This window comes from Eurosta solidaginis, chromosome 2, assembly GCF_040869045.1.
Source record: "Eurosta solidaginis isolate ZX-2024a chromosome 2, ASM4086904v1, whole genome shotgun sequence".
NCBI lineage: Eukaryota > Metazoa > Arthropoda > Insecta > Diptera > Tephritidae > Eurosta > Eurosta solidaginis.
In genome coordinates, this window is record NC_090320.1 from 177,819,381 (window position 1) to 177,891,469 (window position 72,089).

Genomic DNA, 72,089 nt, shown 5'->3' on the forward strand with positions numbered 1-72,089 from the left:
ACCAGAACGATAACAAAGAATTTAGCCGTACGGCCAGCGGGGTCGACGGCAGCCCCGAAGACGGAAATAGCGACACATTGAGCGTGATGGCCAGCGAGGCTAACGACAACCACGACGACGCAGGCAGTATCGCAAGGGAGATAGGGCGCTGGCTGAACGAAGCCCAGACCAACCCACCGACATGCTGGGACAACCAATCCGGCATTGACCCACTACCCCAGGAACTCGTGCAAGAAATACAAAGGCACCTGGACCAACCAGAGCGACGTACCCGACAATCCTTCCGCCGCAGTGTGGGCAAGTACTGCTTCCGAGTACGGATCACACGCACCGGCACGGTGACCGTAAGCTTCGCTGCGGTAGGTGAGGGGGAGTGTGAGGACCCCAAAACCGAGGGTTTTGTACCCTCACAACATACATATACCTATTTTTTCCATTTTTCTTACATGTTATACAAGAATTGAATTTAACTCTGAATTTAACATTTATACATTTTTATGACACGAATTATATCTTTATGAATTACACGTCAAAATACATATATGCGGTTGTATATTGAATTATTATTTACTAAATTGAAGGACAAACCAGACTTGCGCACTTTTGCACGCAGGCAAAATATTTACATTTTTCGCCCACATAAATTTCAAATATAGGTCACCCTAACATACACTCAAACATTTAGAAGGAAAGTGGAAATGCACAAAACATAAAATTGTGCCGGTCAACCAACCCTTTGCGCGTACAAAATCATATATAAGGGCGGCAAATTAGCTTGTAAGATCATAAGCTAAGAGATAGGCATACGAGTCAGTGGGCTTCTACCACTGATCAGCACGACCTGAAGGTTTCTACTTCATTTCGTGATTATTTTATATTCAGTCGGAGGTTTCTACTCCAACTGACGGAGAGCTTAGCAGAGGGGTTCTACCTCCGCTACTCTTATTTAGACAGAGACAGAGAGTAGGAGTAGCCATTAAGGACATCGATCTTTTTGAATAAATATTATAACGTTTTCCGAAACCCCTTTGCTTATTTATTTCAAGCGGAATAGGTTCTCCCACCGAACATAGGAACCCTGGACGGACTGGGCATACCTCAGCAGAAATAAGTCCGTCACACACTTAAAAGGCCGATGGTGTAGTATTGCGTGGAATTCACCTCACTTTAAACACGCTTAACGTTACAAATATACTTACAAACAAACGTTCATATCTAATTGACCCAGATAACCACCATGAGTTCATTCACATTTGCCAAATTGCCCAATATATTGATGCGTCATACCAAACTGCTCAATCGCGGATCATATTGACAATATGTAGGTCAATATAATAATTTGCTGACAAACCATTTCTCATTATTAAGTCATGCGCCTCTAGTATGTAAATATTAATGTAAGTATGTATGTATAGGTTACGAATTTTTGTATAAATATAAATGAATTTCGTCAATAAAGGAGAATTGCTTTTTAACGCTTATCATTAGCGTACACATAATACTTTCTTTCACTTAAAATATATTAAATTACAAAGCGATAGATATAAATTTTTTAATTTATGAAAGCCAAAGTTTATTAAGTTTTTATTTGGTACATTATTTATTTAAGCTTTGTTTATAATTAATAAGGTATATCAAACTATTAAAGTATCTTAAACTTTTTCGTTAATTTTCAATTAAAATATAGTGCGGTATTTATATGAAAAACACCTTACATTGTTTCTTGCAGATAATCGCTCTTCGAATGCTGAATCATCAATTGACTTATCAGAAATTCACAATGACCACTCTTCACCGTCTGATGTGCCTATATCCATAGCATCACCTGTGTCCTCGATGACGCCAAAATCCTGCAAAGACCATGGTACTACGGAGGCATTCTCCCCAGTTTCCAAAGCAACCACATCTCGCACGGCTGCAAAACAAAATAACATACAGAGAGGAATGTTAAATATATGACAAATGTTGAAAATCAAGTAAAAGGTATTACTGTCCAAATTCAAAGTACTGACACTAAGATTGGCGGAAATGGTAGAAATAGAAAAAAACAAGTAAGGAAGGTTAAGTTCGGGTGTAACCGAACATTACATACTCAGTTGAGAGCTATGGTGACAACATAAGGGAAAATAACCATGTAGGAAAATGAACCGAGGGAAACCCTGGAATGTGTTTGTATGACATGTGTATCAAATGAAAGGCATTAAAGAGTATTTTATGAAGGAGTGGGCCATATTTCTATAGGTGGACGCTATTTAGGGATATCGCCATAAAGGTGGATCAGGGTTGACTCTAGAGTTTGTTTGTACAATATGGGTATCAAATGAAAGGTGTTAAAGAGTATTTTATGAGGAAGTGGGCCATAGTTCTAAAGGTGGACGCCATTTAGGGATATAGCCATAAAGGTGGATCAGGGTTGACTCTAGAATGCGTTTGTACGATATGGGTATCAAAAGAAAGGTGTTAATGAGTATTTTAAAAGGGAGTAATCCTTAGTTCCATAGGTGGACGCCGTTTCGAGATATCGCCATAAAGGTGGACCAGGGGTGACCCTAGAATTTGTTTGTACGATATGGGTATCAAATTAAAGGTATTAAGGAGGGTTTTAAAAGGGAGTGGTGGTAGTTGTATAGGTGGTCGCCTTTTCGAGATATCGCCATAAAGGTGGACCAGGGGTGACTCTAGAATGCGTTTGTACGATATGGGTATCAAATGAAAGGTGCTAATGAGTATTTTAAAACGGAGTAATCCTTAGTTCTATAGGTGGACGCCGTTTCGAGATATCGCCATAAAGGTGGACCAGGGGTGACTCTAGAATTTGTTTGTACAATATGGGTATCAAAAGAAAGGTGTTAATGAGTATTTTAAAAGGGAGTAATCCTTAGTTCCATAGGTGGACGCCGTTTCGAGATATCGCCACAAAGGTGGACCAGGTGTGACCCTAGAATGCGTTTGTACAATATGGGTATCAAACGAAAGATGTTAATGAGTATTTTAAAAGGGAGTAATCCTTAGTTCCATAGGTGGACGCCATTTCGAGATATCGCTATAAAGGTGGATCAGGGGTGACCCTAGAATTTGTTTGTACAATATGGGTACCAAAAGAAAGGCGTTAATGAGTATTTTAAAAGGGAGTGATGCTTAGTTCCACAGGTGGACGCCGTTTCGAGTAATCGCCATAAAGGTGGACCAGGTGTGACCCTAGAATGCGTTTGTACAATATGGGTATCAAACGAAAGATGTTAATGAGTATTTTAAAAGGGAGTAATCCTTAGTTCCATAGGTGGACGCCGTTTCGAGATATCGCCATAAAGGTGGATCAGGGGTGACCCTAGAATTTGTTTGTACAATATGGGTACCAAAAGAAAGGTGTTAATGAGTATTTTAAAAGGGAGTGATGCTTAGTTCAACAGGTGGACGCCGTTTCGAGATATCGCCATAAAGGTGGACCAGGGGTGACCCTAGAATTTGCTTGTAAGATATGGGTATCAAATTAAAGGTATTAATGAGTATTTTAAAAGGGAGTGATGCTTAGTTCCTCAGGTGGACGCCGTTTCGAGATATCGCCATAAAGGTGGACCAGGTGTGACCCTAGAATGCGTTTGTACAATATGGGTACCAAAAGAAAGGTGTTAATGAGTATTTTAAAAGGGAGTGATGCTTAGTTCCACTGGTGGACGCCGTCTCGAGATATCGCCATAAAGGTGGACCAGGTGTGACCCTAGAATTTGTTTGTACAATATGGGTATCAAAAGAAAGGTGTTAATGAGTATTTTAAAAGGGAGTGATGCTTAGTTCCACAGGTGGACGCCGTTTCGAGATATCGCCATAAAGGTGGACCAGGTGTGACCCTAGAATTTGTTTGTACGATATGGGTATCAAATTAAAGGTATTAATGAGTGTTTTAAAAGGGAGTGGTGGTAGTTGTATAGGTGGTCGCCCTCTCGAGATATCGCCATAAAGATGGACCAGGGGTGACTCTAGAATGCGTTTGTACGATATGGGTATCAAATGAAAGGTGTTAATGAGTATTTTAAAAGGGAGTAATCCTTAGTTCCATAGGTGGACGCAGTTTCGAGATATCGCCATAAATGTGGAACAGGGGTGACCCTAGAATTTGTTTGTACAATATGGGTATCAAAATAAAGGTGTTAATGATTATTTTAAAAGGGAGTAATCCTTAGTTCCATAGATGGACGCCGTTTCGAGATATCGCCATAAAGGTGGACCAGGGGTGACCCTAGAATTTGTTTGTACAATATGGGCATCAAACGAAAGGTGTTAATGAGTATTTTAAAAGGGAGCGGGCCTTAGTTCTATAGGTGGACGCCGTTTCGAAATATCGCCATAAAGGTGGACCAGGGGTGACTCTAGAATGTGTTTGTACGATATGGGTATCAAATTAAAGGTATTAATGAGAGTTTTAAAAGGGAGTGGTGGTAGTTGTATATGTGAAGGCGTTTTCCAGATATCGACCAAAATGTGGACCAGGGTGACCCAGAACATTATCTGTTGGATACCGCTAATTTATTTATATATGTAATACCTGCGAAGATTTTAAGGGTTTTTTATTTCGCCCTGCAGAACTTTTTCATTTTCTTCTACTTAATATGGTAGGTGTCACAACCATTTTACAAAGTTTTTTCTGAAGTTATATTTCGCGTAAATAAACCAATCCAATTACCTCACCATGTTTCATCCCTTCTTTTGTATTTGGTATAGAATTATGGCATTTTTTTCATTTTTCGTAATTTTCGATATCGAAAAAGTGGGCGTGGTCATTGTCGGATTTCGTTCATTTTTCATACCAAGATAAAGTGAGTTCAAGTAAGTACGTGAACTAAGTTCATTAAAGATATGTCGATTTTTGCTCAAGTTATGGTGTTAATGGCCATGCGGAAGGACAGACGAACGACTGTGTATAAAAACTGGGCGTGGCATCAACCGATTTTGCCCATTTTCACAGAAAACAGTTATCATCATAAAATCTATGCCCCTACCAAATTTCAAAAGGATTGGTTAATTTTTGTTCGACTTATGGCGTTAAAAGTATCCTAGATAAATTAAATGAAAAAGGGCGGAGCCACGCCTATTTTGAAATTTTCTTTTATTTTTGTATTTTGTTGCACGATATCATTACTGGAGTTGAATGTTGACATAATTTACTTATATACTGTAAAGATATTACATTTTTTGTTAAAATTTTACTTTAAAAATTTTTTTTTGTTAAAGTGGGCGTGGTCCTTCTCCGATTTTGCTAATTTTTATTAGGCGTACATATAGTTATAGGAGTAACGTCCCTGCCAAATTTCATCATGATATCTTCAACGACTGACAAATTACAGCTTGGAAACATTTTAAATTACCTTCTTTTAAAAGTGGGCGGTGCCACGCCCATTGTCCCAAATTTTACTAATTTTCTATTCTGCGTCATAAATTCAACTCATCTACCAAGTTTTGTCGCTTTATCTGTCTTTGGTAATGAATTATTGCACTTTTTCGGTTTTTCGAATTCGATATCGAAAAAGTGGGCGTGGTTATAGTCCGATATCGTTCATTTTAAATAGCGATCTGAGATGAGTGCTCAGGAACCTACATACCAAATTTCATCAAGATACCTCAAAATTTACTCAAGTTATCGTGTTAACGGACGGACGGACGGACGGACATGGCTCAATCAAATTGTTTTTCGATCGTGATTATTTTGATATATGGAAGTCTATATCTATCTCGATTCCTTTATATATGTACAACCAACCGTTATCCAATCAAACTTAATATACTCTGTGAGCTCTGCTCAACTGAGTATAAAAACAAGAAAGAAATATTGAACAAATACGTTAACGATATGTCTGAAATTAAATAGCATTGGTTGACTTTTTGAACAGACAGAAATAACACCATGTGATCAATATTAGTCCTGGGGACGTAAGCTATTTTGTTCAATTTCGACTTATAATAATAGAAATTTCGTAACTTAAAAATCTTGTAAAAAGGACTTAACTGAGCAGATGTGTTAAAAAGGTCGTATTTCGGAATTCTCGTTGGCAAGGTCGTAACTCAGCAGGTTGTAACTGCATTTTTGACAGGAGAGATATTAACTTTTAAACCCTGTTTACAATTCGTGTCGAACATATGTTGGTAATCTATATCATGAAAATGAATCTTTAATTCCCTTTCTATGAATTAAACTTTTATCTCTCCTGTCGAAAATGTTTTTTGCAGTTACAACCTTTTGTAAGTAGATGGCAAAAATTCCGATACATGACTCTTTTAACACATCCGCTCAGTTACGTCCTTTTTAAAACATTTTTTTAAGTTACGACTTTTCTATTAGGATAGGTCGATTTTCTCAGTGTGCATATATTATAACTTGAACGATCTCAGTGAATTTTTTTCTGTTTTCTCATACTTAGTGTACAACTTTGCTTTTGTTTAACTACAAAAAAGTAAAAATAAACGTGTTTCTTACATAAATATGAAGACAAGGCTTTGCGAATTTTTTCTGTTTCTGTATTATTTTTGTATATAACAGAAATTTCTTCAGGATACTGACGATGTCTTTCAACTTCCTGTAAAGCGAAAATCCATTTTTCATTTATATGATCGTTTTGTTCATACAAAAAATTATGAAACGCAGCACAACATTTTATTATTATGGCAGCATTATGCATCTGGTTATCAATGCCTTTTCCAATTCTCCGAAAACGTGCCTTGAATTGGCCAAACGCATTTTCCGCCACTCTTCTTGACTTTTATAACGAATAATTAAATTGTTTTTGTTGCGAGCTTTGAAAAACAATAAATGGATAGGACTTCATAAGCGTATTAGAGTCTGAAAGCCGAGTCACCGATTATTAAAACGGGGACATTTACATTACAGATTATATTTGACATATCTTTAAGTAGATGATAGTCAGCTATTTGTTGTTTGAGTCGAGATTTTTCGTAGATCAATGAGTCATTACACCGACCTGGGGCTCCGACATTAATGTAAATAAAGCGAAATCTGAAAAGTAGTTATTAAATATATATTTAGCTGTGAACACGAAAATAACAGTTGATTATTAACGTTCCTTTTTTCTTTTATTTATTTTCTTTAATTTTATAAATTCTAAATAAAAAGTTTGAAATTTTCATGGGGATTCTTAGTCACCTTTGAATTTTTTCGAAAACTTAGTTTAGTTGTTTTTGGTTATACAGTTCACTAAAGTTGTTGTTTTTAAAATTACCGAAAATAAATTAAAGACGAAAATAACTGATAAAATACGTTAATAATTTTCCCTGCTATTTACGTGTTCGCTACTGTATAAGTATTCAAATTGATATATATGTACGTATTTTGGGAGATCTTTCTACTTGCAAAGCTGTTGCAAAAATGTTGCAGAAACGCACAGCATCCACTAAAGTCAGTAGCACAGTTGAATACCATCCTTTATAGTTATAGTAGTCAGACGCATCCTTACTAGATGGATGTATTTCGATATGGCATCCATCTATAATAATAGAACTTTGAATAAAATAAAAGTTCCATTAAAAGAAGGTTAGGATTATCTTACCAATGGCTCCCATACATTGCGTAAGAGGAAAATTGTTCAAATGAATTGGCCCCAAGCACTTCCAAATTTCATGGCAAAATCGATCAAAAATTTTCCCACAGTCCCACAGGACTCCGAACATGTTTGCGATGCTTCTGTACTCTGCTGATGACCCTAGATCATATAGAGCAATCGCTACTCGCTTTTCCAGTGGGATGGCTTTCCGCATGTTTGTGTCACTATTTTGCAGACTTTGGACTATGTTACATAACTATTCCACTGTTTTCCCAACGTTTCGCTAATATTTTTATACTCAGTTGAGCAGAGCTCACAGAGTATATTAACTTTGATTGGATAACGGTTGGTTGTACAGGTATAAAGGAATCGATATAAATATAGATCAAAATCATCAGGATCGAAAAAAAATTTGACTGAGCCATGTCCGTCCGTCCGTCCGTTAACACGATAACTTGAGTAAATTTTGAGGTATCTTGATGAAATTTGGTATGTAGGTTCCTGAGCACTCGTCTCAGATCGCTATTTAAAATGAACGATATCGGACCATAACCACGCCCACTTTTTCGATATCGAAAATTTCGAAAAACCGAAAAAGTTCGATAATTCATTACCAAAGACGGATAAAGTGATGAAACTTGGTAGATGAGTTGAACTTATGACGCGGAATAGAAAACGAGTAAAATTTTGGACAATGGGCGTGGCACCGCCCACTTTTAAAAGAAGGTAATTTATAAGTTTTGCAAGCTGTAATTTCGCAGTCGTTGAAGATATCATGATGAAATTTGGCAGGAACATTACGCTTATTACTATATGTATGTTTAATAAAAATTAGAAAAATTGGAGAACGACCACGCCCACTTTTAAAAAAAATTTTTTTAAAGTCAAATTTTACAGTATATAAGTAAATTATGTCAACATTCAACTCCAGTAATGATATGGTGTAACAAAATACAAAAATAAAAGAAAATTTCAAAATGGGCGTGGCTCCGCCCTTTTTCATTTAATTTGTCTAGGATACTTTTAATGCCATAAGTCGAACAAAAATTGACCAATCCCTGTGAAATTTGGTAGGGGCATAGATTCTGGACGATAACTGTTTTCTGTGAAAATGGGCGAAATCGGTTGAAGCCACGCCCAGTTTTTATACACAGTCGACCGCCTGTCCTTCCGCTTGGCCGTTAAAATGATAACCTGAGCAAAAATCGATATATCTTTACTAAACTTAGTTCACATACTTATCTCAACTCAATTTATCTTGGTATAAAAAATGGCCGAAATCGGACTATGACCACGCCCACTTTTTCGATATCGAAAATTACGAAAAATGAAAAAATGCCATAATTCTATACCAAATATGAAAAAATGGATGAAACATGGTAATTGGATTGGTTTATTGACGCAAAATATAACTTTAGAAAAATCTTTGTAAATGGGTGTGACACCTATCATATTAAGTAGAAGAAAATTAAAAAGTTCTGCAGGGCGAAATAAAAAACCCTTGAAATCTTGGCAGGAATACTGTTCGTGGTATTACATATATAAATAAATTAGCGGTACCCGACAGATGATGTTCTGGGTCACACTGGTCCACATTTTGGTCGATATCTCGAAAACGCCTTCATATATATAACTATTATACCTTTAATTTGATACCCATTCGTACAAACATAGTTTAGAGTCACCCCTTTATGGCGATATCTCGAAAAGGCGACCACCTATAGAACTAAGGCCCACTCCCTTTTAAAAAGACTCACTAGGACCTTTCATTTGATACCCATATCGTACAAAAGGCGACCTCCTATAAAACTACCACCACTCCCTTTTAGAACCCTCATTAATACCTTTCATTTGATACCCATATCGTACAAACACATTCTAGAGTCACCCCTGGTCCACCTTTATGGTGATATCTCAAAAAGGCGTCCACCTATAGAGCTGAGGCCCACTCCCTTTTAAAATACTCATTAACACCTTTTGTTTGATACCCATATTGTACAAACGCATTCTAGAGTCACCCCTGGTCCACCTTTATGGCGATATCTCGAAAGGACGACCTCCTATACAACTACCACCACTCCCTTTTAGAACCCTCATTAATACCTTTAATTTGATACCCATATCGTACAAACACATTCTAGAGTCACCCCTGGTCCACCTTTATGGTGATATCTCAAAAAGGCGTCCACCTATAGAACTAAGGCCCACTCCCTTTTAAAATACTCATTAACACCTTTCATTTGATACCCATATCGTACAAACAAATTCTAGAGTCAACCCTGATTCACCTTTATGGCGATATCTCAAAAAGGTGTCCACCTATAGATCTGTAAAGTTGAATTATTACACAAATGTATTTTTATATAAAAACACGTTCTTTATTATTTAATTAATGTTCCAGTCTCTAAAATAATTTTCTTCAACTCACTGAAAAAATTTTTCCACTGACAACAAATGAATTGAAATTATATTTTTTTTTTTTAAATCGAATATTTGTTAAAGTAGAAAATTAACAGGTAGGTATGCCACAGTACCCCCTTCCTAGTGATAACGACATATACATAATTAATTTATTTTAAAAGTAACTCTACGAGGAATATAACGTATACAATCTTCCTCAACATTTTCTTGATTAACCAAAAGAAAAGCTGGCTTCAAACGATCTATTGAAATTTCTTTACTTTCTCCATATACTTGAATCTTGAAAATTTTATTGGTTCTATAAATTACTCTGAATGGACCGTCGTATGGTTGCTGTAAAGGTTTTTTAACTGCGTCACACCTTATGAACACATGAGAGCAGGTACCTAATTCTGGATGTACAAATACGTTTTTCTTCCCATGTCGCAGTGAACTGCTGGCTTTTAAAAAATGCATGTTTTCAGAAAATTCTTTCAACCATTGTGTAGAGTATTTGTTTTCCTTTTTGTTATTAAATATTTCTCCAGGAAGTCGTAAATTTGTTCCAAATGCCATTTCAGCTGGGGAGAAACCAATATCCTATATAATATTTGCATGCAAACCCATCATGACAATAGGGAGTGAATTAACCCAGTTATTAGATTTTTGGGATTTTAATGCAGCTTTAAAAGTACGATGCCATCTCTCAATTTGGCCATTACTCTGTGGATGATATGGAGTTGTATGCGTTATTCTTATTCCAAGCATTTTAGATAATTCTCGAAAAAGTGAAGATTCAAATTGTCGTCCTTGATCAGTAATAATATGAGCTGGCACACCATAACGAGAAACCCATCCAGAAAAAAATGCATAAGCAACGGAGTCAGCAGTAATGTCTTCCAGCGGTATTGCTTCAGTCCAACGTGTAAATCAGTCTATGCATGTAAGGATGTATCTATACTGTTTACATTATGGCAATGGACCAACAATATCTATACTGACTATTTGAAACGGTCTAATGGTGGTGTGAAATTGTCAAGAGGACTTCTTATGTGTCGATTACCTTTAGATTTTTGACAAGATTTAGATTACTGACGCTCGCACTCCGGGATGAGAATGTCCGTAGGTACTTTCGAAGAGAGGTTTTCGAAATGTTGGTGTAATATACGGACGTATGTTTTTTGTAGAAACATCACAAAAGATTTCAACATTAACTTCTGGAATTTTCATTTTTCTTAACTCAAGGCAAGAGTCCGCTGTACTTAATAAATTGTTCAATTCTGAATCAGATTCTTGAGCCAGAGCTAACGCTTTATAATCTAACGGCGATGGCATTGCTATTGCATCCACTCTAGATAAGGCGTCGGCTACAACATTTTCTTTTCCGGAAACGTGGCGAATATCGACAGTATGCTGACCAATGTAATCTAAATGCCTTAACTGCCTCGGTGATGCCTTTTCTGGCTTTTGTAAAAATGCGTATATAAGGGGCTTATGGACTGTGTATATAGCAAATTGTCTACCCTCTAAAAAATATTGAAAGTGTTTTAAAGCCGAGTATGCTGCTAAAAGCTCACGATCATAAGCGCTGTATCTCATTTGCGTGCTAGTTAATTTTTTAGAGTAAAAAGCGATGAGCTTCCAATTACCATGTATTTGTTGTTGTAAAACACCGTCCATTCCAGTATCCGATGCATCAACCCACAAAGATGTTGGCGCATTAAGCGAGGGATACGCTAAAAGTGTTGCACCAGATAACTGCTCTTTACAGCTTTGAAAAGCTGCAGTAAGTTCCGGGGAATTTTCTTATTATCACCCTTTTTATTTCCACTATATAGTGAATGTAATTTTGATTGATACTGTGCGGCTTTGGGAATGAAACGGCGATAAAAGTTTAACATCCCCAAAAATCGTCGCAAGTCTTTAGTTGTTTCAGGTGTTTCGTAAGTTTTTAAAGCCTCAACTCGAGAAGGTGAGGGTTGCAAGCCATTGATTGTAACCAAGTATCCAAGAAATTGAACTTCGGGTACCTCAAAAAAGGATTTCGACGTATTTATAATAACTCCAAACTCTCGAAACCGTTCAAATAGAGATTTAATATGCTTGTCATGGTCGTCTATATTCTTCGATGCAATCAGAATATCGTCTATATACGCATAACAGAAATCTAGTCCGCGAATAACTTGATTGATGAAGCTTTGGAAAGTTTGCGCAGCGTTACACAAACCGAACGTCATACGAGGAAACTCAAACAATCCTATTGGAGTAATTATAGCTGTTTTTTCAACATCAGAACTCTCAACCGGAATTTGGTAATAAGCCTTAACTAAATCAACCTTGCTGAAAACTTTTGCGTCATGAAGAAGAAAACCAAAGTCATGTATGTGGGGAACGGGATAACGATCTGGAATTGTCACAGAATTTAACCGTCGATAATCTCCACAAAGTCGCCGTTCTCCATTAGGTTTAGGTACCATGAGTAATGGACTAGCCCAACAACTTTTTGATGGCCTACATATGCCTTGCCTTAACATAGTATCGAACTCACGCTTAACAATTTATAGTTTCTCAGGAGATAGTCTACGAGCTTTAGAAGAAATAGGTGGGCCAGATGTTTGAATGTGATGCGTTACAGAATGTTTAATTGGTGTATTTTTATCATGCGATGCGGTAAGATCCTTAAATTCTTCAAGTAATGGATATATAACGGAGTCTTCAAATATTGACTTAATTGAAGGTGGTAATAACCCAATATGTGAAATCGCATTACTAATAGAGTTTGAGACGTTATCTATTATTCTATTATTCTTAAGATCAATTATTAATCCGTAATGGCTGAGAAAGTCGGCGCCGATTATAGGCTTCATAACATTTGCTAATATAAAAGTCCACCGAAAACTTCTTTTTAGGACCAAACTTAATTTTAATGTTTTGTTTCCAAAGGTTTTTATTGGAGATTGATTTGCTGCAAATAGCTGAAGAGATGCTGGTCCATTCAACATTTCACTGGAAAGAGCAGGGAACACCGAGACGTCTGCGCCAGTATCAATGAGAAATTCTGTGTTTAATGAATTTTCTCTAACAAATAGGCGACATACTTCTTGGCCAACCCCATCCGTCACCTTAGACGAGGGGCCTAATGGTTTTCCGAAATATTATTTGAACGTGAAGTATAATTACATGGTTGCACGCACTTTTTAGCACGTTCACCGAATTTATAATGGTACCAACAAAAAGGCTTACTTTCTCTTGCTCTTGAGGAATTCGTTTGTTTAACGCGTTTGTTGTTATTACGGCTATGACTTCGAGAGCGATGTGAAAGTAGCTCAACTTGCTTCGTCAAAGCTTCAATGCGTAATTCCAAATCATGATTTATGGAAGGAGTCTTGGAAACACTATTTATCTCCCAAGCATCTGATGTATCAGATATTTTATCTGCCATAAGGGCGAGTCTACTTAAACTTTCAGTACTTACAGATAAAATTGCTTGTGACTGTTTCGGAAGACGCTGCATCCATAAAAATTTCAGCAACTCATCAGATACTTTACCAGCAGCCAGGTCCATTTCACGTAACATTGCAGAAGGCTTCCTGTCACCCAGTTCCATGTCACGCAGCAGTTTCTTTAATCGTTTTTCCTCCGAATCCATGAATCGCTCCTGCAACCGAGATTTCAATGCTTCGTACATGTTATTTACAGGTGGGTTTAGAATAAGATCGCTGACTTCACTAAGCACACTCGCTTCGATGGATCCTACAATGGTGTTTAATTTTGTTGCATCTGATGATATTCCAGCCGTAATAAACTGGCTCTCCACTTGCTTGAACTATAGAGCTGGATTAGTTCTCCAAAATGGCGGAACTTTAACGGACACACGTGCAACCTCTAATGTTGAAGTCGGCTCATCTAAAATATTCCTTTGATATACGGGTGTTTGCGGCGATGCTGTTGGCGGCTGTTGCAGATCAGAAATTAACGAATCTCCCGCCCCATTATTGGCTTCACTTCCTCTATTCGGTGTATGAAACATGTTTCCTGTCGGGGTCACCAATTGTAAAGTTGAATTATTACACAAATGTATTTTTATATAAAAACACGTTCTTTATTATTTAATTAATGTTCCAGTCTCTAAAATAATTTTCTTCAACTCACTGAAAAAATTTTTCCACTAACAAATGAATTGAAATTTTTTTTTTTTTAAATCGAATATTTGTTAAAGTAGAAAATTAGCAGGTAGGTATGCCACAGAACTAAGCCCCACTCCCTTTTAAAATACTCATTAACCCCTTTCGTTTGATACCCATATTGTACAAACGCATTCTGGAGTCACCCCTGGTCCACCTTTATGGCGATATCTCGAAAAGGCGTCCACCTATAGAACTATGGCCCACTCCCTTTTAAAATACTCTTTAATACCTTCCATTTGATACCCATGTCATACAAACACATTCCAATGTTACCTTCGGTTCATTTTCCTACATGGTTATTTTCCCTTATGTTTTCACCATAGCTCTCAACTGAGTATGTTATTTACTTGTTATTTTTAGCATCATCAGGGGAATATTTATTAATTTATCTGTTACAAACAATATATAAAAATTATCAATTAGTTTCACAAAGCAGACATGAAAATAACAAAGAAAAACAATTTGGTAAATAGTTCATCATTTAACAAGATAAACTTACGTTATTTTGTCATTAAAGCAATACAAACTGTTGTAAAAAACATTAAAAACATAAATCATACCAATATACTCAGTACCATCTGACTATCATGGTAGCTTTGTCCATAGTGCACCTATACAAGTGTGTCAACTAAGCGATAAACGTCAAAACTACAAACAGCATCGCTCACCTGATGCAAATCTCAGGTCTAGAGTTGCATTTTTGGTACGTAAGATTACTTCAAGCTGAGTTACATTTGATAGTTTAATAAAACTTTGTAGTATTTACAGATGAAATAGTTGCATATATTTCCGCGGAAAAAAGAATACTAGAAGATTTGTAGTCTGCAACAATGCGGAAACATACGGAAAGCAAAATTTATTTAAATTAGGGTCAAAATATAAAGCGCCGCACGTGTAACATGGAAACTTTTCACTTCTAAGGCTGTTTGCACAAATGCATAGGGCCTAAATTATATAAACGCTTTAGCCGCTTCAATGCAAAGATAACGTACGGTGTTTCATTGTTTTTCGTATGGCGTTGTCAAAGCGTAGGCACGCAACCAAAGCATTTCCCTTCAAAAATCGTGTGACCAAAAACGCACACAGCCACACGAATTTTTGACAGGGGTGACGATTTGGAATGAAAAATTGTGCAAATTAAATAGCATGCTGACAAATTTTGCTTTCCCACAATGTATCGTGCTCTCTCGCACCTATTATTTTCATAGGGATAGCAAAATACGTCATTTTTGCGTGCAAAAAAATCCGCCATTTCTAATTCAGCAGAAAAGTGGAAAATTTTTCCAATTTGTGTGAAAAGCAAATCGATTTTTTGGTTAATTTTTTCAACCTGTATTTACATTTTGCAGAAATTAATATACGCATTCTTTAATATTTTTTGGTCTACTAAAGTGTGTTTTAGCAAAAAAACTCATATCAATGTGTGCATAAACATGCAGAAGAAAGAAAGTTAAATATGTAATTGCATAGTATAAATAATCGTGAGCAATTCTAATGCAGAATAGTAAATTTTGATTTCCACATACATACAAGTAAAAAAATTCTTGTTACAGTGCTTATATGGATTTACTTACAAAATACATACCATTAAGATTTATTATCCAAAATTGAAAAAAAATGATTAGAAAATTCGGTGTAAAAAAACGGCTATGTGTGCAATAAAATAGCCTCTCTTGTTGAGATACCCATCCATGGAATCCATTAATTATTGTGACGGAGGTGTGTTTGCAGCAGCAAAGTGAACCCAAACAGTGTAGGTCGTGGTGGTTGTTGTTCGTGGTGTTTTTATTGGCGACTGACATTAGCGCTGTACGATTAGAACGGCGAAATGTTCTCATCGCAGAATCATACCTCCTGTATAAGCAGCTGCGAGGATGATGGCTATGATTTTACAAAAAGCAATAACGCAGGGCGCTGGAAAGGATTATTTATACCGTCCTTTATACTTATTTAATGCAAAAACTTTCATACATATGTATATTAGAAATAATACAATTAAACTATATTTGTTTAATGTTGCAAAGGTGCTGGAGCAAGTACACCCACGTTTATCGGCCAAAGAAGATGCGCTTTTGTTTGTGGAAACACTTTGCTTACGCATTTTAGCGATGCTTTGCGCTAAACCCCTACCGCACACTGCCACGTAAAATTAGTAAAAAAGAAAAAAATTGACAAGTTTTCTATTTATTACATTGCGTTATTGCTTATGTTATTGGGATACGGGGCAGTACTGAACGAGATAACTGATCATGCTGTGAATACCCGCCACGCCTAGATCATATAGAAGGCTTTTGGAGTTGCTGTGATAAGATATGAGCAAATGAGCACTTTGACACTAAATTCATATTAAATCGAGTAGGTTTAAGTGTTCTTATAGAGAACAATAATAGCTGGACAAAAAAACGTAAGAAAGGGGGGACTTTCGACATACTCATATCGCGATTTTCCCCTATTAACATTAAACAGCTATATATACAGATAACACTCAAACTAACGTGAAATGTTTTAACTAAGGATAACAGTACCTGAACATTATGGGTTTATACAGCAAAGGGCAGAACGCCCGGAATCAAGGGGTTTATAAGCCCAATACAAAGTTTTATAGCTTCACAATCCCCGTACCCAATTGTCAACCGCGCCCACAACCTTTGGAGAATGTCTTTATAGCTACAACAAGAAGTCGTAGGCTGTCAACGCTCCCAACAAATTTATTTGTTGTTGTTGAGGTAGTACTTCAAGTTGCTTAAACCCTCAGTTGTCCTGGAGATGTGAAAAAGTTGAATATAAATGATAATGTGTAAGCGGATAGTCAAGCAAGCCAATCAGAAGGATACAGTTCGACGTTCTGCTACAGTTGTTCGAATTTCTATAAGCAGGATCCGTACCTTCTTTGTGCTAGGTTGAGAGTGAAACGCGGCATTCAGCGCAAGGTGGAAAAGTGATTTAGACGCTAACTGAAATGCGGCAGGTATCTGTAACACCTTCAAAACGGTCATCGTACTGATCTAGCAGATTAACAAGTCGCACCAGTTATAAATGCTAGACAATACCTGAACGCATTGAAAAATCCGAATCTCAACCCGAGCGGGTTAAGGGTTTTAGAATATCCCTGGGTAGGCATGCCTGTCCTAAAGTATCATTCCAGATTCAGGCGGGCTGGTGAAATGTTTGGAGAAAATGAAAAGAAGTTACGACTTCGATGTGCAAACATTAAATCTCCGTTTATTTAATAAATTCTTTGTCTTATATAGTAATTTACTTAACCTATACATTCATAAATATCTTAATACTAATAACTAAAAATATGTACATTGAAAATGGGGTACATGTAAGTTTGTATACAGTCTTTGTATACATGTAGTTTTGTATGCATGACTCTATACATGTAGTTTTGTATATGTTATTTAGCTACGTCAGCAGATCAATGTGAGTACTTTGGTTAATGCTATGCATACACGTAAGTTTGTAAGTTTATATGCCTGTTCGCAACGTTGGCATATCGATGCGAGTATTTTAGTTAGTTCCCATAATGGGTTGTATGTAATAAGTAATTTATTAGCTGTGAACGGATAAGCGTTTCATATTCGGCATTCCATTGATGTTAGTTAACCGTCTGGGTTAGTTCAATTATTTATGTTGGAAAATATTGTAATATGATTATTACTAAAATGTATTTGGAGTTCATGATGCGTATTATTGCAAGTGTGTTACAGTGGGTATGAAGCATAATGCTACATTACAGTGGGTATGACGTATAATGCTACACCATCCGCCTTAGAAAAAATAGTGTTATATAATTGTTTTGTGGATAATTGTATAAGACTCTTTGTCGTATTTTCAATGATTTTGATATTTTATTGTTACTTGCTATTGTACTGAAAGAGGTTGTTTGCTTTGCTTTTGAGCTGCTGACCTTGATGTTTTTATTGTTTATATTTTAATGCATATCCCTTTTTTTCAAAAATGTTTACATTTTACATATATATATTTTTTTTTTGTTTTTGTACAAGTCCTTTTTTTCAAAATTTTAAATTTTTAGATATAGAAATTTTTAAATTGTACTTATTTTATTTATCTTGTTTATTTTATTTATTTTATTGCCGGATTTTGAATGTGTCGACCCATCTAAAATCCGCTTGTTTTTAGAAATTATTTTTATTAATTAATCGGGTAAATTGGAATGATTATTTGTTAAATTACCAAAAGATATTTTAAATGGGTTTAAGTCTATTTTTATGGATTATTAATTCCTTATCCCTATTGTTCTTATTACTAGACTCCTCTCTATGTGGTATTAAAGTAAAATTGTTATTTTCGTCAATTTTCTTTACTTTATACCGTCCTTTATATCTATGGTCTAGCTTATGGCTATCTTCTTCTCTTACTAATACTAAATCTCCTAATTTTATTTCCTTACTGGTGCTACTTTTATCATAATTAACTTTTTGTTTTTCGTTAGCTTCTTTTACCAATTTTCTAGCTCTTTGTTGTGCTATTTGAAGTCTATATTTACTAGGCATACGTGATTATATACTGGGCTTATTTTATTTTCATTTAAGAATTCGTACATCGGGGGATTTTTCGCAAATATAAGCTCATAAGGGCAATAGTTGTGTACGGTTGATGGGGTCGTGTTGTAGCAGTACGCGAAATATTTTAGGTATTCATCCCAATCATCTTTGTCTCTGGATATATATGAACGTACATATTCATTAAACGTTCTATAACTACGCTCTACAGTGCCCAAAGTTTAATGATGGTATGGTGTTGAGTTTTTGTGCTCAACTTTTAGCAATTTCCACAGCTCTTCGAATAATTTATTTTTGTATTCGGATCCCATATCTGTTAGGATTGTTTTCATGGGACCATAAATCAAAATGAAATGCTCGAATATAGCTTTAGCAACTATTAGCGCATGTTTGCTCGGGACTGGGATTGCTACCAAGTATTTTGTGAGATCGAATATAATGGTAACTGCGTATTCGTTTCCGTTTATTGACCTTGGCAATGGTCCGACCGTATCGATCTGTACTATATCGAAAACTCTTGGAGGTGTCTCCGTTATTGTCATTGGTTCTTTTATATGCTTATTTGTTTTATTCTTCTTGCAGTGGATGCAGTTATTTACGTATTTCTTTATGTCACCTCGCATATTTTTCCAGCTATAGCTTTTTTTGATTTTCTTTATCATACGATTTATTCCTGGGTGGCCACCACTAATAGAATCGTCATGATATTTCTGCAGAATTTCTCTAATTTTCCCGGGACTAGTCACGTACACAACCTCTGGGATTAGTGCAATTGTTAATTTTTTGAGAACCCTATTTCCTAATTCAATAAATTTGCCTACTCGAGTATAATTATTTTTAAACAATTTGTCCCCTAAGGACAACTGTATCTTTTCAAGTCCTAAATTGGTGGCTTCTTTTTCGAGACTGATAAAGAATTGTCCCAAGTCAATTTTATCATCTACAATTAGGTTGCTTGTATTTATAGTGCTACAAATTTTCTTTCCCTTTTTGAAATATAATTTCGGGGGATTGAAAACGAGCCTGACATGTCTTTTTACTTAAAATTTATTTAGCGCTTCGTATATTTTGGGGTTCTCTGTGTGACTTTCTTCAATTTTAATGTTATTTTTTATATTTTTGGCTGCTGATCTAGCTGAAACTTTCATTATTTTGCATGCCTCCACTGACATTTCTTTTAAATTTGTTATGTTAATGCGAGACAATGCGTCCGCGACGTGATTTTGTTTTCCAGCAATATACTCCACTTCGAAATCGTACTCTTCTAAATCGAGTCTTACTCGTGTTAACTTAGATGAAGGACTCTTCATCGAAAAAAGTATGTTAAAGGGCGATGGTCGGTTTTGATTTTGAATTTTCTACCATAAACGTATGGTCTGATGAATGTTATGGCCCAATGGATTGCTGCTAGTTCTTTTTCTATTGTAGCTTTGTTTGTTTCACATTTGTAAAGGATCTCGAGGCGTAAGCGATTGGTAACTGTTTGCCATCATGTTCCTGGCTAAGGACTGCTCCGCAAGCATACCCACTAGCGTTTGTTGTTATGCAGAATTCTTTATTGAAGTCGGGGTATTGCAGAAGTTTTGGGCTGATTAATGCTTCCTTTAAATAGACAAAAGCTTTTTGACATTCTTCTGTCCAGTGGAAGGAAACGTTCTTTTTGCAAAGCCTAGTTAATTTTATTGAGTATTCTGCGAAGTTTGGTACAAATCTTCTGTAATAATTGCAAAACGCTACGAATCTTTTAACTTCATCTGCTGTGTAATTTTGAACTGTCTCAAATTTGCTTGGCTCGGGTAGTATTCCCTCGCTTGTGCATTTATGTCCTAAATAAGTTACCTCTTCGATGAAAAATAGGCATTTTTCTGGATGTAATTTTAAGTTGTATTTCCTACAAGTAGCAAAAACATCTCTTAAGTTTTTCAGCATGTGTTTTTCTGAACACCCTAGTACAGCTAAATCATCCATATTGTCACGGATATTACCACCCCTAAGTTATCCCATCACTAAGGCGATGCTAAGGCCATGCCAAGCAGTATTTACGTTAATAATCAAATCAAGTATACACATATATAAATATATTTAAATTCTCTGTTCATATTCATTGTAAAAGCGAGTAGTAGAAAATCATCATTTGTTGTGAGTTTTTTGAGTATTTTATCATCTGCATAGCAATTATCGAATCCAGCTGACTCCACAGCGGTATCCACAACATCCACATTTTCCCCACCACCATTCGTTTCAATTGTCTTATTATCATTTTTTGATTCTTCACCATTTCGCTTGTACAATTTGTTTTTGTAAAATGCGCACATATTTAAGCACATCTTCGATGAAAACATCATACAATTTATCCTCAATTGCACAACAACAACATTGCTCAAGGGTCATGGTATTGGCGTGCTACAGTGCGATAGGCTCTGGGTTAATTAAAACCGCTTGGCCTAATTTTTAGGATTACTACAAAAGCGTACTGATAAATTTATACGTGGGTTGAGCAGATCCAAACCCTGCTACAACAACGAAATGTAATAGGACTTACCGTTCGTGTGCTGGTGAGCGTGACATTTTTTCTAACAGCAATATTTTCGTTTTTTACGTGGAAAAATTTGCAAGTTTAAGGCACTTGGAACATCCAAAAAATTTCACGTAGCAAACTATACTCTGTAGCTGTTTCGGGTTCCTCACGCAGTCGATGACCTTTTGTTGAGTTATTATGATGATAATATTCTAAAGCGAAATTCGCTTCCTTATTTGTACTTTCGATATGAGGTTGTATTTTTTTAATGCCCTTCGCCCACCAAGAGTGTTCAGCAAACGCTCTTCTGCTTTAGAGCTATCATATTTTTTAAACGTAAACGATTTCATAGGTGGCTTAATGTTTTCCATGCCACGTGGTGGGAATGGGGTGATATCTATTGTTTGAGAATGGCGCGTTTCCATGTCTTCATCTGTACAGGAACTTGCATCCTCTTGAGAATCATTAGACCACGACTTGAATAATAATTAAACATATTTATCAGCTCATACATTTACAATAAAATAAGTATACACAATACTTACACTCAATTCTGAAGAGCTATTACTAAAACGTTCTATTGGTATAAAATCTTCTTGTAACATTTTATGCCAATAATCTGTTTCGCTTTCTACGCATTCACCCTGCTTAATCTCTTCATGCTCCTCGAGCAGTCTTTCAATTTTGTCTTTATTACGGCGCAATGCTCCAGTCGGATTGTATGTCAGTGTTAATAGAAAATCAAGTAATGACCAATGCACATTCACTTCATAATGTTCCACACAGAGTGGATGTTGTATGATCTCTTCACATAATTTGCCCAATTGCTCCGCATATTCGGTTTGGTTATCAACTTCGAATTTCTCTTGAATGCCTTCTATTTTTCGCCGTACTTCATGGCTGTTCGTACTCAAATTCCGATGGTTTCTTATTATGGACCAAGCCAGTTGGTCACAGCTGCGTAGATTTTCATCGTCATCTGGAAGTCCGGTGAACTATTTGATTTGTAATGGTATATTTTCGCGTATGATTTCGTTGCCCTTCTCTTGTGTAGACATGTTTCATTGATTATGTGTTTTTATCTTTTGGCTTTTGATGGCCGATCTATTCACCGATGTGTACAGATTAATTCGCGTTTCTTCTGTTTCTGTTTAGGTTAGGTTAGGTTGCAAGGGCTGAGCTGGACACTATGGTAACAGCTCACTACTTAGGCCACCAATGGGCCCATTGTAATACCCTATACAGTATCAAATTGGTATTGGCAACCACCATGGTGTGATGGTAGCGTGCTCCGCCTACCACACCGAATACCCTGGGTTCACACCCCAATAAGCAACATCAAAATTTTAGAAATAAGGTTTTTCAATTAGAAGAAAATTTTTCTAAACGGGGTCGCCCTCGGCAGTGTTTGGCTAGCGCTCCGGGTGTATTTCTGCCATGAAAAGCTCTCAGTGAAAACTAATCTGCCTTGCAGATGCCGTTCGGAGTCGGCATAAAACATGTAGGTCCCGTCCGGCCAATTTGTAGGGAAAATCAAGAGGAGCACGACGCAAATTGGAAGAGAAGCTCGGCCTTAGATCTCTTCGGAGGTTATCGCGCCTTACATTTATTTTATTTATACAGTATCAAAGATGATCCCTACTCTGCTAGAGCCTTTACTTCATAGCTAGAGACCTCAGCGAGGTCATGTAGAAAAGGTTTACCAAGGATGGCCAACCTACGTCTACTAAGCGCTGGACAATGGCAAAGAAAGTGCTGGACACTCTCTTCCTCTTCTGCACATCTGCAGCTGCGACAATAGTCGAAGGTCGTTACCCCCATTCTAGCACCAAGCGTGCCTATTAAGCAATGCCCTGTTAGAACCCTTACCAGGGGCGATAGAACTGATTTGTTTAAAATCAGAAGCGCTTCTGTGCGCCCCTTGTCTTATGAGGGCCAGGTTTGCCTGGATATCTCAGACGATGATATGGCTGACCATAGTCCATTTGCAATTCTTATAGTGCTTGTGTTCACACGAAGCCTGAAAGTGGTCATGGGTATACCTACCGAATCATTTCCCGGAAGGATATGGTCGGTGGTGCTTCTTCTGACCAGCTCGTCTGCTCTGCAATTGCCTTCAATATCCCTGTGCCCAGGGACATAAACACATGTTTATATATTTTTTATAATAGTGAGTAAATTTATAATATAGTTTTAAATAACTACTTTTATACATAACCTGTAGATAATCCCTAAAACAGATGTGATGGCGCACCAAAAAGTGGTACGGGAAACCAAGGTACTTATAAAGAGAGTACATAAAATGGTCTCTCGGATCACCGGCGAAAGTGGAGACAATCTCCACACCGACATCGCAGAGATGCTTCCAATGAAGACCCTCGATGCAGTCTTTGACTTCGAGGAAAAGATGGAAGACAAAAATTTCGAGGATGCAGTTGTAAGTGATTTTCCTCTGTTAATGTTTATACTCGTTGTGCTTAGTTTTATATATTACTTCATAGCAACATTATTTGCAGATTACATATTTTTCGCTCTCAAGGGCACGTCCGGCGATCTTTGTGGTGTGGTAAAACAGATACTCAGCGATGATGTGCTCGATATGTTTAACTGGAGTGGTGGAAATAATAAAAGAGCACTCTCAAAGCTAAAAATAGTGCACATTGCTTTATTTGGTAATTCTTTGTCTTAAAACATACTTATAACATGACTTGACTATTCTGATTTTTTTTAATATTTTCTAGAAATTTTCAAACTGCTAGGTCGATTAACGTTTAAGGACGACCTCAGCAAATGCATAACCCTAAGCCACAACAGATGCAAACAGAGGCGGTATTTAAAAAATAAGAAATAATTATTAGCTGCAGACGTGCGGTTATTTTGTAGCATGAAGTAATGTCGAATATATATAATTTTTGCAGGTAAATATAAAACGTTCATGCAAATCTGAATAGGTGTGATAATTGAACATATTTTTCGCAAATCTATTGTTTCCGCAAAGCACCAATTGTTTCCTCATTAAACTTCAATAATGTACTTAAGCTTGCCCAATAAATGAAACGATGAAAATTATATATAATTATTTTTCCTCTTTTGTTCATCTAACAGTTAACAAATTCCATGAGCGGCCTATCCATTGAAGCAACCGTCTCCGACTGCTCCGCAACCCAATACACCATTTATAAATGCTAACCTACCAGGTGCTCCTCCAAATAATGCTACTCAGCAAGATGCTCAACCAATATCCAATAGACCACCAACTTACATGCAAGCGCAACAACGGTACCAACAATAACAATAACCGAATAATAACAATAACTTTATAGCTGGTCAATATGCCAATGGTCCAACAGCTAAGCCGCCGCCTCAAGCCAATGCGCCAACTTCCATGTATGCACAAAATATGTGGTACAAGATCAGGGTAAAGCTGGAGACATTGGTGCTTTATCGGTAACCGTATCGGTAACCTTATAACAGCTGATTCTACCAATCTTATGAGAATCAATGCAATCGATTATTGGTGCCGCTAAGGTCGTAACCGTATCGTAGCCAACCAATTGGGTTTTGGTTTACCGTCGTAACGATAAACAGCTGATTACGTTAGGGATACGACTACAGCGATACGACAAACGGCACCAATGACTCCAGCTTAACTCCTCGCTACGTTATTTTAGGTATAGATATTCGAAATTAATGTTTTGTTTGGCAATTATATTGATCTTTCTCGTTTGCAGGCCGTCTTTGTATTGCATACCTGCAACAGCTGATTTATTAAAAACAACTGCTTTGCCCTTTGCACTTACCATCTCACCCATTGTAAATTTTGGTGAATTGGGTCCAATTAGATGTAATCGTAGCAAGCCTTATAAGTCATCAAATATGCAATTTGTAGATGCTGGTCGTTGTTTCCAATATCTTATGTGTAAAGTAACAACAAAAGGTAAAAGAAATCTTTCACTTTTACTCGTGTTCATTGATCCATATTTTATCTCAACAGTGCCAACTGAACATTTCCAACATATGGATAATTTTTATACTCAGTTGAGCAGAGCTCACAGAGTATATTAACTTTGATTGGATAACGGTTGGTTGTACAGATATAGATATAGACTTCCATATATCAAAATCATCAGTATCGAAAAAAAATTCGATTGAGCCATGTCCGTCCGTCCGTCTGTCCGTTAACACGATAACTTAAGTAAATTTTGAGGTATCCTGATGGAATTTGGTATGTAGGTTCCTGGGCACTCATCTCAGATCGCTATTTAAAATGAACGATATCGGACAATAACCACGCCCACTTTTTCGATATCGATAATTTCGAAAAATCGAAAAAGTGCGATAATTCATTACCAAATACGGATTAAGCGATGAAACTTGTTAGGTGAGTTGAACTTATGACGCAGAATAGAAAAATAATAAAATTTTGGACAATGGGCGTGGCACCGCCCACTTTTAAAAGAATGTAATTTAGAAGTTTTGCAAGCTGTAATTTGGCAGTCGTTGAAGATATTATAAGGAAATTTCGCAGGAACGTTACTCTTATTACTATATGTCTGCTTAATAAAAATTAGCAAAATCGGAGAACGACCACGCCCACTTTTAAAAAAATTTTTTTTTTAAATTCAAATTTTAAAAGAAAAGTTAATATCTTTACAGTATATAAGTAAATTATGTCAACATTCAACTCCAGTAATGATATGTTGCAACAAAATACAAAAATAAAAGAAAATTTCAAAATGGGCGTGGCTCCGCCCTTTTTCATTTAATTTGTCTAGGATACTTTTAATGCCATAAGTCGAACAAAAATTTACCAATCCTTGTGAAATTTGGTTGAGGCTTAGATTCTAGGACGATAACTGTTTTCTGTGAAAAAGGGCGAAATCGGTTGAAGCCACGCCCAGTTTTTATACACAGTCGACCGTCTGTCCTTCCGCTCGGCCGTTAACACGATAACTTGAGCAAAAATCGATATATCTTTACTAAACTCAGTTCACGTACTTATCTGAACTCACCTTGTATTGGTGTAAAAAAGGCCGAAATTCGACTATGACCACGCCCACTTTTTCGATATCGAAAATTACGAAAAATGAAAAAAATTCCATAATTATATACCAAATACGAAAAAAGGAATGAAACATGGTAATTGTATTGGTCTATTGACGCAAAATATAACTTTAGAAAAAAACTTGATAAAATGGGTGTGACACCTACCATATTAAGTAGAAGAAAATGAAAAAGTTTTGCAGGGCGGAATCTAAAGCCCTTGGAATCTTGGAAGGAATACTGTTCGTGGTATGACATATATAAATAAATTAGCGGTACCCGACAGATGATGTTCTGGATCACCCTGGTCCACATTTTGGTCGATATCTCGAAAACGCCTTCACATATACAACTAAGGGCCACTCCCTTTTAAAACCCTCATTAATACCTTTAATTTGATACCCATATCGTACAAACATATTCTAGAGTCACCCCTGGTCCACGTTTATGGCGATATCTCGAAAAGGCGTACACATATAGAACTAAGGCCCACTCCTTTTTAAAATACTCATTAACAGCTTTCATTTGATACCCATATCGTACAAAAAATTCTAGAATCACCCCTGGCCCACCTTTATGGCGATATCTCGAAAAGGCATCCACCTATAGAACTAAGGCCCACTCCCTTTTAAAATACTCATTAACACCTTTCATTTGATACCCATATCGCACAAACAAATTCTAGAGTCACCCCTGGTCCACTTTTATGGTGATATCTTGAAAAGGCGTCCACCTATAGAACTAAGGCCCACGCCCTTTTAAGATACTCATTAACACCTTTCATTTGATACCCATATCGTACAAACAAATTCTAGAGTCACCCCTGGTCCACCTTTATGGCGATATCTCGAAAAGGCGTCCACATATAGAACTTAGGGCCACGTCCTTTTAAAATACTCATTAACACCTTTCATTTGATACCCATATTGTACAAACGCATTCTAGAGTCACCCCTGGTCCACGTTTATGGCGATATCCCGAAAAGGCGCCCACCCATAGAACTAAGGCCCACTCCCTTTTAAAACACTTATTAACACCTTTCGTTTGATACCCATATTGTACAAACAAATTCTAGAGTCACCCCTGGTCCACCTTTATGGCGATATCTCGAAAAGGCGTCCACATATAGAACTAAGGCCCACGCCCTCTTAAAATACTCATTAACACCTTTCATTTCATACTCATTTCGTACAAACAAATTATAGTCACCCCTGGTCTATCTTTATGGCGATATCTCGAAAAGGCGTCCATCTATAGAACTTAGGCCCACGCCCTTTTAAAATACTCATTAATACCTTTCATTTGATACCCATATCGTACAAAAAAAATTCTAGAGTCACCCCTGGCCCACCATTATGCCGATATCTCGAAAAGGCGTCCACCTATAGAACTATGGCCCGCTTCCTCTTAAAATACTCTTTAATACCTTCCATTTGATACACATGTCATACAAACACATTCCAGGGTTACCCTAGGTTCTTTTTACAACATGGTAATTTTCCCTTACTTTGTCTCCACAGCTCTCAACTGAGTATGTAATGTTCGGTTACACCCGAACTTAGCCTTCCTTAAATGTTTGGGTACCGATAACTCTCAAGGTAAACCTCAACTCATATCCAACATCAATGCCTCTCAATCAATAGTGGACGCTGTACGCACTACACGGATAGTATACATATTCATGATATACGAGACATGAAAGTGTTACATCAAATCCAAAATATTGCACCAAACGAACTGGGTCTGTGTTCGCTATCGTTGAACTCCCATTTAGCTTATCCTATTAGTAGCACAAGTGGTGAGCTACGCATATTAAATACAACCAAACTGAAGCCAAACATTACAATAAAAGCTCATGAAAGTCGCTTATCAACACTAAATTTCTCACCAAGTATTCTGTGTAAAGAATGGACAGCGTGTGCAAGAGTTTCAACGTGGTACAATGCGTTGTGTGCGTATAGCATCATTGGTATTTTCGGTACATGGATATTTCTTATGAGCCACTTCAAATACGGAAACAGTACACGTATTTAAAATCGATGAGAAGGCTGTGATGATTGCATTAAACGGTGAGTTATTGAATAACATACGAAAACCACTTTAACCCATCTATTTATTTGCATTACAGATGTAGCTTTACAAGCAGCAAAAATTGCTGCCGCTAAGAAATTGGAAAAGACAGAAGCATTCATCACACTGTACGGAAACTGCTGCCACCGATACAACGATCATCTCTACTTCGCCGAGTAGCGGCTGATCCGGCTATCTATCGAAGACAGTATCATCATATCTTCACAGATTAGCGATGTGCTTGCGCAGGACCGTGCCTTCGCTACTTTATGACGAAATTCAGTTCCAACTAATGGCTATTGCATGAACATCAACAATTAATGGCTATTTAATGACACGACACGTTTGACTGCCGCAGCGAAAGCTTATACAATTTTTGTTTGATCATGAAAAATTATTACGCATTTTTTTACTGGTTTAGTGTAGGCTCTTGTGGCGGCGTTGGAAGTTTGAAATTTATTAAAATTTTATTTTGACAGTAAATTTAAAACGCTTAAGCTTTGTAAGCCTTTAATTATTATCAATATAATATATTGTAATATAACAATATTTTGCTATGTACTGTGCTGGCCACTTAGATGACGCTGCAGTAATATAGCTCAAAGCAATTAATATATTTTTAATGCCATTGTTAAAATACTTACTTTTCTTTATATCAATTGTATTAATTTAAGTTACAATTTCATGTACATATATGTATAATAAAGTATGTCGTAGTACGATTGCTGTTGGAAGTAGATTTGAAACCAATCAATACTTCTGCTAAGGGCTGCAGAATTATTGCTGGAATGATTAGATTTAGAACAATAATAAGTCTGACTCAATTACTAGTCCTTCATTTTTAAATTCATATTTTACTTTACTTTATTAAAGCTTAAAATTATTATCTGTTCGCTTGGAAAATATTTCAATTGGAAAACGAAAACCAATTAAGCGAGTTTATGTTATTATTAAAGTACTTACTTCTTTTTTATATGAATTGTATTACTTTAAGTTACAATTTCATGTACATATATAATAAAGTATGTCGTGGTACGATTGCTGTTGGAATTAGATTTGAAACCAATCAATACTTCTGCTAAGGGTTGCAGAATAATTGCTGGAAGGATTAGATTTAGAACAATAATAAGTCTGACTCAATTACTACCCTGCAAAAACGCTCCACGTCATTTGACCGTCATTGTGCGGTCACGGCCCTTGTTAAATTTTAGTCACGTTTGCACTAGCAAGAGTAGATTTTTTACATTTTTTCCCCATTTCGTACCTATTTATGTGATTGTGCATTCCGCTCCCACTTATAGGATGTGGGCATAGTGCTGTGCTGCTCACACACGTCACAATGCTCGTCAAATGGCGGTCATATTCTCCGTCATTTCACTCTACATTTTCGAGTCATTTGACAGTCAATTTTACTGCGGTTTTACCATTTATATAACCGCCATATAACACGAATTTTACCTGCAGATTTACTTTACCTGGAGCAGCCATATGAATAAAATATGAACCAAAAAAATTTAATTTTCAATATTTATTATTTCCAATATTATTATATATGTACATGAAATTCGAACTTATATTAATACAGTTTATATAAAAAAGAAGTAAGTACTTTAATAATAAATAAACTCGCTTAATTGGTTTTTGTTTTCCAATTGAAATCTTTTCTAAGCGAGCAGAAAATAATTTTAAGCTTTAGAAAAAACTCCAATTATTTGAATCAATTTACTCAACAACAGATTCGATTTACTCTTTTTTTCAGATCAAGAATATTCAAAGGTGTCGTGGAATCCGATTGCTGTCGTAATTGAATTTTAGAGTAATAAAGTAAAATATTAATTGAAAAATGTAGGACTAGTAATTGAGTCATACTTATTATTGTTCTAAATCGAATCATTCAAGCAATAATTCCGCAACTCTTAGCAGGAGTATTGATTGGTTTCAAATCTAATTCCGACAGCAACCGTATCACGACATACCTTATTATATATGTATATGAAATTGTAACTTAAATTAATACAGTTGATATAAAGAAAAGTAAGTATTTTAATAATAAATAAACTCGCCTTATTGGTTTTTATTTTCCAATTGAAATCTTTTCCAAGCGAACAGAAGATAATTTTAAGCTTTAGAAAAAACTCCAACTATTTGAATCAATTTAAATCAACAACAGATAGGATTTACTCTTTTTTTCAGATCAAGAATATTCAAAGCTGTCGTGGAATCGGATTGCTGTCGTAATTGAATTTGAAAGTAATAAAGTAAAATATGAATTAAAAAAATGTAGGACTAGTAATTGAGTCAGACTTATTATTGTTCTAAATCTAATCATTCAAGCAATAATTCTGAAACCCTAGCAGGAGTATTGATTGGTTTCAGAAAAAACTCCAATTATTTAAATAATCTACAACTTAAAGCTTAGTAGAAATTCAGATTAGGTTTACTCTTTTTTCAGATCAAGAATATTCAAAGGTGTCGTGGAATCCGATTGCTGTCGTAATTGATGAACTTAAAAATGTACGAATTATAATTGAGTCAGACTTATTATTGTTCTAAATCTTATCATTCAAGCAATAATTCTGCAACCCTTAGCAGGAGTATTGATTGGTTTCAAATCTATTTCCGATAGCAATCGTATCACATCCCTTATTATATATGTACGTGATATTGCAACTTAAATTAATACTGTTGATATAAAGAAAAGTAAATACTTTAATAATAAATAAACTCTCTTAATTGGTTTTTGTTTTCCAATTGAAATCTTTTCCTGTGCAAGCACATCGCTAACTTGTGTTGGCAAAAGATATGATTATACTGTCTTCGATAGATAGTCGGACGAGCCGCTACTCGGCGAAGTAGAGATGACCGTTGTGTCGGTGGCAGCTGTTACAACAGCAGTTTCTAACTTTACACCATCCGTACAGTGTGATGAATGCTTCACTGCCTTTTCCAATTGCTTGACGCCAGCAATTTTTGCTGTTTGTAAAGCTTTAGCTGTAATGCAAATATATAGATGGGTTAAAGTGGTTTTCGTATGTTATTCAACAACTCACCCTATACCATCATCACTGCCTCCTCATCGATTTTGAATATGTGTACTGTTTCAGTATTCAGACCCAGTTCGTTTTGTGCAATATTTTCGATTTGATGAATATGTATACTATCCGGTAGGCAGACAATTAGGTGCAATCGATTCATTCATATACTGTGGGTATTTGAGCCGTAGACGCAATGGCAGATATTTTGATTCTTTTTGAAGTGTAACATTTATAAACAGTTGGGTTTCTCTGCTGTCATCATCACCACTAGAGAGCTATTGAAGAAACGCTCGACCAAGATAATATGTGAGATTTACACGCATAGATTTCATCCACCTTTTCACAGTTATTGATGGAGAAAATGCGAAAGCCATATTTACCATCCAATACCGAAATAGAACTGTAGAGGAAGAAACATTTTATAAAATTTAATAAAATCAAAAAAAAAACGCTTTTTTTGCTATAACTTAAAAAAACTCATATTCAAACTTCTGCTTAACTTCTACATATCAATAGCTACCTTAACCACCAGGAGTCACTTTTGCTTCTACGCCTATGCTATTGTTTCCTACATCGATGAGCTTTGTAATAAAATAACCAGCTATCTCCCCAATCTCTCCAGTTTTGTCGCCTCGCGAAACCTGATATTGTCACCAACCAAATCATCGGTGACCTTATTTAAACCATGACCGCGCCAAATGTCGACCATATGGCATTACCCTACCGACTGTCTTACACCCTAAAATTTTGGGTGTGACTTTCGATCAGGATCTACATCTTGGAGAGCATGCACTAGCAATTGTAACGAAAATCGTCGTTGGTGTGAGGGCTTAGCCGATCTCCATAGCGCCCGACTATGAGGAGGAGCTATTTAGGACTGGCATCTAATCAAGGGTGTTATGCGGACCGTGCCTATTGGACGATTTGTAGCCAGGGGATAAATTCGGCTGTATTCGAACGGAGCCTTCCCGATACCGGACCACCTCGGGAAGTATTGATGGCCTTACCACAGTAAGGGGCGCTGCTGTGGCTGACGGTTCTTTCCCCGTATATAATACTGGACCGCTGAGCCCGCCTTGTCGGGCTGGTGGTCGTACGACCAAGATGAACGACTCATTACCTAATTTTCATAAGGACGATGATAAGAAGAGGACTGAGCCGCAAGCCAAGGACGACAAATACGCATTAAGCGATGCGTCGGACTCGGGAAGCGAGAGTAGTGCTGATTCAATGAACTCCGTGTTGGAGAAGCACACAAATGAAAAAGGACTAGAAGAGTGGAGAAGGGTACGGAGCAAAGAGCACTCTCGAAGTACCGTGCAGTACTAAGAATTGTACAACCCTTGGGAGCAGTGGTGGACCCAACAGAAGAGGAGATCGAGCGCTTGGCATGGGCTCATGAGGCGGTAGAAGTACGTCGAAGGCAGTTCAAAAGGTTTGCTGCGAGAAACCCTCGGTTCTGAAGAGGAAGAAGCGTCGAATGGCAGAATGAAAAGGCAACGTTCGGCGGAAGGCGACAAGCCTGCTTCAAGAGGCAGAAAGGGCCCAGTCCCAGAGCTGCGACGCAGGGCAGTCCCATAGACAAGACAAGTAGGCCCAAAGCTGTAAGACAGATGGGCCCCAAAAGCGAGGTAGCAACTACCTCGAAGGCTGCGAGTCAGAGGGAAGTTCCAACTATGGAAGTAGGAGATAAGCCAAAGGGAGATAACGCTAAGACTCCGACTTTCTCGGAGGTGCTAAAGGGAGCTAAGACTCCTGCTTTCTCGGAGGTGCCAAAGGGAAATAACACTAAGACGCCGGCTTTTCCCGAGAAGATGAGTGATGTGGCAAAGCAGTCACTGACTGTGGCGCTGGTTGATCGTAGCAGTCCTTTCGAACAGATGACTAGTGAAAGGTGAAGATCTGTAGAAAAGGAGCTTATTAGCTTAATGCTTAAGATGATGCGGGAATAACCAAGTAAGCTCCTTCAAACCTTTGATTCGGGGGATGGTATAATGGTATGAAGATGATAGCGTGCGACAACATCGCGAGCTGGCGGTGGCTGGAGGAAGAGGTTCCAAACCTCCAAAGGCAGGGCACGAACGCGCGTTTTGAGATGGTGGATAAAGCGCAAATCCCCAAGGTACCAAAAGTTAAGGTATGGATACCATGCGTGATGAAGTCGGAGGATACACTGCGACTTTTTCAGAATCAGAATCCGAACATACCGACACAGGATTGGAAGGTACTTACTGTATCTCGGCCTACGGAGGAAGGTCAGTTATACATCTTCCAAATAAACAAGCAGGCGGAGGATATATTGTACGCGCAGCTTGGAAAAATGTCCTTAGGTACAGGCAAAATTTATATGCGACTCAGGAAAAGAAGTCGCGGGTATTAAAGTCCTAACACGCTGGACGTGGGCGAAGTCGAAAAGGACCTCAAAAGCCTAAGGGAAAAAGACAGGTGGAGGTAGCCCACGTCACTCCGAATGTGTTAGAAGGGGACCAACAGCCAGATGGTGCTGTGAGTCGCACAGAGGAACACCCGGCACAACAGGTACAAGAGGCTGAAGCGGGCTTCGAACACTCTAAACCAAAAGGGCTAGGGGAGGACGACGACGTCACGATGAAGGTGCTGGAGGGGGCAAGCAGCCCATAAACTGAATCATGTACCGCACTCTTGGAGAACTACTCGTGTAGCTTTCCTACCAAAGGCGGGGAAGATCGGTCACGTGCATCCCAAAGATTATAGACCCAATAGCTTACCATCATTTCTGCTCAAAACCTTTGAGAGGCTGATAGATGTGTACATAAAGTCCAACGTGGATGAAAAGCTGCTCTCCACAATACAACAGGCGTACATCAAAGGCAAGTCAGTAGACACCGCATTGCATAGGGTGGTAATAAGCATAGAAAAAACCCTGGAATACAAGGAATATGCTCTAGAAGTCTTCTTAAGCATTGCCAGGGCTTTCTAAATGAGCGATTATTGATGGTCTTAATTACGTTAAAGTACATCCAGCCTTACCCAGATGGATCGACTGCATGTTAAACTGCAGTAAGATTACATCGCAATGGGGATTTACGCGGCCACGAAATTAGTGGACAGGGGCACTCCGCAGGGAGGAGTGCTATCAGCTCTGCTGTGGACGCTGGTTATTAACCAACTGCTTAGGGGATTCTACGAGGGACCAGAAAAACTTACGGTTTACGCAGATGACGTTGCATATGGTCTTGTTTACAAAGAGGTACAAGGTCCCTAATTGGACCAGGCCTAAGTTAGGAGGGGCGACCCTACGGGAGAAACCTTGCACAAAATATCTAGGAATGATCCTAGACAGTAAGCTGTCATGGAAGCTCAACGTGGAGGAGAGGGTGAGGAAGGCTTCAACGGCACTTTATGCATGTAAAATAATGCAAAAGAACCGGCATATACGATTAGAAGGAACTCGAAGACGATACCTCAAAACTAACAACCAAAAGCAATATCATTTCACTGACACAAATTTTATAGTTTTTTTTTGGGATTTGGACACAATGTTGTTGTTGTTTTTGTAGCGATAAGGTTGCTCCCCGAAGGCTTTGGGGAGTGTTATCGATGTGATGGTCCTTTAGCCGGATACAGATCCGGTACGCTCCAGTAACACATCACCATTAAAGTGCTAGCCCGACCATCTCGGGAACGATTTATGTGGCCACATTAAACCTTCAGGCCATCCCTCCCTATCCACCCCCCCCCCGGATCCGCGTCTGTTAGTGAAACAGGATTCGCCGCGGATAGGTGAGGTTGACAATTGGGTTTGGAGAAGCTATATATTGCGCTGGCAACCTGAAGGGTTGCGCTACACAGCCCCTTTAATCTGGTATTTTAGTCGCCTCTTACGACAGGCATACCTACCGCAGGTAAATTCTGACCCCCTAACCCGCTGGGGGGTATTTGGAAACAATCTTTTCATTATATTACTTAACAATTTAAAGGCTTCATTCTGTATTGCGAACGATAGCTCAGACGAACGATTCGCCTCCAAACGATTTCGTCTAGCAATGGTATTCTCTATCATTTCCGTTCGGTCTTTACCTTTCTAACTAACAGGAAGGCAAAAGTAATTGTCAAGTGATAAGTTGCCATTGTTTAACATAGTGCAAATACACTAGCGATTCGTCTCTGATCCGCATCGAAAGTTCGTTTCGTAATAGAGAATGAGGCCCTAAGATTAGACATTTTTTTCAATTTGTATTTTGACTTACCAGCAACAACAGAATCATGTTTAATTGTACGCCGCACAAGCATTATAGCATCATGTAACGAAGCTCAGTTTCTTCCAAAAATTGTTCAACACTGCCACGTAAAATCAATGTACTTATTCTAGCATTAACGCAACCTTTAAAGAATTATAAACTATAAAAATGAAATTAATGTCAAACCTTGGTAAATGTTGAAACGTTCACCACCAACCTGACGTTCTTCAAAGTAATCACATTGACCCAAAACACTGGAATTAATATCATTAGCTGTAGTCATAAGAGCACCACCACAAGCTTTCATTCTACGTTTCCAATCTTCTTCTGGTACATGAACAGCACAGAACATATCACGATCTGCAAAATACTGTGTAGCAACATCACCAATTGGTAATTTAGAAAACACAACATTGGCGCTTTACTTAGCTAGTTTATTCTACAGATCACGCCATTCAGCATCAACAATTTTCTGATACTCTTGGATATTGGAGGACATTGCTGTGGCAGATCATTTTTCCAATAAAGCACTTTGTTGCTCCTTTGATTGGCGCTTCGACATGTACAGCCATGTCATATTTTAGCATGCATAATTGTAATGCTTTACGTATAGCTTTAATGATGATACGTGCATGCACGCCTTCCTCAACATCTGGCTTAACTTGTTTTAAGATTTCACCTGCTTAAAGTACTACTGAAGTGGTGCCATCGCCGACCTGATAAGAGAAACATTTTTATTCTACACATTCTAATATAACAAAAAACTTACCTCAGCATTTTGAAATTTGGCGATGTCTACTAGAGTTTTACGGCTGGATTCACAATATCCAATAGTTTCATAATGGTTGCCCCATCATTTGAAATTGTGGCCTTACCACTGGAATCAACAATATGCTTGTCCATACTACGTGAACCCAATTGAATGCGAGGCATTGATGTGGTTATGAGTTGAGGTTTACCATGAGAGCTATCGGTACCCAAGCATTTTTTACACAAATACTCATGTACCCAATACAAGTTCAGGACGTTCATATTTATCGACACGCTGTCCGGTATGGCCCAAATGTTGGAAATATGCAGTTGACACTGTTGAGAAAAAATATGGATCAATGAACACAAGTAAAAGTGAAAGATTTTTTTTACCATCTCTTGTTACTTTACACATTAGACATTGGAAACGACGACCAGCATCTACAAGTTGCTATTGAGCCTTGCAACGATTACATCTAATTGCACCCAATTCACCAAAATTTACAATGGGTGGCTCATATTCACCCTCAACCGTGCGTGCCATTGGTGAGACGGTAAGTGTAATGGACAAAGCTGTTGTTTTTAATAAATCAGCTGTTGCAGGTATGCAATACAAAGACGACCTGCAAAGAAGAAAGATCAATGTAATTGCCAAACAAAACATTAATTTCAATTATCGATACCTAACGTAACCCTGATCTTCTACCACATATTTTGTGGTCACCAAACAATTGGTGTGAACAATTGGTGCCAGTTAACCCTCTGAAATAATCGGCGCAACTGTACGCCATTGTATTGGTATTAATTTGGCAAAATGCAAAAACTTTTCATCCTCCTCCCGTGACCATTCTGTCTTCTTTATGCTAGGATCATGCCATTCGTACCAGCGTGCCTTACATTGCTTGGCAGATTTGCGGTGCAGCAGTGATGCAATACGTGACCACTGGTTTTTACCATATTTCATTATAGCTGCTTTGAGGATTTCATCCTGAAAGTTATCAATTTAGTTAATAAACGGCCAAGAGTAACCAGTCGCATCAAATGCTTACCTCAGTGTTTCTCCACACACCACCTTTTATCATAATTCGCGGCATGGTGCTACATAATTGTGAATTCTTTCGATGAGCACAAAAATCAAATCAAAAATTTTTGTCGAAATAAACAGCAAAAATCATTGTATATTAAAGACTTTGGGAAAATTTTAGAATAGCACCCCCGAGTTCGGGGTAAAGCTTGGTATCAAATGAAAGAGGGAGTTCTCCCGATCACAAATATATATATTTTAAAGTGCGCAAACTTATAATTTAAAAGTTATTTGTTGTTAAAGTTTGCAAATTTAGCAAATTTCTATAGCACTTTAAATTACAATTTACACATCTTTCAAAACCTTAATCCACATACATATCTTTATAAATTGGTAACGATAAACTTAAATTGCATTTTTGTATATTTCACATTTCATTTTTGCATTGTTTTTACTTATTATAAATGTTTTTATTAAATCAATCGCGCTTTTGTAGCAACATGCACATATATATATATATATATTTTTTATTGATGACATTACAAAGCTGTGCTGCCACATGTATATACGTATTCACATATAAAATTTGTATAGAAATTTGCAAACTTTAACACCAAATAACTTTTAAATTATAAGTTTCAACACTTTAAAATATATATATTTGTGATCTGAAGAACTCCCTCTTAATTTTAAATCTTTCCGGAGATATTCCACGTAAGACTCTCAAAATTGAAAAAATTTTCCACCACCAAATGTTTTGCTGTCTTTGCTGAATTAGAAATGGCGAATTTTTTTGCACGCAAAAATGACGTATTTTGCTATCCCTATAAAAATAAAAGGTGCGAGAGAGCACGATACATTGTGGGAGAGCTAAATTTGTCAACATTCTATTTCATTTGGAGAATTTTCATTCCAAATCGTCACCCCTGTAAAAAATCGTGTGGCTGTGTGCGTTTTTGGTCACATGATTTTTGCAGGGTAGTCCTTCATTTTTAAATTCATATTTTACTTTACTTTATTACTTTCAAATTCAATTACGACAGCAATCGGATTCAACGACACTTTTGAATATTCTTGATCTGAAAAAAAGGAGTAAATCTAATCTGAATTTCTAATTAGCTTAAAGTTGTAGATTTAAATTAATTGAAATAATTGGAGTTTTTTCTAAAGCTTAAAATTATTATCTGTTCGCTTGGAAAAGATTTCAAATTGGAAAACGAAAACCAATTAAGCGAGTTTATTTATTATTAAAGTACTTACTTCTTTTTTATATGAACTGTATTAATATAAGTTCGAATTTCATGTACATATATAATAATATTGGAAATAATAAATATTGAAAATTCAATTTTTTTGGTTCATATTTTATTCATATGGCTGCTCCAGGTAAAGTAAATCGGCAGGTAAAATTCAAGTTATATGGCGGTTATATAAATGGTAAAACCGCAGTAAAATTTTTTGTCAAAAGACTGGAAAATGTAGAGTGAAATGACCGAAGAAATGACCGCCATTTGACGAGCATTGTGACGTGTGTGAGCAGAACAGTGCTATGCTCATATTCTATAAGTGGGAGCGGAATGCACGATCACATTAATAGGAACGAAACGGAAAATTTGGTCACAAGGACAAGTGTGTTGACTTCTTTCTGACAGGCACTCGCTTAAGTGAGCATAACGAGAAAATCTGGCTTGCCATTGTTGTTTTGGTTGAAAACGGTCCATTAGGGTTCTGTGCAGAGACGTAAAGATTGAAACAGGCTTAACGTAATCACAACAGTGTTGCTCCTGTTGCACAACATTTTAATTTTATATCATAGCGAAAATTGTTCAGTTCAGAGTTATTGATTTTCTTTAAAAATTTTATTTAATACATGAGGTTACTCCTAAGAGTAAAAAGCATAGAAAACTTAGAGTTTTTCAAATTATTGTGAAACACCTTTTAAACTCAACAACAAAGTATATCGGTAAAATCTAGGATTTCTGTACGCAAGTTCATTATATTTTTGTAATACAAGAACCTATAAAAAGCAGAGAAAACGTAGAGTTTTTCAAATTATTGTGAAAAACTTTTTAATTTGAATTTCTGTGCCCAAGTTCACTATATTTGTGTAACACAAGAATCTGGAGGTCAATTCCTTAACTATGAAAAACTGAAAAATGTACACTTATTGAAAACTCATTTGCACACACAATTTACACTTTGAATTTAGTTGTGTTTTTATGCACAAAATTTTGAAACTAAAAACAAAATGTTCATTTGTCAGAAAAAATAAAGAAAAAACGGCCTAATGTCAAAAAACCCTATCGAAATACAAGCTGGTTTGTTTTTAATGAATTACGTTGTATTTTTCTTGTATTTCGTTAGTTTTTTTAAATATAGTTCACACACTTACACCTGTGCTGAAACCTTATTGGCTCCCTCGACTAAAAATATAAGAGAAAATACAAGAAAAATACATAGAGAATAAAGTAGTGTAATATAGGTGTTTGATTTGTTTGACTTACAGCACCATTTTATTTGCAGGAGACTTTCACAGCTACAAAAATTAAAGCGGATTTACACAAACGCTTTGGTTGTGTTGTATTCATTAATTCATCTGTCGGGCGAAGTATCGAAAAATTTACATAAATGCTTTGGTTGCGTGCCTACGCTTTGACAACGCCATACGAAAAACAATGAAACGCCGTACGTTATTTTTGTATTGAAGCGGCCAAAGCGTTTATATAATTTAGGCCCTATGCATTTGTGCAAACAGCCTTAGAAGTGAAAAGTTTCCATGTTACACGTGTGGCGCTTTATATTTTGACCCTAATTTAAATAAATTTTGCTTTCCGTATGTTTCCGCATTGTTGCAGGCTACAAATCTTCTAGTATTCTTATTTCCGCGGAAATATATGCAACTATTTCATCTGTAAATACTACAAAGTTTTATTAAACTATCAACTATAAAATGCAACTCAGCTTGAAGTACTCTTACGTACCAAAAATGCAACTCTAGACCTGAGATTTACATCAGGTCAGCGAGGCTGTTTGTAAAGCGATAAACGTCAACGCTTAGTTGACACACTAGTATAGGTACACTATGGCTATGTTTTCCGTATCTTCGCGTTTATTGATCGTCTTTTCTCGTCCTTTCATGATTCTGAGGCTCTCAAGTGTATATCTTGTTGCTTCTCCTTTTGTTTATCTATAATTTTCGTGTTGGTAAAGTCAGCTGAGTGCACTTGTTAATATATGTTGCGCTAGTGCTGTACTTGTTTTTTGTTTTCTGATATCCGCTTTATGCTCGCCTAGTCTAACCGGAAGAGGTCGTTTTGTAGTACCAATATATATTCTTCTACATTCGTCGTTTTCATCGCCTTTGCATGTTATCTCGTATATAAAATTGTTTTGTTGTTGGTGTTCTAAGGGATGCTTTGTTCTTGTATATATTGTGGACCATAGATGTTAAGTAATGATTAGCTAATACTAATGATTGCTAATTAACCTTCATTTGCGAAATTCTCTAACTCATTAAACAATTAGAAATAGTCAACTAATTCCCATTAGATAATTGAAATTTTTATTCTAATGGTAAATCTAATTGCAATTAGTTGCCATTAGCAAAAAAAATTGGGTTACCTTTACAATTTGAAATGTAGTTGCTTCTGCTAATGCAATTAGATATTCAATTAGCTCGAATTAGAATCAATTATTTTCATATTTTCAAAAACAAAAAAAAAAACTAAAATATTCATAATATGAATTTAACACACATATTTATTACTTATGTACATATTTTACATACATGCAGACATATTTAACGTACGTACTAACTGTTTAATAACTACAACGACCGGGTATGTTCGCTTTCAACAATACGAGCTTTTCAAAAGAAAAGTCCGTTAAGCGACACCGCCTTGGACTATTAATAATGCCCGCAAAGGAAAATAGTCGCTCCACAGGGCCTGAATACGTAAGCGGTGTGTTGCAAAACAGTGATATTTCCTTTAATGTAGGATATTTGCACCATATATTTGAAGTTTTATCAGTATCATTCAAATATTGATGCATCATATTCGAAATCAAATGCAGGCTTTCAGCCTCCTCTGTCAATTTTGACAATGAAGCCGTACTTTCTTCTGCAAAAATGTAATCTGATTTACTAAAAATACCATATATGTATGTGTCACTTATGCAGAACTTACCACCATCACTGAAATCATAAAAGGTCGATTCTGTATACGAACCCTCACATTTATGATTTTCGTTTGTTGCAGGAAGGTTCTGCTTGATTGCGTAATCAGTGATGATACGAATAACCCTTTCCGTTATTCTCTCATATGTAAATTGCGGCGATGTTTTTTGTAAGATTTTCAGCCAGCTCAACTTTACGTTTGGAGTCAGTGCAACTGCAGCTAGCGCCAAATCTGCTTCCTCATTTAATTCAAAGAAAGCTCGGAATCGTTGTCTTAATTGCTTTTCCAGCTCTAATGCAATTCTAGAGAATGGATGATCCATTTTCTGCTGGATTTTTATCAATTTATTGCTCAGAGTCATAATTGTAGGCAAAAGGCAACCATATCCAACACTCTGTTCGCCTTGCATGAAGTCCAGACTCTGAGCAATAGTCGCCACAATCAGCTAGTATGTATCCAAATATGATAGTTCACAGGATTTAAAACGCGGCAGGCTCAATTTATCGCACAACTCATCCAGTTTCGGCCTGTGCTGGAGAAGTCGAACAACGGCATCGTATAGCGAGTTCCACCACGTCACAACCGGCACAACGAGGCATCCACCTAAAGTTTCCTGTATCACTTCTGAACTTTTTGACCATTTGCCTCAAATTATCGCATTTTTTGAACACCTAAATAAATTATTTTCTATTATAAAATATATTAACTAAAACATTTCTTACCATATTGTTCCGGTTAAATAGGGATTCATCGGCTTTCAAAATCTTTATTAAATCAGACGTAACCAGAAGACTTAATGTATGGCTAGAGCACCTGTGGTGTTTAGGGAGCCAAATCTTGTTTTGGAATTCTGACATATCATGGCCGTCGTCGTCTTCCGTCTCAGGGGTATTATCAATTCCATACTCTTTAAAAGCTTTGACAAAGTTTGACCCTTTGTCAGTTACGGATAGAACAATGGTTTTTCTATCTAAACCGTAATAAGTAGTTATGTCGGTCATGCTTTTTTCCGCAGAGTGAACTCCAAACATCCTTTTGCACGCCAAAGCAGCTGATTTCCTCTTAAAATCTTTATCAAGCCAATGACAGGTGTATCCGAAAAAGCTTCTGTGATTTCCTGACCAAATATCCGCCGTTGTGGAGACATGTTTCGCTGTGGCTAGTTCGACTTTCACACTTTCTTCCAAGCGTTTGTGATGCTCTTCTAATTTTTTTATTGCCGTTTGTCTACTCATTAACTTAAGGCCAATACCCTCAATTAAGTTGATGAATGACTGCCTTTCAACCAGGGAAAGCGGCAATCCTGAATCCACTAGAAATTCAATAAGTTTCTTATCGAAATTTGATTGAATACTCAAGTTTTGCTTGTTAGATTTCTTCGTAAGATATTCCTTATAAATTTCAGGATGCCGCACTCTGAGATAGCTGATAAAATTTGAAGAGACTCCCATAAAACCGCAAATCACCTTGTTGCAAGCAACACACTTTCCGACTATTTTATCTTTTTTATTTTCTGAAATCTGATACATGGTTTTTATACTTTAACAACACAACAAGGAGTTTCGATGTATAGTTTTGTAATGAAACTTTCATACCTTCTTAACTTCAATATAAAAATTCGATGTGAAAATTATATTGTCAACATTTTTTTCCATACGCCTCTTCACAAATTGTTCATCATCTCTATTGAACACCTTCCTTTTCTTCGATTCTTTCGAAGGCGTGTATGTAACATCATCATCACCAGAAAATTCAATTGCAAATGATATTTCTTCCGACATTGCGACAAATAGATATGTTTTAACTTAACAAAAATACCAGTTTCATTTACAATATTAAACAATGCAAACACTTGAAACAAATTGCAAAGCACGTTTATTTATTTACATTTCACACAATAACACAGTGTTGTAGTTATTAAACAGTTAGTACGTACGTTAAATTTGTCTGCATGTATGTAATATATGTACATAAGTAATAAATATGTGTGTGAAATTCATATTATGAATATTTTAGGTTTTTTTTTGTTTTTGAAATTATGAAAATAATTGATTATAATTCTAGTTAATTGAATATCTAATTGCATTAGCAGAAGTCAACTACATTTCTAATTGTAAAGGTAACCCAATTTTTTTTGCTAATGGCAACTAATTGCAATTAGATTTACCATTAGAATAAAAATTTCAATTATCTAATGGGAATTAGTTGACTATTTCTAATTGTTTAATGAATTAGAGACTATAAACCAATTGCATCAATTACTATTTCTAATTGCAATTTAACATGTATGTTGTGGACATGGTGTGGTTTGACCTGTAAGCTAGTACTGTGTTAGGTGTTTTTGCTATGCTGTGGTAAATATTTTCGGTAAGTCGTGGTATGTATGTTGCGCTGAAGAATTTCTTTTGTGTTTGTGGTTCCGAATTTGTTATTATTTGGTTGTGGCAGTTTCTTTTCGTGAGCTCCTGGTCTATCAATTCGCGTATTAAACTTTTTGGATAACTATTTTTGCTTAGAATGTTGCTTAGTTTTTCTAAGTTTGTTTCGTGAAATTTATTGTGGCTTATGGCCAATACTTTACTTATAAGGTTCTTAGCCGTGTTGATTTTGTACTTTTTTGGTTGCGATGAAAGGTAGTTTATCAGACGCCCGGATGAAGTGGGCTTCGAATACCAGTCAAGTAAAAGATTATGATTTTCCCTGTGTATGCAAACGTCCAGGAACGGAATTTTGGAATTCACTTCCATTTCCATCTTAAATTGTAATTTACTGTGGTACTTATTTAAAATTTCTAAAATTGTGTTCGCATCATTTCGCTTGATTACCGCGAAAATGCTATCCACGTATTTGCATATAAATTTGATGTTTACGTTGAATTGTTGTTTAAGATCCAAAATTGTATTGTCCAGTAGGTCCCATGACGATGTCCGCAATCGTGAGAGAAATGGAATTGCCCATGGACATTCCGAAGGTTTGTGTGTATAAATCACCGTCAAACATAAAATAATTGTTTTCTTTCAAACAAAAATCTAAAATTTCGTGAAACTTCTTTTTTGGAATATTTGTATTATCTTTTATTTTGTCCCATTCACTTGTAATTATTTTTGAAGCTAGCATTGTTGGTATATTTGTAAACAAAGAGATTACATCGAAAGACACTAGCACTTCTTCTTCACACACTTGTATATTTGATAGCCTGTCTTTTAGAATAAATGAGTTTTTAATATTATATTTGTATGAAATCAACGTTTTTACAATTTCGCCAATGTGTTTGGATAGTTTATAGCAGGGGACCATAACTGAAGAAGTGATCGGACGTAAAGGAATTTGTGGTTTGTGAATTTTCGGTAATCCGTAAATTCTTGGTGCAGCGGCTGCCGAGCATACAAGCTGTTGTTTTTCCCTAAAGGTGATGTGTTTACTTTTGTACAGATCGTCGACTATTTTGTTGTTTTTCTTTTGGAGAAAGTTTGTTGGGTCAATCCTTGTTTTTTATACTCAGTTGAGCAGAACTCACAGAGTATAGATATATACTTCCATATATCAAAATCATCAGTATCGAAAAAAAATTTGATTCAGCCATGTCCGTCCGTCCGTTAACACGATAACTTGAGTAAATTTTTAGGTATCTTGATCAAATTTGGTACGCAGGTTCCTTGGAACTCATCTCAGATCGCTATTTAAAATGAACAATATCGGACTATAACCCCGCCTACTTTTTCGATATCGAAAATTTCGAAAAATCAAAAAAGTGCGATAATTCATTAGCAAAGACGGATAAAGCGATGAAACTTGGTAGGTGAGTTGAACGTACGACAAAGAATAGAAAATTTGTAAAATTTTGGACAATGAGCGTGACACCGCCCACCTTTAAAAGAAAGTAATTTAGAAGTTTTGAAAGCTGTAATTTGGCAGTCGTTGAAGATATCATGATGAAATTTGGCAGGAACGTTGATGCTATTTCTAAATGTATGCTTAATAAAAATTAGTAAAATCGGAGAACGACGAGTGGGCGTGCCACTTAAAAAAAATTTTTTTAAGTCAAATTAAAAAAAAAAAAGTTAATATCTTTACAGTATATAAGTAAATTATGTCAACATTCAACTCCAGTAATTATATGGAGCAACAAAATACAACAATAAAAGAAATTTTCAAAATGGGCGTGGCTCCGCCCTTTTTCATTTAATTTTTCTAGGATACTTTTAATGCCATAAGTCGAACTAAAATTTACCAATCCTTGTGAAATTTGGTAGGGGCTAAGATTCTAGGACGATAACGGTTTTCTGTGAAAAAGGGCGAAATCGGTTGAAGCCACGCCCAGTTTTTATACACAGTCGACCGTCTGTCCTTCCGCTCGGCCGCTTACACGATAATTTGAGCAAAAATCGATATATCTTTACTAAACTCAGTTCACGTAATTATCTGAACTCACTTTGTATGACCACGTCCACTTTTTCGATATCGAAAATTACGAAAAATGAAAAAAAAAATGCCATTATTCTATACCAAATACGAAAAAAGGGATAAAACAAAATTTTATTGGTTTATTGACGCAAAATATAACTTAAGAAAAAAACTTTGTAAAATGGGTGTGGCACCTTCCATATTAAGTAAAATAAAATGAAAAAGTTCTGCAGGGCGAGATCAAAAGCCCTTGGAATCTTGGCAGGAATATACTGTTCGTGGTATTACATATATAAATAAATTAGCGGTACCCGACAGATGATGGTCTGGGTCACCCTGGTCCATATTTTGGTCGATATCTCGAAAACGCCTTCACATATAGAACTACCACCATTCCCTTTTAAACCCCTCATTAATACCTTTAATTTGATACCCATATCGTACAAACACATTCTATAGTCACCCCTGGTCCACCTTTATGGCGACATCTCGAAAAGGCGTCCACCTATAGAACTAAGGCCCACTCCCTTTTAAAATACTCATTAATACCTTTCATTTGATACCCATATTGTACAAACGCATTCTAGAGTCACCCCTGGTCCACCTTTATGGCGATATCTCGAAAAGGCGTCCACCTATAGAACCCGAAACCGAAATTAGCCTTCCTTACTTGTTTGTAAGTATTTTTGTCTGAAAGGAGTTGGTTCATTTTTTCTGTGTACTCAATTTTATACATTGCCACCGCTTTGTTGCCTTTGTCTGCATCGGTTATAATGAGCTCGTTTTTGTGTATTTGGATAAACACCTTTTTTCCTGGTGGAATGCTGCTAATATAAATTTTTCGATGTATTATGCCTTATGCTACGCTTGAATGGCATGATTCTATTGCTTACTCTGCTTCTCGCTACTTCTTTTTCATTGGTTAGCGATTGGATCAGTTGTTCGAGATTAGAAAGTCTACTTACATATATATTTATTATCAAAGAAGAACCAATCGGAATATATATAAAATATGTTACATAACATTTCAAAGGACTTTCTATTCATTCGAAAATTCTCTTTGAAGAAAGCTGCACCATTTCGTTGGCAATCAAACTACTTCCAAAAGTACGGTTCTGTGTGGATAATTTATTTAGATAGCTTAGAAAATTTAAAATTTGCACTTACCTTGGTCCAACAAGATCTAAACTTAAAATCAGTGCAACTAACACTTAGCAACATGGTCGCTTACAACTTCCTCCATAGCCATAGCTTGAGCCACAATTCTTTGTTCTTCCTTTGAAGAAGCTCCAATTGGATATTTGGGCCGTTCAAACATTCTTGAACCAATGGAGTAGCATACAGCAATCTCATTAAACAAAAAATTATGTCAATTATATGCATTTTGAATATTACGAAATTTATTGAAAACTCAAATGTTACAAAGCGAAAACAAATGTCATTTGAAATTAAGAAAAAGAAGAAGCATAATCGTGTGGACAGGAATGGGGTATCTGAAGAAGCGTACTTATGCCAACATTAAGAATAAAAACACGGGTGCTAAATTTTTCTACCTGTTCAACAGTTTCGTCCCCGGTAATAAAGTATCACAACTTGTTAACTAAAACTGTTCCAAACATATGTATGGATTTTACACAGAGATGTAATTAAGTGCTTGAAGGAGTATTATGGGAGAGCTATTTCCGATCTTCCAACTAATTTCCCGGACCTGCTCAGGAGAGCTTCTACGTCATAAAACTAGGATTTTTAAGTAGTGGTTATTTAGGTTTAGATCAGACTGTTTCAGTATTTTCCTCAAATGATGTCGATGTATCGTGTTCTAGGGAAGTTTTTGATGGTCTCTCGGTTTTGTCATACAATATAGCTAACTTGAATAGCAAATTTAAATTTAAAGATGTTTTTAATTACATTCGAAGTTTCTTTTTATTTGAAACGCATGTTTTGGCTGAGGATAGATCAAAGTTCTTTCACCTTTTTAAAGAGTATCAGTTACAATGGATAGATGCAACCAAAGCACATAATGCTGGCCGTGCTAGTGGTGGTTGCTTGTTTGGTTTTAAAAGTGGTATTGAATCGCGCTACAGGCTGAAATTCATCACAGCTTATGGTTGCACATATTTGTCTGTCCATCTAAGTGATGCCGTCTTCTGTTTCATTCCGCAATATTTGAACTGCACGCGGTGGAATGCTGATTTTACATGACTCCTAAATTTTCTAGAAAATGTCAAACCCAGCTCATTTTGCATTGTTGGTGACCTCAATGCCGTGTAGGGTAATCCCAAGTAGTAGGAAAGGAAGCATTATCTGGAGCGTTTCATTTTCGTGTCTCACGTGTTTCCAAGGATACGGTAGTATATAATAAAGGCAAACAAGTTCTTAGTTTGGCTGAAGACTTTGGTGGGGTTATTTTAAATGGTAGGGTGGATGGAGATCTGAGTGGTGAATTTACTTTTTGCGGCGGGGTTGGCCGTACAGTGATCGATTATGCTATCTGTTCTTTTGACATTTTGGGCCTAATCGATAGTTTTTCTGTAGGATCAAAATACTTCTCGGATCATATGCCGATCGTTATGAAATTTCACGGTCGCGTGTATACTACCGACTATGTCGGGCCTTCATCTTCTGCCAGACCCTCATGGAAACCGCGCAGTGCGGAAAATACAAAGAGGCTATCGCTAGTTCCTGCAATAACGATTATATACTCCGTGGTACCTATTGATAAGAAAGTGTCTATAATTACCGAAAAAGTCAAGTCGGCAACACAAATCGCCAAAGGAAACTATCGTCTCTCGCCGAAAAATGAGTGCTTTGACAGCCAGTGCCCAAACTTACGCAGAAGGGTAATGAACGCTTTAAATATATTGAGAAAAAGGAATTTTGAATGCGATAGGGTTAAGTATCTCCCTCTCCGTAAAAAGTGTGTTACGCTTTGCAACGGGAAGAAACTAGAGTGGAGATGCAACGAGATTGAACAGCTGAACACTGTTAGAAATTCAAGCGATTGATGGCGTTTAGCAAACTCTCTCAAAAAGGTCCGCTGTAAAGTAAGCTGCAACCTCCAAATCCATGATTTCTTTTCCCACTTCAAGGATCTTCTTTTTCGCCATAACATTGACTTGTGTGTACACTGGGCTATGCCTCAGCGTACTGACCCCTTTCTTGATGCTCCTTTCGACTACTGGGAAATACAAGTGGTTATAGATAGTACCAAATGCAATAAAGCCCCAGGGCAGGATGGCGCATGTTATGAGTTTTACAAATTTGCTCCGCAATGTTTCCTCAATGAACTGCTGGCGCTTCTAAATTTGATATACGTGAGAAAGCAGATCCCTTCCTCTTTCAGTTCCGCAATCTTGATCGCTTTTTCAAAAAAGGTGACCCTAACATTACCACAAATTACAGAGGTTTGTCTCTTTTAGATACTATCTACAAAATCTTCTCTGGGCTCCTACTGAACCGCATAAATGCTTGGATCGATTGTAACAACATCTTGGATAAGTCCCAAGCAGGGTTTCGCAGGGGATATTCGACAATAGACAATATCTTTGCGCTTTCAAGTATTGTCAATATAAATTTTTCAAGCAACAGAAGAACTTTTGCCTTCTTTGTAGACTTCTCGTGTGCTTTTGATACGATTTCCCGCAGTATGCTCTTTTACAAACTAGCCTCCTACGGTATTTCTACTCATATGATTGAAATTTTGAGTCTTATCTACGCTAATACATCTTGTAAGGTTTTGTTCGACGGCAAACTGTCCGAAGCTTTCCCTGTAAATCACGGGGTCCGTCAAGGCTGTCTTTTAAGTCCGATTTTATTTTCTTTGTACTTAAATGACTTGAATGATTATCTGTGCGGGGGCGTCATGGTTGATAACAGTAAAGTAAAGGTACTTATGTATGCGGATGATTTGGTCCTACTTGCTGAATCTCCTGAACAGCTTCATGAAATGATAAACTCCCTTTGCGAGTACTGTAGCCAATGGGCACTTACTGCCAACCTGAGCAAGTCGAAAATCATGATATTTAGGAAAGGTGTTAGGATGCCTGGATCCTGGAAATGGTCTTATGGCAGCAAAGACATTGAAATAGTTAACGAATACAAATACATAGGTGATCTTCTCACTTGTCAGTTATCTTTTACTAAGCACTTAGATTCAAAGTTGGTGGACGCTAAAACGCTATTAACGCAACGTGGTTGGGCTACATTAACAACCCCCGTATCTGTTTGGGCCAGAAAATAAAAATCTTTGAGGCTGCTTCCAGGTCCATCATGTTTTATGGCGCAAAAGTATGGGGAGTCGCCCATTTCGACTAAGTCGAGAAACTCTTTAGATTTTTTATAAAAAAGCTGATTTTCCTTCCCTCCAACAGGCCAAATTACATGCTGCATCTGGAAACAGGTTTGCATCCCCTATATTTACATACGCTCCGTCTACACATGCTTTATATTGCTCGTTGTCTCAGACTTACTCATGACAGACTACCTCGCATCCTGGCAGTGGAGACAGCCAAGTTGGGGATCTCTTGGGCAAACATTTGGAAAGAACTCGCTAACAGAGTTAATTTACCTTTCATTACGGAATTTTCAATTGCTAATATTCAGGTTTTCATGTCTTCGCTTTTAGATCGCCTTGCTGAGAGTAATACGAGTATGTTCCTAGAAATGGCTCAAAAGTCTACTACCCACGATCTGTACCCTATGTTAGTGCCATTAGAGAGTTCTTATTTCACGGATGATTTCACCGCTTATGCCGTTAGCTTAATTCTACGTGCAAGGGGAGGTTTGCTGAACCTAAACGCAAGAGCTTACAAAAACATATCGTCTCCATTTTGCAGAGTGTGTAACTTGCAGGTGGCAGAATACGCTTATCACTTTATTGGTTCATGTCCTATATATAACAATATCCGTTTTCTCTATTTTGGGGAAAGAACTTTAGATATGGCAAATGGATATAATTTCAACTCTCTTGCCAAGTTTCTTGCTAACAGCATTAAATTCAGGAACTTAATATTAAACGAATTCTCATAGCTTGTAAGCAATTTATTTAACATGCAATGCGACACGCAACAAATTTTGTTATTGTCGCGATTTTGTACTTTTATTTATTTATTTTATTTATATGTTTGTTCGATTTTCATAGTAGATTTAGTCATAAGCTGTATTCTGATTTGTTAAAATAAATATATACTACTACTACTACTACTAATTAAGTGATCGTTTAAAAATAAATAAGGGTATTTCTTTGTAAGTTTACAATTAAATTTTTAAGCAGTTTTCGTTAGCAACTACTACACTTTTTTGGACCTAAGAAGTACAACAGTGCCAAATAGCATCCACAAAAAAACGAACAAGAACAATCATTTTTATCAGGTGGGCGTAGCTGTGAACGCACAGCTGATATATTACATTGGTCTTGCGATTTTTTGGTAGGAACATATTTTAAGGTAGAAGCGATTTTTTGCGATGGATGACAGATATTTTTTGATGATTTTCAAGGTAGGATTTTATTACCAAACGTAATTAAAATAAAACAAGTAAGGACGGGACTGTTTTCGGCTGTGCCGAAGACTTCATACCTTTCATGAATAGGGCTGAACAATAATCTTATCCCGTTCGTAATCTCCAAATAATCGGATGTATAAGATAAGAAATATATAGTGAATAGATGTACATACCTAAACGATTTTTAAGATAACTATAAAATAAAAAATGGGAAAAAAACCCACTTATCTGAACGATCGGTTGTATGGGATATATATTAAAAAATCCGAACAAATTTTACTAAGCTTTCAAAAGAGCGCCTAAATATCATATCCACACTATTAGGAATAAACTACATACAGAGTGTATGTGCCTACATGGTGATCAAAAGGAATAGAAACAAAAAAGGCAACTCTTAGAGACCAATTGTACAGCGAACAACGGGACATTCATATGGCTTAGCAGCTAAAGGCATTTGCCTTTGCAATGATATGAATGTTGGAGATTCGAGTTCAACGCTCAGCTCCCGAAAAGCTAGCTGATGAAGAAGTGAAATTCAGAAACATGTCCTAGTAACCATCGCCGTTTGTAAACTTACAATTTTTCTCTAATATCAATAACAAAAACCATTGTATAAAGCAATATGAGCAAAACTCGCTAATTAAATACATATTGAGGAGCAAGAGAGAGTAAGATGTAGAGATCGAGAGCTAGCTCCAGCTATTGAATGTCCTGTGATAACTGTGTCGCAAATTGGTAGAAAATCGAGCAGTCTTACTGTCAGAGGGAATGTGGATGGCAAAGAACGTGTACTGACTGTAGATACGGGCGCATCTCATTCCTTAATTCGATCTGACTTGGTCAACAGGAGAGTAAAAACGTTACCTGGAGCAAGGTTGCGTACGGTCACTGACAAGTATAACCAAGTCCAGGGAGAAGTGGTATGTGAATTCTTGATTGGAAAGGTCACAGTTCTACACAAATTCGTTGTGGCGGAGATCGTTGATGAAGTCATATTGGGAGTGGACTTCTTGGTTGACCATGACATCAAGATCGAAATGCAGAGAAAGGCGATGCGTTATAAGAACCAAGATATACCACTTAACTTCAGTTTGCAGAAAAGGTTCAGTAGTAATCGAGTACTGGTCGGAAAGACTCGACAAAGATCACGAAAGTCAAATACAAAGGTTGATAGATCGAATGGACCAAATAAAGCAAAATCAAAAGTACCTGCGAGAGAAACACTGGCATTGACAAAACCTAATGGACGCAACGAAGCAACGAATTTCCCAGTAAGAATGCGAGGGTAGTTTCAAGCCGGAGCGCACTACTGTCGTGAAACGTGGGAGCGATACTGATAATGCGAAGCCAATCCGGCAAGCACAAGCTCTATGAAGTTGTTCATTGGCCCAACAACAGAGTGTGAGGGAACGGCCCAGGGTAATGAGTAGTAAAATCAAACACTGGCATGACAAGAACTTTATTTCGGAAGGTTTCCGGGAGGGAGATTTGGTACTGCTATACAACCTTCACCGGCGGAAAGGTGTTCCATCCAAGATTCGGTGCAGTTGGGAAGGCCCATACAAAGTTGTGAAGAAGATCAGTGATACCATCTACCGCAAACAAACCACTGGGAAACCACGGAGTAGAAGAGTGGTACATTTGGAGATGCTAGCGGCGTTTAGATCGGGAGATTTGTCTGATCGGGATGATCAGACTTAGGTGGAGGGCAGTGTGACGAATATGAGTGCCAATAAGTGATACTCACATTCCTAGTGTGATGCTGAGTAAATAAAGTCACAACAACAATAAAGCAGACAGTCACTTGTATTTACATAAACGAATCAATCATTATGTCTACACATATGTACGTATGCGCAGCTGAGAAGCAACGCACAACCACATACATATATCTGAGATATTCCCGAAAGTATGCAATGAGAGAAGCTATAAAATCGTGCAATTGTAGTTACAGCTGAGAAACTTGATAGCGGATGGCCAACTAGTAGATTCTGGAAATGGAAAAGTTAAAGTTAAAGTTAAAGTTGAAAATAAAGTTAAAGTTAAAGTTAAAGTGAATGTTAAAGTTAAAGTGAAAGTTAAAGTTAAAAATAATCTTAAAGTTAAAGTTAAAGTGAAAGTTAAATATTAACTTCTCATTTATTCAATAAAAGTAAAAAATTTGTTTCCTTATCGGTCACCACGCTTAAAAAGGTTAACTTGAATTAATATCAAAGACAAAACTTGAATTAATATCAAAGAAAACAAAATGTTGCATAAATATTATAATTGCATAAGTTGATAATATGCAATAGCTTTACCGCGGCAGTCCCCGAGTGCCACACGTCCTTTTTAGAGGTGAAACATGGAATTAGTGTTGAGGTGAAACATAGACACATATTTCAGTTACATCTGAGTATAATGCGTATTGAAATGTTAGTAGTACAAATTTTATGCGCAGCAATTTCAGAGGTGTATTTAAAGCAGGCACCGGCATTTAGCGGCACAATTGTGCACACTCAATTCACACGTGTTCTTATTCTCTTTAGTTTAGCAACAAGCAAAGATCGTTTGTTAGTTTTTTTCAATGCGCACATGCGAAAGAAATTTTATTTTGACCAACCCTTTTGCTAGGTTGAACTGGCCGGTCCATGAGGACCTCACATAGACTGAATAAGTCCATAGTGTTACCAGAAGTTTGTTTTAAAGACCAAGCTGAAAAACCCAATCAAAAACCAGGGATTACATTATAAAATAACTCCGTCCTCTAGGCAAATACTAGAAGCTTTCTAGGATTTAAGCCACTTGCTGCTTCTAGATCTGACAGCTGTATCACTCCTAACAGCTGGAGCCTTAGCCTGGCAAGCGCAGGGCAAGAGCACAGAACGTGCTCGATCGTTTCCTCCTCCAGCCCGCACTTCCTACATCTGCTATCACTGACCAAGCCTAATTTAAAGGCATGTAACGCCAGAAGACAGTGTCCGGTCAGAATACGCGCCATGAGTATACAGTCCTCTCCTTTTAATGATAGAAGAAACTTTGTTAGGCTAAGGTTGTAAGACCTGCACATAATCTTCGACACTTTACAGCTCCGCGCTTGAACCCACGCCTTTCCTGCTTGGTCGATCATGTGCACCTCTCGCCTTCGCTTAATTTCGCCCAGTCTAATTGTGACGTCTACGGAGCAAGCTTCAAGGGATGCGCCCTTTTTAGCTAGTTCATCCGCTTTTTCATTCCCATCTATTCCCATATGCCCTGGGACCCAATATAGATGCATGCTTCTCCCTGTCCCGATTCTCTCCAGGGACTGCTTACACTCTAACACGCATTTAGATGCTGTGGTATGCGAGATTATAGCCTTAATTGCTGCTTGACTGTCAATATAAAAGTTAACACGATTGCAGCTTGGGCTATTTTCTTCCAGGGTTTCTACTGCTTTGGTTACGGCTACTATTTCCGCTTGAAAAACGCTACAGTAATCCGGCAGCGTGTAGGATCTGTTTATTTCCGGATCAGCACAGTATACTGCAGACCCTACTCCTTCCACTACTTTAGAACCATCTGTGTACACATGTATCGCCTCGTCCGCCATTTGAGCACCCTTGCTATACTACGCTATACTACTATGGCCGTATGGTCGGCGCTCGAGCTGCCCCGAGGCACCGAGCCTTGTTGCAGTTGTTAACGCTATGTTCTTTGCTACCAGGTCTACAGGTGGAATATGCACAATGGCATATAGTGCAGCTGTCGGGGTTGTTTTCAGGGCTCCCGTAATGCCAAGCATTGATAGTCTGCATAACCCCTCTAATTTTTGAGGTAGGTTGCTTTTTGTGTGGCTTTCCACCAAACAAGAACTCCATAGTATAGGATAGGGCTTACAATCGTTGTAAAAACCCAATGAGAAAGAGAGGGCGATAAGCCCCACGTATACCCCAGCATTCTTTTACATGCATAAAGTGCCGTTGAAGCCTTCTTCACCCTCTCCACCAAGTGGAGCTTCCATGACAGCTTACTGTCTAGGATGATTCCTAGATACTTTGTGCAAGGTTTCTCCTGTAGGGTCACCCCTCCTAACTTAGGCCTGATCCAATTTGGGACCTTGTACCTCTTTGTAAACAAAACCATATCCGTCTTATCCGCTTTGACTTTCAACCCGACATTTGATGTCCATCTTATCCGATTTGACTTTCAACCCGACATTTGATGCCCAGGTATGAATATCCCGAAGCGTCCGATCCATCAAAGAGCTAATCGTTGGAGGACAATTGCAACGTCATCCGCGTAAGCCGTAATTTTTGCGGGTCCCTCATCAAATCTCCTGAGCAGTTGGTTGATGACCAGCGTTCACAGCAGAGGTGATATCACCCCTCCCTGCGGCGTTCCCCTGTCCATTATTACGTATCATCTCTGAATCAATATTTTTATATATTTGGCTTATATGGCATGATTAAAGTGAGGTGTAAAGCAAATACAGAGCTCAAAAAGCAAATTCAGAGCTCAAAACTAAAAAATTGTTGGCAACTGTGTGGTATGGTGGTGGAAGTGTGATGGGTTTGGGCCTACTTGGCTGCCTCTGGAGTTGGTAAAATAACTTTCTTTGATGGTATAATGGACAAAAATTTTTATTTAACCTTACGAGAAGGCAATTTGTTGCAAATTATCCCTAATTTAGGTGTACGTGATCGATTTCACAATAACCAAGACAAATACCCTTAAAATATATCCAGGATTGTGCAGGTATTGTGCAGGCATGGGTAATATTGAACAGTCCACACCTCATGAATCCACTTCCAAAATCTCTCGCCATAAATGCCATTGAAAATTTGTGGTCAATTTTGGAATCGGCTACACGGCACAGGCAGATTAGTAAGATAAGCGATTTAAAAACTACTCTTGTCGAAGAAAGGCATAAGGCACCACTCGAAGCCCCTCAAAAACTAATTGCATCTATTGAAAATCATCTTGAAGATGTTATTTAACAAAAAGGTGGTCATACGAGGTACTAAACTAAATAAAAGTTAGTTTTTTTCTAAGGCAGGGCGCAGTGCACGAAATAAGCTGTGACCTTAGTTTTTGAGATAATTTTAGTTTTTATTAAATAATTAGCAGAAACGTGTAAACACATGATAAATAAGTATTTGTTCAAATAGGAGCATATTTTTATTAAAACTGTGCATTTGAATTTTTTTGACACCGTCACTAGTTTCCTTTCATATAGCTCTACAGTTTTTTTCTGTAGCTGCACGAAATAAGCTGTTATGAACAAATAAGTTAATATATATGTATAATTAACTTCAAAAAAGTTAAAAATTTTGGCAGATACAGGAAGTTGAAAGAGTACAGACACAAATTGTAAATATGAACTTTTCAAGTTTAATAAATGTAATAATTAGTTTCTTACAAAAGATGTTTTTCATAAATAGTCCGGTCAAATTAGATAAAACAAGTAAGGAAGGCTAAGTTCGGGTGTAACCGAACATAACATACTCAGTTGAGAGCTATGGAGACAAAATAAGGAAAATCATTCTGGGGTAACCCTGGAATGTGGTTGTATAACATGTGTATCAAATGAAAGGTATTAAAGAGTATTTTAAGAGAGAATAGGCCATAGTTCTATGGATGAACGCCATTTAGGGATATCGCCATAAAGGTAGACCAGGGCTGACTCTAGAATTTGTTTGTACGATATGGGTATCAAATGAAAGGTGTTACTGAGCATTTTAAGAGGGAGTGGGCCTTAGGTCTATCGGTGGACGCCTTTTCGAGATGTCCCCATTAAGGTGGACCAGGGGTGATTCTATAATGTGTTTGTACGATATGGGTATCAAATGAAAGCTGTTAATGAGTATTTTGAAAAGGAGTGATCCTTAGTTCCATAGGTGGACGCCGTTTCGAGATATCGCCATAAAGGTGGACCAGGGGTGTCTCTAGAATGTGTTTGTACGATATGGGAATCAAATGAAAGGTGTTACTGAGCATTTTAAGAGGGAGTGGGAATTAGGTCTATAGGTGGACGCCTTTTCGAGATATCGCCATTAGGGTGGGCCACGGGTGACTCTAGAATGTTTGTACGGTATGGGTATCAAACGAAAGGTGTTACTGAGCATTTTAAGAGGGAGTGGGCATGAGGTCTATAGGTGGACGCCTTTTCGAGATATCGTCATTAGGGTGGGCCAGGGGTGACTCTAGAATGTGTTTGTACGATATGTGCATCAAACGAAAGGTGTTACTGAGCATTTTAAGAGGGAGTGGGCATTAGGTCTATAGGTGGACGCCCTTTCGAGATATCGCCATTAGGGTGGGCCAGGGGTGACTCTAGAATGTTTGTACGATATGGGTATCAAACGAAAGGTGTTACTGAGCATTTTAAGAGGGAGTGGGCATTAGGTCTATAGGTGGACGCCTTTTCGAGATATCGCCATTAGGGTGGGCCAGGGGTGACTCTAGAATGTGTTTGTACGATATGGGTATCAAATGAAAGGTGGTAAGGAGTATTTTAAAAGGGAGTAATCCTTAGTTCTATAGGTGGACGCCTTTTCGAGATATCGCCATAAAGGTGGACCAAGGGTGACTCTAGAATGTTTGTACGATATGGGTATCAAACGAAAGGTGTTACTGAGCATTTTAAGAGGGAGTGTATATTAGGTCTATAGGTGGACGCCTTTTCGAGATATCGCCATTAGGGTGGGCCAGGGGTGACTCTAGAATGTTTGTACGATATGGGTATCAAACGAAAGGTGTTACTGAGCATTTTAAGAGGGAGTGGACATTAGGTCTATAGGTGGACGCCTTTTCGAGATATCGCCATTAGGGTGGGCCAGGGTGACTCTAGAATGTGTTTGTACGATATGGGTATCAAATGAAAGGTGGTAATGAGTATTTTAAAAGGGAGTAATCCTTAGTTCTATAGGTGGACGCCTTTTCGAAATATCGCCATTAGGGTGGGCCAGGTGTGACTCTAGAATGTTTGTACGATATGGGTATCAAACGAAAGCTGTTACTGAGCATTTTAAGAGGGAGTGGGCATTAGGTCTATAGGTGGACGCCTTTTCGAGATATTGCCATTAGGGTGGGCCAGGGGTGACTCTAGAATGTTTGTACGATATGGGTATCAAACGAAAGGTGTTACTGAGCATTTTAAGAGGGAGTGTATATTAGGTCTATAGGTGGACGCCTTTTCGAGATATCGCCATTAGGGTGGGCCAGGGGTGACTCTAGAATGTTTGTACGATATGGGTATCAAACGAAAGGTGTTACTGAGCATTTTAAGAGGGAGTGGACATTAGGTCTATAGGTGGACGCCTTTTCGAGATATCGCCATTAGGGTGGGCCAGGGTGACTCTAGAATGTGTTTGTACGATATGGGTATCAAATGAAAGGTGGTAATGAGTATTTTAAAAGGGAGTAATCCTTAGTTCTATAGGTGGACGCCTTTTCGAAATATCGCCATTAGGGTGGGCCAGGTGTGACTCTAGAATGTTTGTACGATATGGGTATCAAACGAAAGCTGTTACTGAGCATTTTAAGAGGGAGTGGGCATTAGGTCTATAGGTGGACGCCTTTTCGAGATATTGCCATTAGGGTGGGCCAGGGGTGACTCTAGAATGTTTGTACGATATGGGTATCAAACGAAAGGTGTTACTGAGCATTTTAAGAGGGAGTGGACACTAGGTCTATAGGTGGACGCCTTTTCGAGATATCGCCATTAGGGTGGGCCAGGGGTTACTCTAGAATGTTTGTACGATATGGGTATCAAACGAAAGGTGTTACTGAGCATTTGAGAGAGAGGGGGCATTAGTTCTATAGGTGGACGCCTTTTCGAGATATCGCCATTAGGGTGGGACAGGGGTGACTCTGGTATGTTTTTGTACGATATGGATATCAAATTAAAGGTATTAATGAGGGTTTTAAAAGCGAGTGGCCCTTAGATGTATATGTGAAGGCGTTCTCGTGATATCCACCAAAATGTGGACCAGGTGATCCAGAAAATCATCTGTCGGGTACTGCTAATTTATTTATATATGCAATACCACTAACAGTATTCCTGCCAAGATTCCAAGGGCTGTTGATTTCGCCTTGTAGAACTTTTTCATTTTCTTCTACTTAATATGGTAGGTGTCACACCCATTTTACAAAGATTTTTCCAAAGTTATATTTTGCGTCAACAAACCAATCCAGTTACCATGTTTCATCGCTTTTTTCGTATTTGGTATAGAATTATGGCATTTTTTTCATTTTTCGTAATTTTCGATATCGATAAAGTGGGCGTGGTTATGGTCAGATTTCGCCCATTTTTTATACCAAGAAAAAGTGAGCTCAGGTAAGTACGTGGGCTAAGTTTAGTAAAGATATATCGGATTTTGCTCAAGTTATTGTGTTAATGGCCGAGCGGAAGGACAGACGGTGGACTGTGTATAAAAACTGGGCGTGGCTTCCACCGATTTCGCCCATTTTCACAGAGAACAGTTACCGTCATAGAATCTATGCTCCTACCAAATTTGAGAAGGATTGGTAAATTTTTGTTCGACTTATGGCAATAAAAGTATTCTAGACAAACTAAATGAAAATGGGCGGAGCCACGCCCATTTTGAAATTTTCTTTTATTTTTGTATTTTGTTGCATCATATCATTACTGGAGTTGAATTTTGACTTAATTTACTTATATACAGTAAAGATATTAAATTTTTTGTTAAAATTTGAATTAAAAAAATTTTTTTTTTTAAAAAGTGGGCGTGTTCTTAATCCAATTTTGCTAATTTTTATTTAGCACATATAGAGTAATAGTAGTAACGTTCCTGCCAAATTTCATCATGATATCTTCAACGACTGCCAAATTACAGCTTGCAAAACTTTTAAATTACCTTCTTGTAAAAGTGGGCGGGGCCACGCCCATTGTCCAAAATCTTACTAATTTTCTATTCTGCGTCATAACGTCAACCCATCTACCAAGTTTCGTCGCTTTATCTGTCTTTTGTAATGAGTTATCGCACTTTTTCGGTTTTTCGAAATTTTCGATATCGAAAAAGTGGGCGTGGTTATAGTCCGATATCGTTCATTTTAAATAGCGATCTGAGATGAGTGCTCAGGAACCTACATACCAAATTTCATCAAGATACCTCAAAATTTACTCAAGTTATCGTGTTAACGGACGGACGGACGGACGGACGGACGGACGGACATGGCTCAATCAAATTTTTTTTCGATCCTGATTATTTTGATATATGGAAGTCTATATCTATCTCGATTCCTTTATATATGTACAACCAACCGTTATCCAATCAAACTTAATATACTCTGTGAGCTCTGCTCAACTGAGTATAAAAAGAGTGAACCTACATAAATTAGCTAACAGCTGAAAATCAGTAAAATCGTTCAAAACATAATTAAAAGTGTAAGTAGCATCATCGACATTCGAGCTCACTGTGAATTTCTACGTACGTATGTATGAATTTACAATGTTCGCGAACGAGAAGAGAGAAAGAATAACATTAGATAAAACGAACTAAAAGAACAAATAGAACCGAAATCGAAGATCTAGTTCACTTGTTCAGTTGAGAGACCCGGTTAATTCAACAAGTTCAGAACGAAACGACCCTAACTACAATGACGGCACGGCTATAGGTTCGCCAAAAATACCACTTGCCAAAATTTTGGCCGATGAAAATTAATTTAAATGTTTCCAATTTTTTTATTCAACTTGTAACGTCCTACGTGTGTACGAATCACCATTATTCAAGTTTATGTTTGGACGAGATATGTTTGAAGGGCCTTAGACTCCAAAATCCATGATTTCGTCCTCAGAAGATGGATTATTATTTTTGCTACACTCATAAATATTTTTTGTGTTCATTAATTTTAAGAAATCGTTTTTTATTTCAAAGTCATGTTAGCATTTTTCAGCCGTTTAAGACCACTTCTTATTGTCAGAAGCGAACTTTACAAAACTAAACTTATTTTGTTTCTGTGTTTGCTTTTAATGAAACTCATGTTTGAAAACGTTCTCGCAACTTCAACATTACGTAGTGGCAGCACAAAATGGACAAGTTTTGAAATTATACTGTTTAACATCAAACCAAAAACTTAATGTTAAGTCACATTTTTCCAATTTTGCAGATAGTTAGATATTTTTCCACTGCATTTGTAATCTCGTTATTTCATCAGTGCTTTTTTTTCTTTTGTGAAATATTGTAACGAATTTGCTGCAAATCCTCTTATTTGCCCTTTTGCTAGGTTCGTATCGCTAAACTGTTGAATAAATAACTCCAATATTGAATAATGGAAAAATGGCCTTTATTAAAATACTTCACAATAACACTCAAACTGTGCAACGAATAGCTTAATAACCAAACTGATAGCTCAAATGAAACTCCACTATTCAAAATAATACTGCTATTGCTCGCTAGATATCGTGTTAATCAAACTGCTTGACAACTTAAATCAAACTGAATTACTTCTTACTCGCCTGCACCGCTTTTATAGTTTACGCTGCATACTTCTAGGCTCTTCGATTTCCAGAAGTTACTAGTTGTTTCGGCTGCAAAATCGCCAGCCACAACTACGTGCACAAATTATTGCCCTCTCTTGTGACCACTCAGATAAGATATATGCATGTGTTTGTAGTTTACAGCCTCCCGCACACACATAAGCGTATAAGTAAATTCATCGGTGTGTGACATCTCATCTCTCGCCGCCTTGTATGTAAATGTTGCTCGTCGGAATGTGTACATATGTGTAGACGCAATTATTGATTCGTTTTTGTAGATACATAATGATTGAATTATTGATGTGAATTCACGTCACTGCTTAGCATCGGCCTGGAGATGGCAGCACTCCTCAGTTTTGCTAATATTCGTAACACTGCCCTCCACCTAAGTCTGATCGTCCCGATCAGACAAATCTCCCAATCTAAACGCCGCTAATATCTCCAAATGTACCACTCTTCTAATCCGTGGTTTCCCAGTGGTTTGTATGCGGTAGATGGTATCACTGATCTTCTTCACAACTTTGTACGGGCCTTCCCAACTGCACCGAAATTTGGCTGGAACACCTTTCCGCCGGTGAGGGTTGTTTAACAGTACCAAATCTCCCGCCAAGAAACCTTCCGAATTAGAGTTCTTGTCATGCCAGTGTTTCATCTTACTACTCATTACCCTGGGCCGTTCCTTCACACTCTGTTGTTTGGTCAATGAACCACTTCGTAGAGCTTGCGCTGGACGGATTTGCTTTGCATAATCGGTATCGTTCCCACATTTCACAAGAGTAGTGCGCTCCAGCTTGAAACTACCCTCGTATTCTTTCTCGGAAATTCGTTGCTTCGTTTTCCTGCGTCTTTTAGGTTTTGTCAATGCCAGTGTTTCTCTCGCAGGTACTTTTGATTTTTATTTATTTGGCCCATTCGATCTATCAACCTTTGCCTTTGACTTTCGTGGTCTTTGTCGAGTCTTTTCCACCAGTACCCGATTACTGCTGAACCCTTTTTCCAAACTAAAGTTAAGTGGTATGTCCTGGTTCTTATAGCGCATAATTTTCCTCCGCATATCGATCCTGACGTCATGGTCAACCAAGAAGTCCACTCCCAATATGACTTCATCAACGATCTCCGCCACAACGAATTTGTGTAGAACCATGACTTTTCCAATTAATACCTCACATGCCACTTCGCCTTGGACTTGATTATATTCGCCTGTTACCGTACGCAACCTTGCTCCAGGTAATGACTTTAATCTCCTGTAGACCAAATCAGATCGAATCAAGGAATGCCCCCGTATCTACAGTCAGTACACGCTCTTTACCATCCACATTCCCTCTGACGGTAAGACTGCTTGATTTCCTTCCGATTTGCGACACAGATATCACAGGACATTCAACAGCCGGGGCAAGTTTTCGTTCTTTACATTCGACACGCTATTGCTCATTTCCGCCAGCTTTGCGTTTACGGCCACCCACATTGTTGGAACTATTAGGACCAAGATCGCAATGACGTGCAATGTGATCTGGGTTGCCGCACTTGAAACATTTAATAACTCCGGCATTCTTCTGTTGAGATCCCTTCAGTGCTTCCAAAATTGTGTCTACCCACTCCGGCCTTTCTACTTCCACACGATGAGCGTTGTATGCTGGTTTACTCAATAATGACGCCGTTTTCTGGGTCAATGCATGGGATACCGTTTCAGAAAATGTTTGCTTTGGGTTCGCGTATGTGGCTCGCTTCGTTTCGACGTCCCGTATGCCATTTATAAAGCTCTGAATCTTCACTCTTTCCGTGTATTCCACGGGTGCATCCGCATTTGCAAGATGAGCCAATCTTTCAATGTCCGAAGCAAACTCCTGCAAAGTCTCGTTAGCTTTTTGGTAGCGGTTTTGCAATTCTATTTGAAATATCTGTTTCCTGTGTTCGCTTCCGTATCGCCGTTCTACAGCAGCCATCAATGCGTCATAACTGTTCCGTTCGTACTCTGGAATAGTCTGTAAGATTTCCGCGGTAGGCCCTTTCAGTGCCACGAACAGAGCTGCAACTTTATCTTCAGCATTCCATTGGTTCACTGCTGCGGTCTTCTCAAACTGTAGCTTAAAGACCTGAAAAGGAACAGAACCGTCAAAGGATGGTGTCTTTGCCTTTGGATTACTCGTTGAAACTGCTGGGCGATTTAGTTGCAACTGCTCGATACGTCCTCTCAAAGCATCCACCTCGGCCTCGATTTTATCCTGTCGACCACTGAAGCCTTCATGAAACTGGGTTAGTTTTTCTTCCATATGCGCTTCCAGTTTAGATGATATACGGACTTCCTGCTCTTCTAGTTGTGTGGATATCTGAGATGATATCTGTGCTGAAATTTGTGAAATACGCGTTTGTTGTGCTTCAATTTTCGATGTTATTTCTGACGACATTTCTGCAATACGTGTCTTCTGTTCTTCCATCTTGGATGTTATACGGTTCTCCTGGGATTCTAGTTGAGATGCCATATTTATCTTTTGTTCTTCCAGTTGAGATGCCAGTTGAGATGTTATATCTGTCTTTTGCGATTCCAGTTGAGAAGCCACTGTCGATGTTTGAGCAGATATTGCAGCCAAAATCATGTTCAAGTCTGTGCTCGTAACTGTCTGCAATGTTTCGTTTTTTTCTTCAATTTTTGTTACTTCCTCGCCATCAAGATGAAAGTCATACTCTTCCACATCAATTCCTCCCGCTTCCATTGCCTCTCGTAGCCGTGCCTGAAGTTCAAGTTTAACGCCGCTTGTATTCAATCCACGGCTCTCCAACTCCTTCTTTAGTTGCTGGATCTTCAATTCACTGAACTTTGCCATGTCCTTGTTGTCCTCCGGAATTTATTCAACAATTCCTCTTCTGACACCAATTGTAACGAATTTGCTGCAAATCCTCTTATTTGCCCTTTTGCTAGGTTCGTATCGCTAAACTGTTGAATAAATAACTCCAATATTGAATAATGGAAAAATGGCCTTTATTAAAATACTTCACAATAACACTCAAACTGTGCAACGAATAGCTTAATAACCAAACTCATAGCTCAAATGAAACTCCACTATTCAAAATAATACTGCTATTGCTCGCTAGATATCGTGTTAATCAAACTGCTTGACAACTTAAATCAAACTGAATTACTTCTTACTCGCCTGCACCGCTTTTATAGTTTACGCTGCATACTTCTAGGCTCTTCGATTTCCAGAAGTTACTAGTTGTTTCGGCTGCAAAATCGCCAGCCACAACTACGTGCACAAATTATTGCCCTCTCTTGTGACCACTCAGATAAGATATATGCATGTGTTTGTAGTTTACAGTCTCCTGCACACACATAAGCGTATAAGTAAATTCATCGGTGTGTGACATCTCATCTCTCGCCGCCTTGTATGTAAATGTTGCTCGTCGGAATGTGTACATATGTGTAGACGCAATTATTGATTCGTTTTTGTAGATACATAATGATTGAATTATTGATGTGAATTCACGTCACTGCTTAGCATCGGCCTGGAGATGGCAGCACTCCTCAGTTTTGCTAATATTCGTAACACTGCCCTCCACCTAAGTCTGATCGTCCCGATCAGACAAATCTCCCAATCTAAACGCCGCTAATATCTCCAAATGTACCACTCTTCTAATCCGTGGTTTCCCAGTGGTTTGTATGCGGTAGATGGTATCACTGATCTTCTTCACAACTTTGTACGGGCCTTCCCAACTGCACCGAAATTTGGCTGGAACACCTTTCCGCCGGTGAGGGTTGTTTAACAGTACCAAATCTCCCGCCAAGAAACCTTCCGAATTAGAGTTCTTGTCATGCCAGTGTTTCATCTTACTACTCATTACCCTGGGCCGTTCCTTCACACTCTGTTGTTTGGTCAATGAACCACTTCGTAGAGCTTGCGCTGGACGGATTTGCTTTGCATAATCGGTATCGTTCCCACATTTCACAAGATTAGTGCGCTCCGGCTTGAAACTACCCTCGCATTCTTTCTCGGAAATTCGTTGCTTCGTTTTCCTGCGTCTTTTAGGTTTTGTCAATGCCAGTGTTTCTCTCGCAGGTACTTTTGATTTTTATTTATTTGGCCCATTCGATCTATCAACCTTTGCCTTTGACTTTCGTGGTCTTTGTCGAGTCTTTTCCACCAGTACCCGATTACTGCTGGACCCTTTTTCCAAACTAAAGTTAAGTGGTATGTCCTGGTTCTTATAGCGCATAATTTTCCTCCGCATATCGATCCTGACGTCATGGTCAACCAAGAAGTCCACTCCCAATATGACTTCATCAACGATCTCCGCCACAACGAATTTGTGTAGAACCATGACTTTTCCAATTAATACCTCACATACCACTTCGCCTTGGACTTGATTATATTCGCCTGTTACCGTACGCAACCTTGCTCCAGGTAATGACTTTAATCTCCTGTAGACCAAATCAGATCGAATCAAGGAATGAGATGCCCCCGTATCTACAGTCAGTACACGCTCTTTACCATCCACATTCCCTCTGACGGTAAGACTGCTTGATTTCCTTCCGATTTGCGACACAGATATCACAGGACATTCAACAGCCGGGGCAAGTTTTCGTTCTTTACATTCGACACGCTATTGCTCATTTCCGCCAGCTTTGCGTTTACGGCCACCCACATTGTTGGAACTATTAGGACCAAGATCGCAATGACGTGCAATGTGATCTGGGTTGCCGCACTTGAAACATTTAATAACTCCGGCATTCTTCTGTTGAGATCCCTTCAGTGCTTCCAAAATTGTGTCTACCCACTCCGGCCTTTCTACTTCCACACGATGAGCGTTGTATGCTGGTTTACTCAATAATGACGCCGTTTTCTGGGTCAATGCATGGGATACCGTTTCAGAAAATGTTTGCTTTGGGTTCGCGTATGTGGCTCGCTTCGTTTCGACGTCCCGTATGCCATTTATAAAGCTCTGAATCTTCACTCTTTCCGTGTATTCCACGGGTGCATCCGCATTTGCAAGATGAGCCAATCTTTCAATGTCCGAAGCAAACTCCTGCAAAGTCTCGTTAGCTTTTTGGTAGCGGTTTTGCAATTCTATTTGAAATATCTGTTTCCTGTGTTCGCTTCCGTATCGCCGTTCTACAGCAGCCATCAATGCGTCATAACTGTTCCGTTCGTACTCTGGAATAGTCTGTAAGATTTCCGCGGCAGGCCCTTTCAGTGCCACGAACAGAGCTGCAACTTTATCTTCAGCATTCCATTGGTTCACTGCTGCGGTCTTCTCAAACTGTAGCTTAAAGACCTGAAAAGGAACAGAACCGTCAAAGGATGGTGTCTTTGCCTTTGGATTACTCGTTGAAACTGCTGGGCGATTTAGGTGCAACTGCTCGATACGTCCTCTCAAAGCATCCACCTCGGCCTCGATTTTATCCTGTCGACCACTGAAGCCTTCATGAAACTGGGTTAGTTTTTCTTCCATATGCGCTTCCAGTTTAGATGATATACGGACTTCCTGCTCTTCTAGTTGTGTGGAGATCTGAGATGATATCTGTGCTGAAATTTGTGAAATACGCGTTTGTTGTGCTTCAATTTTCGATGTTATTTCTGACGACATTTCTGCAATACGTGTCTTCTGTTCTTCCATCTTGGATGTTATACGGTTCTCCTGGGATTCTAGTTGAGATGCCATATTTATCTTTTGTTCTTCCAGTTGAGATGCCAGTTGAGATGTTATATCTGTCTTTTGCGATTCCAGTTGAGAAGCCACTGTCGATGTTTGAGCAGATATTGCAGCCAAAATCATGTTCAAGTCTGTGCTCGTAACTGTCTGCAATGTTTCGTTTTTTTCTTCAATTTTTGTTACTTCCTCGCCATCAAGATGAAAGTCATACTCTTCCACATCAATTCCTCCCGCTTCCATTGCCTCTCGTAGCCGTGCCTGAAGTTCAAGTTTAACGCCGCTTGTATTCAATCCACGGCTCTCCAACTCCTTCTTTAGTTGCTGGATCTTCAATTCACTGAACTTTGCCATGTCCTTGTTGTCCTCCGGAATTTATTCAACAATTCCTCTTCTGACACCAATTGTAACGAATTTGCTGCAAATCCTCTTATTTGCCCTTTTGCTAGGTTCGTATCGCTAAACTGTTGAATAAATAACTCCAATATTGAATAATGGAAAAATGGCCTTTATTAAAATACTTCACAATAACACTCAAACTGTGCAACGAATAGCTTAATAACCAAACTGATAGCTCAAATGAAACTCCATTATTCAAAATAATACTGCTATTGCTCGCTAGATATCGTGTTAATCAAACTGCTTGACAACTTAAATCAAACTGAATTACTTCTTACTCGCCTGCACCGCTTTTATAGTTTACGCTACATACTTCTAGGCTCTTCGATTTCCAGAAGTTACTAGTTGTTTCGGCTACAAAATCGCCAGCCACAACTACGTGCACAAATTATTGCCCTCTCTTGTGACCACTCAGATAGGATATATGCATGTGTTTGTAGTTTACAGTCTCCAGCACACACATAAGCGTATAAGTAAATTCATCGGTGTGTGACATCTCATCTCTCGCTGCCTTGTATGTAAATGTTGCTCGTCGGAATGTGTACATATGTGTAGACGCAATTATTGATTCGTTTTTGTAGATACATAATGATTGAATTATTGATGTGAATTCACGTCACTGCTTAGCATCGGCCTGGAGATGGCAGCACTCCTCAGTTTTGCTAATATTCGTAACACTGCCCTCCACCTAAGTCTGATCGTCCCGATCAGACAAATCTCCCAATCTAAACGCCGCTAGCATCTCCAAATGTACCACTCTTCTAATCCGTGGTTTCCCAGTGGTTTGTATGCGGTAGATGGTATCACTGATCTTCTTCACAACTTTGTACGGGCCTTCCCAACTGCACCGAAATTTGGCTGGAACACATTTCCGCCGGTGAGGGTTGTTTAACAGTACCAAATCTCCCGCCAAGAAACCTTCCGAATTAGAGTTCTTGTCATGCCAGTGTTTCATCTTACTACTCATTACCCTGGGCCGTTCCTTCACACTCTGTTGTTTGGTCAATGAACCACTTCGTAGAGCTTGCGCTGGACGGATTTGCTTTGCATAATCGGTATCGTTCCCACATTTCACAAGAGTAGTGCGCTCCGGCTTGAAACTACCCTCGCATTCTTTCTCGGAAATTCGTTGCTTCGTTTTCCTGCGTCTTTTAGGTTTTGTCAATGCCAGTGTTTCTCTCGCAGGTACTTTTGATTTTGATTTATTTGGCCCATTCGATCTATCAACCTTTGCCTTTGACTTTCGTGGTCTTTGTCGAGTCTTTTCCACCAGTACCCGATTACTACTGAACCCTTTTTCCAAACTAAAGTTAAGTGGTATGTCCTGGTTCTTATAGCGCATAATTTTCCTCCGCATATCGATCCTGACATCATGGTCAACCAAGAAGTCCACTCCCAATATGACTTCATCAACGATCTCCGCCACAACGAATTTGTGTAGAACCATGACTTTTCCAATTAATACCTCACATACCACTTCGCCTTGGACTTGATTATATTCGCCTGTTACCGTACGCAACCTTGCTCCAGGTAATGACTTTACTCTCCTGTAGACCAAATCAGATCGAATCAAGGAATGAGATGCCCCCGTATCTACAGTCAGTACACGCTCTTTACCATCCACATTCCCTCTGACGGTAAGACTGCTTGATTTCCTTCCGATTTGCGACACAGATATCACAGGACATTCAACAGCCGGGGCAAGTTTTCGTTCTTTACATTCGACACGCTCTTGCTCATTTCCGCCAGCTTTGCGTTTACGGCCACCCACATTGTTGGAACTATTAGGACCAAGATCGCAATGACGTGCAATGTGACCTGGGTTGCCGCACTTGAAACATTTAATAACTCCGGCATTCTTCTGTTGAGATCCCTTCAGTGCTTCCAAAATTGTGTCTACCCACTCCGGCCTTTCTACTTCCACACGATGAGCTTTGTATGCTGGTTTACTCAATAATGACGCCGTTTCCTGGGTCAATGCATGGGATACCGTTTCAGAAAATGTTTGCTTTGGGTTCGCGTATGTGGCTCGCTTCGTTTCGACGTCCCGTATGCCATTTATAAAGCTCTGAATCTTCACTCTTTCCGTGTATTCCACGGGTGCATCCGCATTTGCAAGATGAGCCAATCTTTCAATGTCCGAAGCAAACTCCTGCAAAGTCTCGTTAGCTTTTTGGTAGCGGTTTTGCAATTCTATTTGAAATATCTGTTTCCTGTGTTCGCTTCCGTATCGCCGTTCTACAGCAGCCATCAATGCGTCATAACTGTTCCGTTCGTACTCTGGAATAGTCTAAGATTTCCGCGGCAGGCCCTTTCAGTGCCACGAACAGAGCTGCAACTTTATCTTCAGCATTCCATTGGTTCACTGCTGCGGTCTTCTCAAACTGTAGCTTAAAGACCTGAAAAGGAACAGAACCGTCAAAGGATGGTGTCTTTACCTTTGGATTACTCGTTGAAACTGCTGGGCGATTTAGTTGCAACTGCTCGATACGTCCTCTCAAAGCATCCACCTCGGCCTCGATTTTATCCTGTCGACCACTGAAGCCTTCATGAAACTGGGTTAGTTTTTCTTCCATATGCGCTTCCAGTTTAGATGATATACGGAATTCCTGCTCTTCTAGTTGTGTGGAGATCTGAGATGATATCTGTGCTGAAATTTGTGAAATACGCGTTTCTTGTGCTTCAATTTTCGATGTTATTTCTGACGACATTTCTGCAATACGTGTCTTCTGTTCTTCCATCTTGGATGTTATACGGTTCTCTTGGGATTCTAGTTGAGATGCCATATTTATCTTTTGTTCTTCCAGTTGAGATGCCAGTTGAGATGTTATATCTGTCTTTTGCGATTCCAGTTGAGAAGCCACTGTCGATGTTTGAGCAGATATTGCAGCCAAAATCATGTTCAAGTCTGTGCTCGTAACTGTCTGCAATGTTTCGTTTTTTTCTTCAATTTTTGTTACTTCCTCGCCATCAAGATGAAAGTCATACTCTTCCATATCAATTCCTCCCGCTTCCATTGCCTCTCGTAGCCGTGCCTGAAGTTCAAGTTTAACGCCGCTTGTATTCAATCCACGGCTCTCCAACTCCTTCTTTAGTTGCTGGATCTTCAATTCACTGAACTTTGCCATGTCCTTGTTGTCCTCCGGAATTTATTCAACAATTCCTCTTCTGACACCAATTGTAACGAATTTGCTGCAAATCCTCTTATTTGCCCTTTTGCTTCGTTCGTATCGCTAAACTGTTGAATAAATAACTCCAATATTGAATAATGGAAAAATGACCTTTATTAAAATACTTCACAATAACACTCAAACTGTGCAACGAATAGCTTAATAACCAAACTGATAGCTCAAATGAAACTCCACTATTCAAAATAATACTGCTATTGCTCGCTAGATATCGTGTTAATCAAACTGCTTGACAACTCATATCAAACTGAATTACTTCTTACTCGCCTGCACCGCTTTTATAGTTTACGCTGCATACTTCTAGGCTCTTCGATTTCCAGAAGTTACTAGTTGTTTCTGCTACAAAATCGCCAGCCACAACTACGTGCACAAATTATTGCCCTCTCTTGAGACCACTCAGATAAGATATATGCATGTGTTTGTAGTTTACAGTCTCCCGCACACACATAAGCGTATAAGTAAATTCATCGGTGTGTGACATCTCATCTCTCGCTGCCTTGTATGTAAATGTTGCTCGTCGGAATGTGTACATATGTGTAGACGCAATTATTGATTCGTTTTTGTAGATATATAATGATTGAATTATTGATGTGAATTCACGTCACTGCTTAGCATCGGCCTGGAGATGGCAGCACTCCTCAGTTTTGCTAATATTCGTAACAATATGAAAACTTTTGAGGCTTTAAAATTCTCTATGTATTTTCAACAGAAAAGAAATCTATTTTGCTAAGCGTTTCTATGTTATACGGCAGCGTTGCCTTAATTGCTCTATTAATTTAATTATGAAGTTGAGACATACATTACGTGCCTTTCTTTCAATCAACTCGTCTATATATTTATCTAATTGTTTAATTCGTATATATTCTTCAAAGGTATAATGGAAATAAGGTACCGGAGACAAAAATTTATTATAATCTGAAGTTAAAGGGTCGAAACTCTTAGAAGATGACACTATGCTGTTGCACAAGCTGGAAAGCAAATATACAA

General features: G+C 38.0%; 2 protein-coding genes and 1 pseudogene across 3 annotated transcripts; 1 reads left to right on the plus strand and 2 right to left on the minus strand.

Moving 5' to 3' along the window:
• The first annotated feature begins 17,718 nt into the window (after positions 1-17,718).
• On the plus strand, positions 17,719-30,679 carry LOC137240355 (uncharacterized). Its single transcript, XM_067766470.1, has 8 exons — positions 17,719-17,737; positions 23,409-23,621; positions 23,724-23,856; positions 23,926-24,102; positions 24,290-24,855; positions 24,916-25,121; positions 25,179-28,296; positions 28,356-30,679. Exons 2-4 carry the CDS (start codon positions 23,430-23,432, stop codon positions 24,033-24,035), a joined length of 435 nt encoding a protein of 144 aa, XP_067622571.1. The 5' UTR covers positions 17,719-17,737; positions 23,409-23,429; the 3' UTR covers positions 24,036-24,102; positions 24,290-24,855; positions 24,916-25,121; positions 25,179-28,296; positions 28,356-30,679.
• LOC137240073 (gamma-tubulin complex component 5-like) lies at positions 20,718-22,242 on the minus strand (annotated as a pseudogene).
• A 10,385-nt stretch (positions 30,680-41,064) lies between the features above and the next one.
• Positions 41,065-43,371, minus strand: LOC137242470 (uncharacterized). Of its 2 annotated transcripts, none has more exons than XM_067769756.1 (4): positions 43,100-43,371; positions 42,227-43,024; positions 41,514-42,175; positions 41,065-41,447 (listed from the first exon to the last, which is right to left on the minus strand). In XM_067769756.1, exons 1-3 carry the CDS (start codon positions 43,283-43,285, stop codon positions 42,017-42,019), a joined length of 1,143 nt encoding a protein of 380 aa, XP_067625857.1. In that variant the 5' UTR covers positions 43,286-43,371; the 3' UTR covers positions 41,065-41,447; positions 41,514-42,016. The 2 variants fall into 2 exon arrangements, with proteins under 2 accessions (XP_067625857.1, XP_067625858.1); XM_067769757.1 differs by having other exon boundaries at positions 41,065-41,470.
• Positions 43,372-72,089: the final 28,718 nt, after the last annotated feature.

What these genes read in the sequence shown, in the direction of transcription:
- LOC137240355 (XM_067766470.1), top strand. Translation starts at nt 23,430, where the DNA reads ATGGCGCACCAAAAAGTGGTACGGGAAACCAAGGTACTTATAAAGAGA. An exon ending in AAAATTTCGAGGATGCAGTT is followed by an intron (nt 23,622 to 23,723) that starts GTAAGTGATTTT and finishes TTCGCTCTCAAG; the next exon opens with GGCACGTCCGGCGATCTTTG. An exon ending in AGTGCACATTGCTTTATTTG is followed by an intron (nt 23,857 to 23,925) that starts GTAATTCTTTGT and finishes AATATTTTCTAG; the next exon opens with AAATTTTCAAACTGCTAGGT.
- LOC137242470 (XM_067769756.1), bottom strand. Translation starts at nt 43,285, where the DNA reads ATGTCGGAAGAAATATCATTTGCAATTGAATTTTCTGGTGATGATGAT. An exon ending in TTTATATTGAAGTTAAGAAG is followed by an intron (nt 43,025 to 43,099) that starts GTATGAAAGTTT and finishes ACCATGTATCAG; the next exon opens with ATTTCAGAAAATAAAAAAGA. An exon ending in TATTTAACCGGAACAATATG is followed by an intron (nt 42,176 to 42,226) that starts GTAAGAAATGTT and finishes TAATTTATTTAG; the next exon opens with GTGTTCAAAAAATGCGATAA.